The following is a 72,089-nucleotide window of genomic DNA, read 5'->3' as shown; positions in this document are numbered from 1 at the left end:
CCACTGCACTCCAGCCTGAGTGACAGAGAGAGATTCTGTCTCAAAAAAAAAAAAAAAAAAAATTCAAAACCATTTATTAAACACAATATCCTTATGAAGTAGATCATATCTGCATTTTACAGATAAGTGGAATACCAAGATGGGCTGAGTAACTTGCCCAAGATCACAAAAAGTGGTAGTTTAGATTTGAACCCAGGTAGTCTGACTCTAAATCCCATGCCTTTAACCACTCCTCAGCAATGATTTTAGCAGCTTCTATTACCTACTAATGAAGGAAGCGACATGATATATTGGAAAGGACTTAGAATTAGAGTTAGATGACCCTGACTTTCTGCTACACACTAGCTCCTCACAAGAAATTATTTCTAAGGTGATGTGGGTGGATAGTTAATGATTATTTTATTACCACTTTCTCTAGTCTGGTTAACAGTGTTTACCTCCATCCTGATAAGCTGTAAAGAACACAGTAGGGTCTACATATTTCGGTTTCACCATTGTATTTCCAGCATCTAAGACAGATAGCTTGAAAAATGGTAGACACACAATAAATAAACATTTTATTGAATGGAAGGGAGCCTCAGTAAGTCACTTTCTCTGCCTTGGCCTCACAACTTCCATTCATAAAATTAAAAAGCTGTGCATGATCTGCAAGATGACTGTCCAGCTCTGAGATTCTCTGAACATTTGATTCTGAAATGCCAAGAGACATCGTATGAGTTCCACTGTTTTAGAATGTCTAGATACATGAAACTACTTAAAGACAGTAGCACTTGAGTTTCTAGCAAACTAAAACCATGATGATAAGATATTTGTAAGCAGAGGAAGCCAGAACTCAGGTGGAATCTGGGGAACTTTGGAGGGAGATGACCTTGGAAGGGCCTATAAGACTAAAAGGTGTCCCACTGAATTGGTCAGCTTGGATTTACAACCTCAGACTGTGTGGATTTACCATCAATAGGCAATGCCCGTAGGCTGCAGTGATCAGCAACATGCTAATGAGAATGTGGATAAATCAATAATTAGGGTCTGAGCTAAATTAGCAAAATACGGCAACGTAACTACTATCCATTCAGTGTTCATTATATATCATCCTTTCTTCTGAACTCCAAGCTCATATACTTAACTGATTACTGGACATTTCCACATGGATGTCACACTGACACCGCAAGTTCATTCAATGTATCAAAGCTGAATTCAACATCTTTTGGCTCTCAATTTCATTGTTTCTCCAATGTACCCTATATCACAGTTCATAACCCAAACAAAAATCCTGGAGGCATCCTAGACCTCTCTGAGTCCCTTTTCACCAAAACATATTGATTTCATCTCCTTTTTAATCTCTCTGACTTCCTTCTTTCCCCTATTGCCACCCCATAGACCCAGCTGGGCCCTCATAACTGTTTGTTTAAATTGTTGTAACTCTCTCTTAAATGATCTTTTGGAGTCTAACATTGGTTGTTCAAATTTGGTGTCTCCACACTACACCCAAAGTATTCCTTCTAAGATTAAAATCCGGTCAGGTCCCTCCCTGCATAAAGCCTGTTCATGCCTCCTTTGCTTATAGGCTTATGTCCAAACTTCTTATCTTGCCATTCACAATTTGACCCCTGCCTACCTCCCTAGCTTCATCCATCAATAGTCTCTTATTTGTCTCAAATGTTCCATCCAGCCCCAACTCCCTTTTCCACAGGCCTTCAGGTCTGTAATGCTGGGGGTGACAGTCCATGGTTCTGACACATCTAGCAGTAGCTGCTAGAGTTTTCTCTACCACTGGGATGCTGAACTCTTGTCTCTGTCACTGGAATATAAAGATGGATAGATGGACGGATGGATGGATGAATGGATGGATGGATGGATGGATGGATGGATGGATGGATGGATGGATGGATGGAGAAAAGGAAAACCAGGGAGAAATGTGTGCCCTCTAGGTAGTTCCTTAGACTTACACTTTTGAAATGGAGCAGAATGGTTTTCAGGGGCATTTAAGACCCACCAAATCTGAAAGAAAAAAAGCCACATCAGGAGTCACAGATCTGAAGAGTGTGAATATACACAGCCCTGGGTTAGAGTGCGGTAGCGCAAAGTATCAGCTTATTGCTGCAAGGGACACTGTAGAGAAAGCTTCAACACAAATAAATGGAAGAGTCAAGTTTGGGTGACAAAAATTTGGGAGGGAAAAAGAGAGAAAGACCCAGAATTCATGTTGTGCTGTGTGAAGAGTAGCGAGCAAAAAGTTAAACCACACTGCCAGCAGCGTAGGATAACACACATTGCTTAACTTCTCTAATCTATTTGAGTCATTTACTCTATTTTTCATCTTGTCTTCTATATTGAAAGAGAGGGGCTGAAATTATGTGCTTTCTAGGGTGGTTGCTTGAGTATAATAAGATAGTGATATGAAATGCTTTGTGAGTTGTCAAGTGCTGTAAATACATGGGTTCTGACCATTGTTAAGAAATAGGAGAGGAGAAACATTGCTATTTAACCTCTGTCCTTCTTTGGGACTCAGTGAGAGCACTGAATGCATTGCTGACCTGCAGTGCAGACCTTCAGTGCTTGTCACTGTGCCTGACCTATATTGCGCACTCAACAATGTCTCCTTAATGACAAATCGACATTAAAACAGGAGGAGAGACATTTTCATGAAGAGGCTTTGGAATGAGACCAACCTGAATTTGAATCCTGCTATGCCACTTCCTAGCTATGTGACCTTAGGCAAGTTACTTAACATCTCTGAGTCTCGGTGTTTTCTACTGGGAAGACAAGCAGTGCTGCTCATCTCAGAAGGTTGTTGTGAGGATTGCATTAATTAATGTTATAGCAAGGGAGCTCCTGAACACATAGTAGGTGCCTTAAAGTGACCCTTGTGTTAAAGAATAAGGAAGACCATCAAGCATCAGCAATTAAAGGGGTAAGAGAGGAAATTAGTGGTCCAGTGAAGAAAATTGTGATGGTATTGCTGACAATCACTTCATCTTGAACTGTGCCAGGGACATAATTGGTATAACTCAATTTCCTGTCTGTTGGGAGTGTGGTGTGAGCTTCAGATGAAATGAGGGCTCATATTGACAACTGAGAATGAGAAGGCATTTGGAAGAATCAAAAGAATGCAAACCTGAGCTGTCTCTCCCTCCATCCCCTGCCTCAGTCTTCTCTTCTATAAAATGGGGGTGGGAACTAGATAATCCGAAAGGCCCCTTCTGGATATAAAACTCTGTGGATCAAGAGGAAGCATAACGGTGGGCTGAGCTGAGTGGACTTGAACTAGAAGCTTTTCTATTCTTTTGGCAGATGAAACTGTGTGTTGGTTTAAATACCATTGAGAGGTTAATTAACATCACTGAGAGCCTGTTTTCTCATTTATAACAGGGGAATATTGATGCCTAGCTTGCAGGATTGCTGCAAGGGTTAAATGAGGTGATAGGCATCCAATGATGGGCACAAGATAGGCTCTTACTGACTACTCAAAATATTATTATTCTCTGTCTTTTTCTCATTACCTTTCCCAAATTCAGCTAGGTCTCTCAGCCTCTCTGTCATGTGACCATTGTGTCAGGCTTCTAACTGGCACCCCAGCCTAGCACCCATAGATGCATTTGCTCATCAATGAAGTGAAAAGAGAAAAAGGACCCTTTCCACCCCTTCAGCACACCCTCCACTGGGCTGCCAGAATTATCCTCAAAAGCACAGTTCTGAGCTTATCAGTTCTCTGGTCAAAAGACTTTCATTGTTTTTCATTACCCTGAAACACTGACCACATCTCTTAGCCTACAATTAAGGCCCTCCCAGAATTTAGCCTACCTCAATAGTCTCAATTCGCCACTCCTTGGAAAGACCCATTTCCCAGCTGAATCAAAATCAACTGCAAGCTCATTTTTTCCACGATCCCCATGCCACCTATAACATCCTTCAATGGAAAAGAATTATGTCTGCTTTGGAATACTGAGAGTCACACAAGAAGTTTCACCACACTGCAGTCCAAATCAGAATGTGCTGCATCAAAGTGGAAACATTTCTGCATTCTTTGTTTTTCTCCTGAAATCAATATTCCCTCAGTAACAAATTCAGCAGGGATGCCTCCATTCCCTGGTCTTGGGGGTTCCCTTAACAGAACAATGTGTAATTTCCTCCATTTCTCCAGCTCTAATGGGGGCTGTCAGGTATCCTCCTCCTGAAATCCTGGCAAAGGATGCATAAATCCAATGGGAAGCTTTGCAGACGGTCACATTTTCATTCTAATCAGCAGCCCCTTACCCCACCTTCTTTGTACTTAAGAGGCCAGAGATACTCCAATCCCCTTTCCTGAGCTTCCCTAATGCCTAAGAGGACCTCTGGCCTCTGATTCCTCACCCACCCCCAGCCCAGGAGGTTGCAGCCCCTCATTATATAAGGAGGCTTCTGCTAGGAGGTTCATTTCATCTATCAGTGCTGAGTTTCACCTCTGACCTTAGCATTCCTTGGGGTTATAATGTGCCCTGCCTCCCTCCCCATCCTGGGTGAATTGCATAGATTTTTTTTCTGCTGCCAAGAGCAGCTTCCAGGGACAGGAGAGATTGCCTGCCTCAGCTCAGAGTGAGACACTGAGGAGAAATAGGCCTTTTAACAACTGCAGTTCAGTGATGAGAAAGCGATGGGACCCCATCACCATCACTCAGACCCTCCTCCAAGCCCTATGCACTTACCAGGTGAAACGGAAAACATTTTGATTAGGCCTAACTGGATGACAGATACAGGAGTCCGGCCCATACAGACGCTAAATCCATTTCCTGCTGCAGATGAATGGGCAGGTGGCCTACAGCCTGATCAAAATTTTCTTTGACTAGAAGCGGAAATGAAGGCCCCTGTGCCATCACCCACTGAACTCCTTACAATAGCTATTTATTCAGCTTCTTTGAGAGGATCCTGTCCTCTGCCTAGGGTCCTCATATTGTAGTTGCAATGGTGATGTGTGTTGGTGCTCGTTATTTCATAATATTGTAGAATCAGAGCTGTAAAAATGACTTTGAGGGTCATTAAGTCAGTTGGGTTCAATTTGGTTTTGTTTTATAGCAGCAGAACCATTTTTTGCAAATAACATCCTACATGGTAGCTCAATACAGGAAATGGACAAAAATGGAGTTTCTCTGGATAAGTAATCTTTTTCAGAAATGTGGGGTTCCAGAAAAAGCCCTTTGAAATGCAATGATTCATTTTAATCATGAAGTATCTATAAGCATCTGTGCTGCCATAGCCAGACATGTGATCACTAGCTTAATTAGCTCTAATGATGAGAAGCTCATTACATCACAAATAATATCATTCCCCTAACAAAGGACAAGTCATGTAACCTCAATGGACCTCAGGATCCTCATCTAGAAATAAGAGAAAATAATAGCAACTGCCTGCTACAAGGAAACGATGAAATACCATGTGTGAAATGTTTAAAACTCATGAATTTTGTGGCCACACTGGCGAATTAGGCTACAGGTATAAGTGAAAGCACTAAACTTAGAGTCAGATTGCAATTCAAATTTGATTCCACCGTCTATTAGCTGTTTGACTTTGGGCTACTTACCTAACCTCTCTGTGCCTCAACTGTATGGTCCATTTTATCATATGACTCATTGGGTTGTTGCCAAGCTTAAACACATGATAGAAAAGGTACTTTATAAAGCATAAGAAATGATTATGGTTTTTGTTTGTTTGTCTTGAAACAAAGTTTCGCTCTTGTTGTCCAGATTGGAGTACAATGGCGCGATCTCGGCTCACTGCAACCTCCGCCTCCCAGGTACAAGCGATTCTCCTGTCTCAGTCTCCCAAGTAACTTGGATTACAGGCGTGTGCCACCACGCCCAGCTAATTGTTTTGCATTTAGTAGAGATGGAGTTTCACCACATTAGTCAGGCCGGTCGCGAACTTCTGACCTCAGGTGATCCACCCGCCTCAGCCTCCCAAAGTGCTATGATTGCATGCATGCGCGACCACGCCCAACCGATGATTTTAATGAATAGGGTGCACAGAGGAAACCAGCTTCAGCCACTTTGATCTTGGTGGGGGGTTGTCAATTACCACTTCAAGATGAAAAAATGCCTGAGCCAGCCGGGAAAGACAATCCTTGGAGGTTTATTTCAGTGCTGTGGAGCCCAGTAATGTGTCACAGGTGGAGGAGAACCACCTTTGTACACAGTGCTAGGAGCTTAATATGCAGGAAATTATTCAACTCCTCTGCACTCAGAACAATTCTTGCACTTTCCTGATTTACTCTTTATCACAGGTAGGCCAAACTCTGCAAACAACATTCCAATGTTCCCTTGCCAAAAGACCTCACCTCTGTTCAGTTCAGCTGATAGCAGGCAATAGAAAGAGACTGGAAGAAGGGAGGGAAAGAGAAGCCAACTATTTCTCACCTTGCTCCCTTGGCTTGCGCAGTGGCTGCTTCTCCTCCAGGTTCTAGCTCCCAACAGTCAGCCCCTCAAACCATGATTGGAGCTCCTGCAAGGCAGCATTACCACTAACTCCAGGTCCTGCCTGACTCCCCTGGGAATGACTATCCTCCAAGGGTCCAGCTCCCACTAGGCCCTGATGCCAGGCCTCTTAGCATTGCCTCCTCTCTTTGTACCTGCAACTCTGGAAGAGGTAGTGGCTTCTTATACTTGCTAATCCTAGGATGACCTCACCTTCCCTCATTGCTCTGTTGGTCTTTTTGCCGTGTTGTGACCAATTATTGAACCAACCAACATGGGATCTGTTTTCTCCAAACTCCTGAAAAATACACCTCCTAACAACACTAGGAGGTTGTGATTTTTCCCTATTTACCTTTGAATGAGCAGAGTCTCAAAGAAGCTAAATACTGCACTCAAGATTCAAAAAAAATGAATGGCTGAACTGAATCCAAACTCAGCCTTCTAAGTAAGTCAGTGCTTTTTCCAACAAACTGCAAGTCAGTAAAGAGACCAGTAAAACAACATGAGGCTAGAAGTCTCTAAATGCTGGAGAAATTCATGGCTGTAGTTACAAAAAAAGTGATGATTTTGTTTGAGGTTTCAGTTTTCTTGATGTTGCTAGCAGATGCTCTATGTTTAAGACTCAAATTTGCTTGTAAAAAGAAAATTTAAGACTCAGTAGACTCTAGCTTTGGTCTGCCCCTAACTTGGCTATTAGACTCCAGGTAACACCTTATCCTGCTGTGGCCCTGATTCATCTTTAAAATGAAGTTTTAGACTCAATAATTCAACATTCTGATCCTGTGATTCTAATTATGTGATTTTTATACTGACTTTTACTTCACCCTACAATGAGATTTTACACATGTTGGAAAGTTTTTTTTTTTGGCACATGAAATGCTAAATTAGAGTAAATAAATGAAGTCTTTGGCATGCCACTCATGAAAGTTTTTTAGACCCTGGATTGAAATGAACAAAGGAAGACTTGGCAGGATACTTCAAAGAGGTGTCTGACCCTGATTTAGATTGTCAAGATGTCATTAGGAAGATTGGACTGCTTGGAGCTAGCTGCAGTCCATCTGGAAAAGTTTCATGAAAAAGGTGAGCTCAGAACACGATTTTGAGAGACAAGAGTGTCTGGCTCCCTGCCTCTACCTGCTGTCCCATCCCCACTTAAGTCTTTGAAAACTTACTCTGACCCTATTCAGAGAAATCTGTAAGCCTAGGAGCTTACTGGCACATGACATCAGGATGCAGATCACTCAGACCTTCTTCTTGGCTTGGGCTTTGTTTGAGTATCTGAGCTCCTGGGTTGCTCCAGAGCCGGAGCCCCTGCTCTTCCTTTAGTTTCATGAAATCACAAACAGTCAGGTTTCCTCAGTGCCTGAGATACTGAAGTACCTATATCTGAATCATCTCTCCATATTCCAGGATGCAAGCCACTGAGTCTGAACCAGTGCATAGTGGAGAAAAGCATGTGAGCAGCAATTATTGCTGGTAGCTATTTGAACCCTGTCTAAAAGAGAAGTTCTCTAGTTCAACATTTTGACTTGGCTCCTTTAATTATTATTATTATTATTACACTTTCACTTCTGGGGTACGTGTGCAGAACGTGCAGGTTTGTTACATAGGTATGCACATGCCATGGTGGTGTGCTGAACCCATCAACCCATCATCTACATTAGGTATTTCTCCTAATGCTATCCCTCCCCTAGCCCCCCACCCCCTGACAGGCCCCAGTGTATGATATTCCCCTCCCTGTGTCTATGTGTTCTCATTGTTCAACTCCCACTTATAAGTGAGAACATGCAGTGTTTGGTTTTCTGTTCTTATGTTAATTTGCTGAGAATGATGGTTTCCAGCTTCATCCATGTCCCTGCAAAGGACATGAACTCATCCTTTTTACGGCTGCATAGTATTCCATGGTGTATATGTGCCACATTTTCTTTATCCAGTCTATCATTGATGGGCATTTGGGTTGGTTCCAAGTCTTAGCTATTGTGAGCAGTGCCACAATAAACATATGTGTGCATGTGTCTTTATAGTAGAATGATTTATAATCCTCTGGGTATATACCCAGTAATAGGATTTATAGGTCAAATGGTATTTCTGGTTCTAGATCCTTGAGGAATCACCACACTGTCTTCCACAATGGCTGAACTAATTTACACTCCCATCAACAATGCAAAAGCATTCCTATTTCTTCACATCCTCTCCAGCATCTGTTGTTTCCTGACTTTTTAATGATTGCCATTCTAACTGGCAAGAGATGGTATCTCATTGTGGTTTTGATTTGCATTTCTCTAATAATAGTGATGATGAGCTTTTCTTCACGTGTTTGTTGGCTGCATAAATGTCTTCTTTTGAGAAATGTCTGTTCATATCCTCTGCCCACTTTTTGATGGGGTTGTTTTTCTCTTGCAAATTTGTTTAAGTTCCTTGTAGATTCTGGATATTAGCCCTTTGTCAGATGGACAGATTGTAAAAAATTTTCTCCCATTCTGTAGGTTGCCTATTCACTCTGATTATAGCTTCTTTTGCTGTGCAGAAGCTCTTTAATTTAATTAGATCCCATTTGTCAATTTTGACTTTCGTTGCCATTGCTTTTGGTGTTTTTGTCATGAAGTCTTTGTCCATGCCTGTGTTCTGAATGGTATTGCCTAGGTTTTCTTCTAGAGTTTTTATGGTTTTAGGTCTTATGTTTAAGTCTTTAATCCATCTTGAGTTAATTTTTGTATAAGGTGTAAGAAGGGGTACAATTTCCATTTTCTGGATATGCCTAGCCAGTTTTCCCAACCCATGTATTAAATAGGGAATCCTTTCCCCATCTCTTGTTTTTGTCAGGTTTGTCAATGATCAGATGGCTGTAGGTGTGTGGTGTTATTCTGAGGCCCCTGTTCTGTTCTGTTGGTCTATATATCTGTTTTGGTACCAGTACCATGCTGTTTTGGTTACTATAGCCTTGTAGTATAGTTTGAAGTCAGGTAGTGTGATGCCTCCAGCTTTGTTCTTTTTGCTTAGGATTGTCTTGGCTGTGCAGGCTCTTTTTTGGTTCCATATGAAATTTAAAGTAGTTTTTTCTAATTCTGTGAAGAAAGTCAATGGTAGCTTGATGAGGATGGCACCGAATCTATAAATTACTTTGGGCAGTATGGCAACTTTCATGATAATTGATTCTTCCTATCCATGAGCATGGAATGTTTTTCCATTTGTTTGTGTCCTCTCTTATTTCCTTGAGCAGTGGTTTGTAGTTCTCCTTGAAGAGGTCCCTCACATCTCTTGTAAGTTGTATTCCTGGGTATTTTATTGTCTTTGTAGCAATTGTGAATGGGCTCGTTTAAGGGAATATATAACTATTTAAAGAAACGAACTCACGTTTTAGGCTCAAGTGGGGCTCTTGTCATAAACCCATGCATGGTTACAACCTCTACCTTCAAAGAGTCAAATATGTGAAACAGCCAAAAAGATCAAAAGGGATTCATAGGCTCAAATATCTCACGTCCTTCTCACTCCCATCTGCAAGAAGGGGCCCTGATAGATTTTGACCCTAAGATTCAAGAACTCTCCATTTTATAGCCTAATGATCAGTGGGAGTGAAGGAGATGGAAGGAGATGGAAGAAGAACAGACTTCAAACACATTGAATTGCGTTTGAATCTTGGCTGGGTAGATGGCTAAGGGTTGACCTAGAGTAAGTTATCCAGCCTCTCTGAGTCTCAGCTTCCTCATTGGTAAGGTGAGAGGACAATGTACTCTTCATGCACGCAGAGCTAAGCAGACTCCCATGCCAACCTAGAAAATGTGATAGATTATCTCCCGGGGCAGTAACATCACTGGGAATGTAACAAAAAGGAAAATTTCAGATTTACCAGGTTTCCTGTAAGGTTAAAAGATCAATGTTAATCTTTGCAGGCAGATGTGGGGAGAGAAGTATGGAGAGGAGGCAGCTGTTGAGACCCCTAAGAAGCCTGTTGACCCATACTAAATGAATGCTTTTCTAAGGACAGTGAGTCTAGGTAACCTCAGAGCTGATATTTTCATAGAAGTTGGAGTAGGATGGGCATGCAAGTTAAGGGCCAAAGTGAAATAACTGAATGGCATAGGACAAATCAGCAGCCACTGGCCACTTCTGCCACTAGGTCTTCTTCTTTACTCCTCCTCCATGAAGCCCTAGCCTCTCGTTTAAATCCATCAGCTTGAAGGCTGGCCCAGGGCATCCTGTTATCTCAGACATGTCTCAGTCTGCTCTAACTTGCATATATAAGCACTTCCTACAGTGGACACGCATAGGAAGCACTGATTTTCTCTCCAGAAATTCCTATTTTTCTCTTATGCCTAGATGCCTCCCCTGCCTCCTCTAACTTCATCTGTGCTGGGGACATAAAGTAGGAAAATGGCAATCCCGTGTATATGCCAGAGTATTCTTCAAAATACTGTGCCTGAAATCATGTCTGCCACTCAATTTTCCTGTTAGTAATAATAATAAATGTATACTGAATGTTTTAAAATGCTGATGAGGAAGTAGAATTAGTCACCTGCTAATATGGTCAGACTCTAAGTACATAGCCATCTGGCATGTATCTAACACTTGTAGAGAAAGGGACCACAATTTAGGGATGAATAAAGTTTAGAGATTTGATCAAGGGCAACAGCTAATAGGGGCAAGGTCTAATTTTCCAAACTCCACTCTTTCCACCTCAGCCCAGCACAGTAACAAGAGACTATCAGAAAAGTGGGTCTAAACACAATTAATACATAAGACAACTCCAGGGGATGCTATTCACATTGTAGTCTACTGCTATGGCTTGGATGTTTGTGTACTCCCAAAATTCATATGTTGAAATCCTAACCCCTAAAGTGATGGTATTGGGTGTTGCGGCCTTTGAGAGGTGATGAGATCATGGGAGTGAAGCCTGATGAATGGGATCAGTGCTCTTATAAAAGAGGGCCCAGACACTCCCTATCCTTCTGCCATGTAAGGGTATAGCAAAAAGAGAATTGTGTATGAACCAGGAAGTTGGCTTTCACCAGACATTGAATCTGCTTGCCTTGATCTTAAACTTCTCAACCTCCAGAACTGTGAGAGGTAAACTTTTGTTTTTTATAAGCCACCGAGTTCATGGTATTTTTGCTTAGCCCAAACAGACTCAGACACCTACATAAATGCCACTGTCTGGAGTTATGCCATGCTGCCGAATTGAGCCTCCACTAAGAAACCCTAATGCCGCTTTTTCCAAAGGTCCCTTTCTTTATTTGTGTCCTCTATCATAAACTCTGTTTTGAAATATGTTTTCTGATCAAATAGACTGAATTTTTAGAGTACCAGTAAATTATTTTCCCATCATTTTAATGAATCAAAATACACTAAAACACTCATTGATATTTTGATCACCAGGAGATAACCACGGTTACTATTTTGAGTTGATTTCATTCCAGCCAAACACACATAGATTTGACATTTGAGTTAGCCTGTGAAACCTTAAAACAGGTGTTTCTTTTCCTTTAGGCCTTCTGATATATTAAGAATAACTAAAGAAGCTGACTGGTACCAGGACATTAGTGCTTTACAGATTGTATCAGTCTACAACATTCTGCTTTAGGAACCACAGACTTCCCCATACCAAAATGGCAAGGTTAGTTAGTTGTTTATTGAGTTAAAAATTAGTGGAGGGGGAAAAGAAAAGAAAAACAGAAGTCAAGGCCTTTGTAGAAAATACCACAAAACACATACTCAAAAATATTTTCCACTTTTCAATTAGATTTGTTAACTTGAGCAGAATAGAATGAAAAGCAGGAAAATGCCAACAATTCTGCATTCTTCTTTATTAATCAAAAAGGAAGAAATGGGGGGTGGGTGCACCCAAGATGGCCGAATAGGAAAAGCTCCAGCCTGCAGTTCCCAGCGTGAGCAACACAGAAGACGGGTGATTTCTGCATTTTCAACTGAGGTACCGGGTTCATCTCACTGGGGCATGTCAGACAGTTGGCACTGGTCCGGGGGTGCAGCCCAACCAGCGAGAGCTGAAGCAGGGCGAGGCATCTCCTCACCTGGGAAGCACAAGGGGGAAGGGAATTCCTTTTCCTAGCCAAAGGAAACTGAGACACACAACACCTGGAAAATTGGGTAACTCCCACCCTAATACTATGCTTTACCAAGGGTCTTAGCAAACGGCACACCAGGAGATTATACCCCACACCCGGCCCAGAGGGTCCCACACCCACAGAGCCTCCCTCATTGCTAGCACAGCAGTCTGAGATCTAACTGCAAGGTGGCAGTGACGCTGGGGGAGGGGGGCCCGCCATTGCTGAGGCTTAAGTAGGTAAACAAAGCCTCCAGGAAGCTCGAATTGGGTGCAGTGCACCACAGTTCAAGGAGGCTGGCCTGCCTCTGTAGACTCCTCCTCTGGGGACAGGGCACAGCTAAACAACAAAAGGGGAAGCAGCAGAGGCCTGTGCAGACGTGAACGACTCTGTCTGACAGCTTTGAAGAGAGCAGTGGATCTCCCAACACGGAGGTTGAAATCTGAGAATGGACAGACTGCCTGCTCAAGTGGGTCCCTGACCCCTGAGTAGCCTAACTGGGAGACATCCCCCACTAGGTGCAGACCAACACCTCACACCTCACACGGCTGGGTACACCCCTGAGACGAAGCTTCCAGAGCAAGAATCAGTCAGAAACACTCGCTGTGTTTCTCACTATCTTCTGCAGCCTCCGCTGCTGATACCCAGGCAAACAGGGTCTGGAGTGGACCTCAGGCAAACTCCAACAGACCTACAGCTGAGGGTCCTGACTGTCAGAAGGAAAACTAACAAACAGAAGGGACACCCACACCAAAACCCCATCAGTACGTCACCAACATCAAAGACCAAAGGCAGATAAAACCACAAAGATGGGGATAAAGCTGTGCAGAAAAGCTGGAAATTCAAAAAATCAGAACACATCTCCCCATCCAAAGGAACGCAGCTCATCGCCAGCAACGGATCAAAGCTGGACGGAGAATGACGAGTCGGGAGAAGAAGGCTTCAGTCGATCAAACTTCTCAGAGCTAAAGGAGGAACTACGTAACTAGCACAAAGAAACTAAAAACCTTGAAAAAATATTTGACAAATGGCTAACTAGAATAACCAATGTAGAGAAGTCCTTAAAAGAACTGACAGAGATGAAAACCATAACACGAGAACTACGTGACAAATGCACAAGCTTCAATAACCGACTTGATCAACTGGAAGAAAGAGTATCAGCGATTGAAGATCAAATGAATGAAATGAAGCGAGAAGAGAAGTTTAGAGAAAAAAGACTAAAAAGAAATGAACAAAGCCTCCAAGAAATACAGGATTATGTGAAAAGACCAAATCTGTGTCTGATCGGTGTGCCTGAAAGTGACGGGGAAAATGAAATCAAGTTGGAAAACACTCTGCAGGATATCATCCAGGAGAAGTTCCCTAACCTAGTAGGGCAGGCCAACATTCAAATTCAGGAAATACAGAGAACGCCACAAAGATACTCCTCCAGAAGAGCAACTAAAAGACACAGAATTGTCAGATTCACCAAAGTTGAAATGAAGGAAAAAATGTTAAGGGCAGCCAGAGAGAAAGGTCAGGTTACCCACAAAGGGAAGCCCATCAGACTAACAGCAGATCTCTCGGCAGAAACTCAACCAGCCAGAAGAGAGTGGGGGCCAATATTCAACATTCTTAAAGAAAAGAATTTTCAACCCAGAATTTCATATCCAGCCAAACTAAATTTCATAAGTGAAGGAGAAATAAAATCCTTTACAGACAATCAAATGCTTAGAGATATTGTCACCACCAGGCCTGCCCTACAAGAGATCCTGAAGGAAGCACTAAACATGGAAAGGAACAATAGGTACCAGCCATTGCAAAAACATGTCAAAATGTAAAGTCCAGAACCTATAAAGAACTCAATCAAATTTACAAGAAAAAAACAAACAACCCCATCAAAAAGTGGGAAAAGGATATGAACAGACACTTCTCAAAAAAAGACATTCATACAGCCAACAGACACATGAAAAAATGCTCATCATCACTCGCCATCAGAGAAATGCAAATCAAAACCACAATGAGATACCATCTCACACCAGTTAGAATGGCAATCATTAAAAAATCAGGAAACAGCAGGTACTGGAGAGGATGTGGAGAAATAGGAACACTTTTACACTGTTGGTGGGACTGTAAACTAGTCCAACCATTGTGGAAAACAGTGTGGCAATTCCTCAAGGATCTAGAACCACAAATACCATTTGACCCAGCCATCCCATTACTGGGGATATACCCAAAGGGATTATAAGTCATGCTGCTATAAAGACACAAGCACACGGATGTTTTATTGTGGCACTATTCACAATAGCAAAGACTTGGAATCAACCCAAATGCCCATCAGTGACAGACTGGATTAAGAAAATGTGGCACATATACACCATGGAATACTATGCAGCCATAAAAAAGGATGAGTTCATGTCCTTTGTAGGGACATGGATGAAGCTGGAAACCATCATTCTCAGCAAACTATTGCAAGAACAGAAAACCAAACACCGCATGTTCTCACTCATAGGTGGGAATTGAACAATGAGATCACTTGGACACAGGAAGGGGAACATCACACACTGGGTCCTATTGTGGGGAGGGAGGATGGGGGAGGGATAGCATTAGGAGATATACCCAATGTAAATGACGAGTTAATGGGTGCAGCACACCAACATGGCACATGTATACATATGTAACAAACCTGCACGTTGTGCACATGTACCCTAGAACTTAAAGTATAATAAAAAATAAATAAATAAATAAATAAAAATAAAAAATAAAAACTGAAGACTTCTTCAAAAAAAAAAGGAAGAAAAGAAGAAATGGAATTAACATGTGTTTTATCTACGATGTGCAAGGAACTGTAAAAGGATAATGATCACAAGAACTTCTCTTGTTGAATAAAAAAAGAAAACTGAAGTTTCATTTAGTTAAGTAAATTGTCACATATCTAATAAGTGATAAAGCCAGGATTTGAATTCAAATTTCCTGGTTGAACATCTAGGTGCATTTTTGGTGCATTGTGCCATTCTACCTCCCTATGAAGAAAACAATTCAAAGACTCATTTCCAAGCTCTTGCTTTGTGTCAGGCATTCATTTTCACTAATTGAACAAATATTTATTGAGGCTCTAGTATGTCCCAGATGCTCTACCTGACACCTCCGTAGTTCATGGTCTAACGGAAGAGGCAAGCATGTAGCTCAGGGAGACTCTGATAGGAATGCAATGACGGTGGGAATAAACTGATGCAGGGGTGCAGAAAAGAGAGCTTTCTTCCTTGCTGTTGTTTTTTCAATATGGTTATCTCAGTGCTCCCAGGTCTACAAGGAAGAATGGTCAGACCTATTCGAGTACAGCTAAGGAGTGACACTTGAGACACGTCAACACGGGCTAAGGTCCCATTCCTTGTAACATATTATAAAACACGTAGCACATAAACCTGCCCCATCAAGGGAACCAGTGTAATTGGTGCACCTTCTCTCGTAGCATTTAAGGTGTTATCTCTATAAATACAGTGCATTTTGCTTTAATAAAAAATGAATTTTCCAGAACAGTGACAGTATTGACCTTACATATTATCCAAATAGAAATTGTAATGAAACAAGTCCAACAGTGAGTAGTTATAATAGATATGCAAATATTGGTCTTTTCTTAAAGGTCTTTTGGCCTACTCACACGTGTCTCTTATGTGTCTGAGAGGGTGGATTCAGCCTGCATTTATAATCTAGGAGGACACAGAGGAGGAAGAAGGAAGAGGGAGGAGGGGAAGTCTGTCAAACAATCACAGAGGGTAAGAATTCAGGAAGATTGTGCTGGAGTCCACAACTTCAGAAATGTGCTTTGGGGTAACTGTCCTGTGTTCAGTGTGTTCACATGTGCTGTCTCATTTTATCCACACCTGTGACACAGGTATGGCTGCTGTTATTTTATGAAGAGAAAACCAAGGCTCAGAAAAATGTGTAACTTGCCCAAAATCACACAGCTGACAAACAGCATTATCAGACTCTGTGCTCTAATCTTCCCACTCTAAGTTAGTTGATTTTTCAGCTAAAATTTACCTGGTCAAGGTCTGGCTATAATCATCAAATGGAATGTATACATTTATTTCCTAAATAACTCAATGGATATTTATTGAACGTCTCCTGTGTTCTGTTCTAGGTGTTATAAGAAACTAAAAAAAGCTGAGAAATGGTTTCTGATCTAAAGAGTTCACAGGTTGTCAAAGAGATGTCTACAGACTTCAAAGACTTAAAAATGCAATTGAGGGAAGCAAACACACAACTCAACTCTCCTGAATACAACCCTACCGTGAGCCTTTTTCCAGACTCACCAGCCAGTCTCCATCTGTAAAGTGGCACAGTTCTGTTTCAGAGTTTGCATGCAATGGGAAATGTGAATTGAAAGGCTACATTGTTCAATCCTTAATTATCTCTAGATAGAGTGTACCATTTGTAGACTACCAGTGGAAATTTCTAGATGGTTTATTGAGCAGATGGGTTGCAGCCATGGAAGAGTTTAATTTTTTTCCCCATCACTGTTTTCTCTCAAGCACTGATGAATCTATCCCTTAATAACAAGCCTGACAGACCTCTCAGCTTTCTTGTCATTTTCATGAATAAAAATGTCCAGATTAGATTAGTTTAAAACTTCAATCTCATCCAATGTGATGCTCACTTTTTCCTCCCACTCCTTTCCTGGTAGGCTTAGGTATGAGAGACTTGTAGGTGAGAGAAAGCATCTGCCCCCTGGAGACCTCCTCTTCCCCCTCATTTCCTGGGATAGTGGGGTACAGGTAGAAATGGTATGGGATAAACATCTCTTATCTCAGTCTATTTCCCTCTTTCCTTGACTAACTTTAGCAGCCATTCATACCTCCTGTGTTATAAGAAAGCAAGTAATGCCTCTAAACACAGGAACACGCAAAGTCTCAAGGGCACCCTGCTTAGATAGGCATGGGTCTGATCAGCTGTATTAATAGACAGCACACCTGAAAAGAGCTACCAATCCCTCTAATCTCTGTGAGTAATTCTCTTGAAAATGCTTCACTCAGGTGGAAGACCACTCATTAGGGAGAGGAAGGAAAAACCACAGTACTCCTCCCAAGTGAACAACTTCTGCTCTGGCCATTCTCCTCTAATCCCTAGACATCTATTTATACAAGCTTTGTGCAAATAGGTGGAGATAGGAGAGAACCAGGATGATGGTTGAGGAGTCCAGAGTCCTCAAACTAGTGTCTGCATCATTCATTTGGTGCTTGGTTTCCCTTTGTCCTCAGCTTTGGGTTCTAGTTGCCAACCCTGGGCAGCTGGAAAAGATCTACTCCACAACCTGTATGTAAAATGGTAGTAGTGACCTGTATATTATCTAAAATCAGCAGGAACCTTTCCTGTTTGTTCACTGTAACACTATAGCTGGCATAAGGAAGGAAGATCTGCTCACAAGACATTTATATTGTAGAGCGAGACAAAAATATATGCATGCATACATAATAACAAACAAACAATACAAAATCAGTGTTGTGTACTATGCAGATCATTATTGTAAGAAGTAACTGGAGCTAATTTAGATTATATCATTAAGAAGGGCTATTCTAAGGAAGTGACATTTGGACTGCGATTTGAATGACAAGCAGAAAACCAGCATGTAAGATTAGAAGAGCCCATTCCAGTCAGCAGAGAATAGCTCATACAGCGGCCCTGGAAGGAAGGCCCTGTGGGTGGAGCAGAGTAGAAAAAAGCTGAAAGACCAGAGCTGAAAGTTTGGATCAGGGAGTAGGTAGGCCGTGGATCCCATAGGATTTTTTTCCCCTAAAGATTTTTGGCTGGGTGCTGTGGCTCATGTCTGTAATCCCAACACTTTGGGAGGCCAAGGCGGAAGGATTGCTTGAGTCCAGGAATTCACGACCAGTCTGGATGGGCAGCATAGGGAGAACCGGGCTCTACAAAAATTTTTTAAAATGAGCTGGGCATGGTGGTGCATGCCTGTAGTCCCAGCTACTCAGGAGGCTGAGGTGGGAGGATTGCTTTGTGCCCGGGTGGTCGAGGCTGCAGTGAGCTATGATTGCATCAGTGCATTCCAACCTGGGCAACAGAACAAGACCCTGTCTCAAAAAAAAAAAAAAAAAAAAAAAAGGTAAAGATTTTTCATTAATTCCAGATGAAATGTGAAGCCATGGGAAGATTTTAAGCAGGGAATGGACATGACACATGTTTGAAAAAGAGTTCTCTGGCAGCTTTTAGGCAAATGGATTGTATGAGGCAAAAGTGGAAGTGAATAGTAAATCAAACAAAAAATGATGAGTGGCTTGGCCTAGGTCTCTAGCAGTGAGAACAGAGGGAAGTGGGAGAACTGATGGAGTCAGAGGAATAATGCACCAAGCTGGCTGACAAATCGAGTGCTGGTGGTGAGGAAAAGAGAGAATTCAAAATTAGCATGCCCATTTTTGGCTCAAGGAACATGGTAGGTGGTGGTACCATTTCTGCACAAACAGAAAAATAAAGAAGTAGCCTAGAGGGTCAAGAGTTGTCTGCTAGTCATATAAAATTTGATATAACCTGTTAACTTCCAAAAGAGAAAGTCCAATAGGCACTGGGCATTTAGATGCATGGATCTAAAGTTCCTGAAGACATCAGGGTTAAAGAGGCATATTGAGGATTCATCAGTGTTTAGATGGCACTTGAAGCTTTCAGATGGTAAGACTTTCTAAAACAGCATGTTAATGGCATTTGAATCACCTGGGGATCTTGTTAAAACACAGATTCTGATGCAGTGGGTCTGGGGTACAGCCTGATGATGTGCATATCTGATGAGCCGGTAGGTAATGCAGGTGCTGTGTAGAGACTTCATTTTTCCTAGCAAGAATCTAGAGAGAATAGGTAGATAGAGAAGTTGGCCCAGGACAGAGACCTGTGAAATCCAACATCTATAGTGGGTAAAGGACAAACTTGTAAAGGAAGGGTCTCTCCTTCCCTCCCTCAATTCTTTCCATCCTCCCTGCCTTCCTTCCACCTATAAACATTTATGAGACCAATTAGGTGTCAGCAGTGGTGTTCAACAGTTTTCTTATGTTCCTTTATTGACTGAAGATTGCCAAACCTTAATTCAGTCTTTTATTCTGCAAGTAAATTTCCCACTCCCTGCTGCTAAGATCTTTCTGCTGAACTCAAAGGCTCTGTTTACCTGTTTCCAGAAATATCCAGATCAGAAATTTAAGAATGTAAACACCTGTTTAATAGGATTCCCTTAGGAACCTTAACTACCTTTATGCAGATGGTAGAGGGGGAGCAGGAAAATGTGGGGATAGGATGCTTTGGCTAAGCTTGACCTTGGGGATGAGAACAGCTGGGGAGTTAGTAGTTCACCCATTATCCAAATGCAACCAAGTGTGGAGTAGGCACTTCTAATTTCAAGAAAGAGGAAGAAGATTGTATCCTTCACAGCCAGGACTATGCTCTATCAGAACCAATATTTATTGTGCTTGACAAGGGAAAAGAAAGAAAGAAAGAAAGAAACAGGAGGGGGAAAAAAAGCACTGCCACCAACATCTAGTTAAGGGAAAACAACTCAGACTGAACATGACTCATCTGAAAGCAAACAAGTCAATTAAACGAGTGATGTCTCTGAAGCAATTCGGTCCCCCTCTAGCCCAGCTACTAAATTGCATCTTGCTTACTCCTCAGCTCGAAGACAGAAAAGAAACAGAAGGTGGGGATGCAGCCTGGATTTATGTATGAAGAAAATGATGGTGATAAAAGACAGGGCTTTGAAAAGCAATCAGAGCTGCCAGCCTCCCAACTGAGAACTGTTTAAAATAGCACCATCAAATAAGAGCTGCATATATACCAGTCAAATCCTAAGATCTCCTTTGGACATGATTTCCAGAATGCCAGAATAAGGTGCTATGCCTCCTTTTCTTTCTTCTCTCTCTTTCTGTCTGTCTTTCTGTCTCCCTCTCTCTCCCAGCTCTTTCTGTCTCTCTATTTCTGTCTCTTTCTCTCTTCCCCACCCCGACCCACCTGCCTCGCTTTCTGTCTCTCTCTCCCCTTCCTTTCTCTCTCTCTCTCTCTGTGTCTCTCTCTCTCCTCTCTCTCTCTCTCTCTTTCTCTTTCTCTCTCTCTCTCTCTAACACACACACACACACTCAAAGGATGCTGGGATCTAGATTAGGTCTGAAGAGAGAAAGTGAGTTTGAGATCCATGATTTAGCAAAACATTTGGGTAGGGTAGAAAGAAAAGAAGATACACCATTTCATTAGCCAATGATTCCATTCCTAGCACTTTTAATAACATGAATGGCTGGCTTATGTGGAGGACTTCCCAGAGTGAAAAGCAATTCTACATTCATGATCCTAGGCAAGCCTTCTCACCGAACCTATGAAGGAAGTCAGAAATGTTGCCCCTTTTTTCATATATGAAGAAACTAAGACACTCGAAGATATAATGAGATTTGTCTAAAATTACTTTGTAAATCAGTGAAAGAGCCAGGACATAAACCACGGGCTTTGGCACTCATGATCAGTGTTCTTTCCACTAAGCCACACAAACTTTAAACTTTTGGTTGGAGATGTGAAGAGTGACAGCTTTGCCCTCAAGATATGGCCAAGTTTGGGCATCCACTTCCCCCAAATGCAGTGAGTTCTCAACTATGAGACATTGCCTCATTCTAGAACATAAAGACCAGCAAGTCAAGTTAGTAAGTCTATTGCTCAGTGTCAGTACCAGAGCTGTTCTAGCTACCCCAGGGGACACAGAGAAACCTAAGGCGCACCTACCACCTGGCCCTGCATGCTTCACTAATCAACACATGTTGACTCATGGAGAAAGGTATGAGGAGGAGTTATGATAGGTAGGGGTGATAGCAAGGGGTGAGAGTGATGACAGCAAGGGGTGAGAGTGATAATTAACAATGATGGCAGTAGTAGGGTTATTTATTCAATTAGTATTTCCTATGTTCCTGGCTCAATATTGCCACTGGGAGAAGATGATGATAATAAAGATGATGATGGAGGACCATCCATCATGGCATTGAAAGGGTAAAAGTTTAGAAGTTAAACTGACCTAAGTTCAAATCCCAGCTTCCTCACTTACTCTTTGAGGGATTTTAGGCCAGGTGATTCATCTTTCCTCGAGCTTCAGCTTGTTCCTCTCTCAGACAGTGGCAATATCAACTACCTTGCTTGCCCTTACTGGGTTGCTTACCTCATGTCAATCAAATTGAGCACCAACCATTCACCAGACATGGTACTAAATGTTCAGTTCATAAAGACGAATAAGATTCCACCCCTGCCCTTGAAAAGGTTGTGTTCTAGTGGGGAAGACGGAGCTACATTCCAATACCTACTGTAAGCTACCTATGAAAATGGCAGTATGTGTGAGTTCTAGGAGCACAGAGGAAGGTGTGATTAATTCCACATGGGCCAAGGGAAGGCTGCAAGGAGGAGGCATTTAAGGTGAGCCATGTTGAAGTTTTATAAGTAGACAAGAGAACAGGGAATGCAAATGCACAGTAGTTTGAAACAGTGGCTGACTGTGGGAACAGCAAGCTGTTTTGTGGCTATAAAACATGTTTGTGAATGTGAAGGCATTGTGAAAGCCATAAAGCACCATCTCTGCACACTTAGGGACACATTACATTGACATGGATCCATGACCAGCATGAGGCACTGAGACTAAATCTGGCCTTGCTGCCTTTTCACCTTTTTATCTGCTTTTAGACTGATTTCCACTGCACTTTCCGGAAAATAACAGCCCTTCTTCAACAACCATGGAGCTAGACTCCTTCAAGCAAAGAAGGCAGAAAAAATAAGATTTTGTGAAAGGATGTAGAGGAGTCACTCAGAGACACACAGCAAAAGGGTCAGCTGAAGTTGCAACAGAAGCAGTTCAGAATATTTGCAGAAAGTCAAATACTGCGCTAATGAGAGGATATCAGGCTCAGGAGCAATCACATTAGAACCTATAGTAACTTATTTTTTCATACAAAAATAATATATATTCCTTATAGAGTATTTGGAATTTCTGCAAAATAAAAAGAATACTCAAAATCTCATCACTTAAATAACTTTGAAATTTTTTATATTTTGTTTCTTACAAAATTAGAATTATTCTAAATAAATTACTTTGTCACCAGCTTCATTAAAATTAAAACTATTTTTGTGAGCATTTTCCCCATGTCAAGAAATTCCTTTGCAACACGATATTTTACATTTTGAAATGTTCAGATATAAAAGACGATTTAGAAAATAACATAATGAATGCCCATGAACCCAACCCCCCTCCTAAGAAGGGAAACACTGCAGACACTGAAGCCCTGGTGTGTACCATGATTGCTGTGGCTGCTGAGCTGCAAGAAGGGAGACCATGAGCCCCTGCAGCAGACCACAGCCTTGCCCCTGGGTCTGGCCTCCTAGGACCTGCCTGCTTCTTTAATACTGGGAGGGCTCCATGCTAGCACATTCAAAGTGTGTGGTTGGAGAGAAAATAACTTCATGGCTCACCCTAACAAACGAGGTCTGGGGGTGTCCCCACTAGGTGCTTTCTGCTCTCCTGCAGATTGGACCACAAAGAAAGACTTTCACAGTGTCCACAACCCACCCCCGCCCTTGTCGTGCAATGACCCACATGCTTGCCTGTATCTCTTTTGTACTGTATTTCAGGGCAGGGACCTTGTCTTTCCTGTTCATCTTAGGACCTATCACAGTGCCTAGTAAGGGGTTATATTTTTTTAAAGCTGAATCTAGCTGATTCTGCAAACTCACAGTTTTGTTGGGGGGGAAGTTGTTCAGGTGCAAGTTAGTGTATAGGTTCGGGGACTTTGCAGCCTTGCCCTTTTTTCTGACCTTGACCACAGGTTAACAATATGAGGTGTAAGATCGGATTCTGGCTTTCAGTCTCAGCTCTACCATTTAATTATTATTTAACTCCCTGAGCCTCAGTTGCTTCACTAATAAAACGGGAGAACCCTAGTCCTATCTGCCTTCTCCGCTATTATTAACATTTGAGGCCCACAGCCCTCATTCTCATGGCCCCTCCATTGTAGCCTAACATCCCACCATCAAAGATCCCCCCCACCTTGTTTTTTTTTTTGAGACGGAGCCTCACTCTGTTACCCAGGCTGGAGTGCAGTGGTGCAATCTCACTGCAACCTCCGCCTCCCGGGTTCCAGCAATTCTCCTACCTCAGCCTCCCAAGTAGCTGGGATTACAGGTGCACGCCACCACGCCCAGCTATTTTTTGTATTTTTAGTAGAGATGACATTTCACCATGTTGGCCAGGCTGGTCATGAACTCCTGACCTTTAGGATAATCATAGTCCCATGGAATGTTAAATTAGTACATACATGCTCCCTTCTCCCAGAAACTGCCCCATCCCAGTCTCCATGAATATTAAGTGAGATTTGGTATTTAAATTCCCTGGGCCTGGCCACAGCTGATTGATCCAGATGTAGCATCTGGGCCTAGCTGGGTTAAGACTCTTTTCTCTGGGATTTAAAAATTTAAACCCAGACTGCCAAGGTTGGTCCCTCCTAGTGGCACATGCTCAAAGATGAAAACCTCAAGTTTCCCATTATGTCTCCCATCCTTTGAGGGAAAAATACCGACCTACATTGAGAGCAAGTAATTAACACATGCAAAGAAGCTCAAGTGAGAGGTGGACTAGCCCAGCTTTTGAGCCCATGATCTAGGAGTTGCAGAGACACAGTTGCCTCCCTGTCCTTCCTGAATGTTGGTATTTAGACCATTTCTTGGATTCCCAGGGCCAATAAATTGTCTCTTTGCTTATGTTCAAGTTGGCTTTCTATCACTTGCAGCTGAAGGGGGGGGGTGGAGACAGAGATTATTACCTCAATTTAATACTCCCAGAAGGGGCAACACATTCCATCAGTGGCATCTTAGAGTAAGTTAGAATCAGAGAACTTCAAACAAGGAAAATACCTTAGATCTCATCTAATCCAAACTCTTCATTTACCAGTGAGAAAACTGCATTCTAAGGAGGGGATAGAGTTTGCCCAAATCACTCTGTGGGAAAAGGCAGAACTACAATGTCTTAGCCAGCTTGGGCTTCCATAACAAAATACCATTGACTAGGTGACTAAATAACAGAAACTTATTTTCTCACATTTCTGGAGGCAGCGAATCCAAGATCAAGGTCCAGGAGGGTTCAATTTCTGGCTTGCAGATAGCTGCCTTCTCACTGTCTCCTCACATGGCAGATAAAGAGAGGAATCAAGCTCTCTGGTGTCTCTTCTTATAACAGCACTAACCCATCAGATCAGGTCCCATCCTCATAAACCTCACCTGTCCCTGATTACCTCTCAAAGGCCCCATCTCCAAATGTTATCACATTGTAGGGGTTAGGGCTTCAACATACGAATTGGGGTTTGGGTTGGGGGGCACAGTTTAATCCATAACATACAGCTTTAGAATTTGCAAGACTGGAAATATCTTTAAAGATCATCTAATCCAAATTTGTTATTTGCAAGTAAAGGGAAAATTAAAGACCAAGCAGTATAGAAATTTTCCAAGGACCTATAATGACCTACTGGCAGACTTTACCTGTCAGATTATCTTGCGATAGGCTAAGAAAATCTAGGGGCAGCAAGAAGTATGTGAAGCTGCAGTGAGGCAACTGGTGTGCCCTGTTAATGTGGAGAGAATAACGATAAATAAGTAAGGGCAACTGAATCTAGCCGATTCTGGAAACTCACAGTTTTGTTAGAAGGAGGTTGATCCGTGCAAGTTAGTGTACAGGTTAGGGGACTTTGCGAGCTTCGCCTTTTTTTTTTTTTCCATTCTTCTGCAGCCAATCACCAATTATTTGTCCGCTCCACAGCCCTGAGTATTTGGATATGCAAATCAACTGTGTCCATGAATAATTAAGACAGACACTGTGGAAAGTTTCATTTTCCAGGGGAAAGGCTGCCAGACAGCTGGAAAGAAAGGTCAGCATGGATCACTGCCTTACTTTCTTGTCTCAGACTGTAAGTTGAGGATAATCACATCCAGCTTCCTCTTGCCCTTTTATTCTCTTCTGTTGGCTGCACTGGGGAGCCTCAGAGGGAGCCCTTATCTCTCTTCTAGCCCTGGAGAGACCCTGGGGGTTTCTATAGAACTGTGCATGGATTGGGTATTAGGTTGGGGCAGAGGTAGGTAGCTCTATGCCTAGAGGTAGCAATTTGCCCTCTTTCTGGAGTCAGCAGGCTCACTTTATGACCCAGGAGGTTGGAGTGATATCTGAAGGACCAATATTTGGAGAATGTTTACAGAAGTAGATTCTGCAAGTCATTAAACTACTGCCTCCCAACCCCAGACACACCTTTAATACACTGCTGTGTCATGCTGGAACTGGGATATGAATCTCTGAGGAGGGAAGCATGTCCCATCTAGAGCAGATACCTCTGAGGCGGTGTGAAGAGGTTGGCTTGGGAGTAGGAAGAGAGGTTGGAAACTGAAACCAACTGCTGCTGGAACCAATGACCATTTTAAGGTAATGAGCTATTCCTGGGATAACAGAAACTACAATAGCAAACAAATTGGGAGCAGAAAGTCCTTCTCCCTCTTTCAGTCTTCCAGTCTGGCAGAAGCTAGCAGGAAACCAGCTAACAACAGAGAAATGTGTTTTCATAGTCCGAATCCCAGCATGGCAGAACAGAGAAAGGATGGCTGGTTTGGAACTAGAGACGCTAATAGCTTAATACCTGGCACAGTTAACTCCTTTGGCTACTCAGCCTCCATACCTACCCTTTTTTGCATATTTGAAATTAGTCACAGTTACTCCCGAATATTCTGTAAGTTATATACCACATTGTAATGTTAATCACCAATATCCTTCCTTATATGAAATAATAAAGGAAAGAGAGGAGAGAGAAAATGTGTCTGCATTTATATACGTGTGTGTGTGTGTACTTGTAACAAACAAGGGGAAAAAAATCCTCATAACTTCCACTATCTTGGTTTCTGTGACTGGCCAAAGGCCATAGTGTTTATAATTTCTTTCTTCTCTATTATTTCTTGTTACCTTTGTCCTCAGCCAGGACCTCACCTAGCTGGCTTCTTCACCAGACTATGTGACCTAAATCTTCATTCTTGAGGAGTCCAAATAATTTGTCCTGTCTTACTCTGGTTGCTGTCATTTTCCATTAACTTTTACCATTAGATATTCACTTACCAAGAGCTGTTTCAGAGAATTTCCTAACTTCTAGTCCCTGACTTCACAGTTCTCCCTGTCCTCATTGCATAGTAGTTACCCAATTTCTCCTTGGAAATTAGGTTCAGTTACTCCAATCAGTACAGTAACCTCCTTCTCTTCTTGGTTCAGTGGCATGAGAAGACTAAAACAGCCAAGTGGTAGCCGCAGCTTCCAAATCAATGAGATTAGTGTTTTGTCCCCTGGAAGAAGCATTTCTCTAATGGGAATAAAGACATCCATGTCAACAGAACACGACATTTCCAAGATAAAAACCAAAGACTCCACAAGAGGGTCACAGTAGATAGGGAGTTAAGTCACCCAGACCAACTCCTCAAGGAATGCTTACTGCCCAGTTGTGAGGGGTGTGGTCTACCAAGAGTCTGGAGCTGTCAGTTTTAGGCTCCACTTCAGATGCAAAGAGCCACTTTAACAAAATTACACCTCTCATGGGGCTTCATGTATCTGGTGACTGCGTGAGGTAGGACTATACAGATCTTGCCATTTCTGCCAAATGCAGAAAGCTCTGATGGGCAACACTTGTTTCAGTTCCTTCCCTGGTTGTCCAATGCTTTATTGAATCTGAACTTTTGTTTGAATTCTGCCTCTGACCAATCTTGCCTCAACCTCCTTCTTTTCATAGGTGTTGATCTTGCAACCCAAACTCCAACTCAACATCGACTTACAGAAAATCCAACTTTCTAGAACTAGGACTAGGATGAGGCAAGATAAGCACTAAAGGCACAAAATTTAAGGAGGCATTCACTCTCTATTGCTAACTCTATACTTGCACAAAACTGAGATCAAATACCTCCTTACATTTTGTGTCTTAAGCCCCTCATTTGCCTCACCCTAGTCCTGACCCTGCAATTTGTGACAGTTGGTATGAAGAGTGGTCCAAGAAAGTAGGAGACAAGTTGGGTTTTTGAAGCCAGATCACTCACTGTCTAGCAGGCAATGAGGACCCCATCACTAGTGGTAGGTACAAGAAACAGGCCCTGGCAAAAGCTACCAGTGACTGCTGCCAACAAATGTTCAACCTTCCAGTGACAGATATCAACACTGAGCTCCCAATATAGTACTCTTCCTTAAGAAGACCAACCAGCCACTTGGTGGATGGCAAGTTGACTAGCTGGGCACCTTCCATCCTGGAAGAGTCAGGGTTTCTCACAGTGATTGATATCTCATTCTGAGTATGGTTTTGCCTTTACCTCTTGCAGGCTCTCAGCCAGCTCAATGATGGGCTGGCTGAGTGTCTGATCCACCAGCATGGGATCCTATCCATCATCATGCCAGGTCACAGGACCCACTTTCGAATAAAGCAGATGCAGGACAGGGCTGCTGATTAAGGGATCCACTAGTCATATCACATACCAGAATCTTCTGGCTTTATGGTGCATTGGAAGGGCCTACTAACAACACAGCTAAAACACCAGCTCAGAGGTAATGCTCTGTGCATATGGATACATCCTGCAGAACATAATATAGGCATCAGTCAGAGACTTTGATATGGCTCTGTGTCTCCTAAAGGAAGAATACATGGGCCCAGGAACCCAAGAGTGAAATAGGAGTGGATGTATTTCCCATTCCTCCTAGTACCTCATTGAAGGACTTTGTGATTCTCATTTCCTCAGCTCTAGGCTTTGAGAGTTGGAGCTCCTGATTTTCAAAGGAGCAACATTTTTGCCAGGAGAAGCAGCAAAAATACAAAAGTATAAATAATTGCTGTTTCTTGGGTGCTCTGTGCTTCTTGTTTCCAGGGACCAGCAGGCAAGATGTGGAGTCGCTGTCTTAGTAAGGGTAATTCACTTGAAAAAGGCAGCACTGAACATCTGTAGTTGAATCAAGGTTATATTAACCCTTCTGGGGAACCAAAACTAAGATAATACCATTGTTTTATGGTACACATTAATTGGTCATAAGACACAGATTTTCAAATACTATTTTAACATTTCCAAAATCTTGATGAACTTTACAACTGATGTTATTTCATATTTTAATAAACAGTACTTTTTTCTTTCTTAAAGGCACAAAAATAATGGTGCATCTTATAATCCATGACATATTAGAATTAGTGAATTACATATTGTACTATCTGTTGGAAAAACTTTCAATATTATTCAAACGGTTAATATGAAGGGAAGAAATACTTATCTATCCTGACACATGCCTAGCATGGACAAGGAGCTGTCACCTTTCCTTCAAAAGCCCAGGCCTGTTCAAGAGTGGGTCAACTTCACATACTGGTAAAAGCTGAAAATGTATTTCTTTTGCGCAATAGCACTACTTCCTTACATGTCTCATATCAATGCTCACAAGAAAACATCCACCATAGAAAATGCCCTAACCAACTACTTGGACAGGACACTACATCCTAGGAGAGCAGCCAGCTTCTGTCCTCAGCCAACCCTGTGCTTGCCAATAAACTCATAAATCATGTATCTATGTGACAGAGGAGTGCAGGCCATGCCCCACAGCATGAGTCCTTCTCACTAGGACTGACATACATGCTGCTGAATATCCAATCTATAAACAGCAGAAACCAAATTTGAGCATTCAGTTTGGTACCATCTCTTGAGTAGACTAGCCAGCTACTTGGTGGCAAGTTAATTATCATCAGTGCCCTTCTAACCTAGAGGGGGAAGATTTTTGTTGCAACTGGAATTCCAGGTATGGGTTTGTCTTCCTTTCCCACAGCATCTTAGCCAGTACTACTATCAAAGGGACTCATGGGTCCATGACATCCTCCATAATGTGATCTTGGAACTAGGTGTCCATTTTATGTCAATAGAAGTAAGATAATGGTCATGTTACATGACCGTGGGCTCACTGATGCTACTGTATACTCAATACTACCACCCAAAGCTGCTGGCCTGATATAATGCTGAAGTGGCTCTTTAAGGCACAGCTAAAGCACCAGGTTGGGGAGACTCCTTTCAGTGTTGGGCTGCTGTCCTTCTGGATGCAGTATAGACTTTGAACCAATGCCATTACATGGCACTGTTTACCTAATAGGTAAAATACATAGATTCAAGAACAAAAGGATAGAAGGAATGGTCTGTGTCACTATCACTACCAGTGACACACTTGGGGAGCTTGTACAAAATGTTTGCTTTCTGGATATTTTTAACTCCTCATTCTAGTAGATAAGCAGAATTTAAAATGTACTTACTGTGCTGGCAAGAGTGATTAATTATGATTATCATAAGCCAGTGAGGTTGGTGCTACATATTAGGGGCTGGAGGAGGATGTCTGGAATTCATAGGATTTACTGGGACATCTCTTAGTACTTTCATGCCCAGTAATAACAATCAATTAGAAATTGTAAATCCCAGCCTGAGGAAAGCATGGTAACCAAGAGTTCTGACATCTCTGGGTTAAAATTTTGGTTACCCCACTGGGCAAGCAACTTAGCCTAGCAGAAGTGCTGGGCAAGGGTAAATGAAATTACAATAAGTAGAGAGGAGGGTGATGTGATTATCAGTACGGCCTTAGTGACAACCACAGTAGCAGAGACTCTTGTTTTCCCATTAGCCCTTCTGTTAGAGTATTTTTAATTGTTTGTTTTTGTTCATTCATTTGTATTTAGAATTTTGACAGGCCACATTCTTGAAGAATCAGTAAGAAGATGCAGTAAACCTGGGCAGCAATGGGCCTGGGTAAGGAGTGGACTGTAGCATACAGTGTCAGCATCCTCAGCCTGACCATCTCCACTTAATACAAGCCCCCTATTCAACTATCAGTATCTGCATCTCTGCCTCATGGTTCTCTGGGGCCACTGGAAACTTCTCTCTCCACACATGGGGCAAGCAGAAATATCAGTGAATTAGCAGTAGCCTGAACAACATGGTAAACGCCATCCCCACAAAAGATACAAAAATTAGCCGGGCATGGTGGCACATGCCTGTGGTCCCAGTTACTTGTGTGGCTGAAGGATAGCTTAAGCCCAGGAGGTCGAGGCTACAGTGAGCTGTGATTAAGCCACTGCACTCCAGCCTAGAGGACAGAGTGGAACTTTGTCTCAAAAAAAAAAAAAAAAAAAAAAAAAAAAAAAAAAATGTAGGCTTCAACCAAGTGCTAACAGGAATTGGTGCATAAATATCCTAGCTTGCACCTTGGGTAAAATAACTCTGAGGTACATGTTCAGTACTGGCTCCCAGAATTTTCTCAGTGAAAGTATACTCCATTTTCCCACAAAAGTAATTTGTTTTGTAGAGGCCCTTTATTGGCTTTTTCCCCCTCCCTTTTTCATGTTCCCTCTCCTTTACCAGTGTATCCTGTATTATCTCCCAAATAAAATATTAGCTTCTGAATATTTGTCTTGCCGTTTCCTTCTGGGGAAACAAAACTAAGATAATACCATTGTTTTAATGGTACACATTAATTAGTTATAAGACACATTTTAAAATCATATTTTAACATTGCTGAGATCTTGATGAACTTTACAACTGATGTTATTTTATAGTTTAATAGATAGTACTTTTTTTTTCTTAAAGGCACAAAAATTATGGTGCATCTTATAATCTATGACATCTTAAGAGTTAGTGAATTGCATATGGTACTATCTGTTGGAAAAACTTCCAATGTTATTCAGACAATTTATGTGGAGATAACAAATGCTCATTTATCTAGTCACATGCCTAGCATGGGCAAGGAGCTGTCACATTTCATTTAGTCTTCAAAATGACCTTGCTGGAGTATTAGTATTTATTTCTATTTTACAGACTAAAAAAATTGAGGTTAAGTGAATTAAGTTACTTACCTAAAGATTTGATCTCAAAGTTCTTGCACTGTACTACGATGCCCTAAACTGTTTGTCAAAACAATTTGTATTTGAAATGCATTGGTGACTGGAATTTGAGAATTTTCTTGGTTTATTTTTCCCTTCAGTTAATCAGAATTAAGAATATTGTAATAAGTGGGCAATAGTATTAAAATATGATCATGTCAAGTATCATAAAAAATACAGGAAAACAGGTATTATCACATACTGCTAGCAAAAGTATAAATTATTATAGCATCTTTGGAAAGCACTTGGCAGCATCTAGTAAAAAAATTTTTAAATGTGTATATTCTAGGACCCAGTGATGCCACATTTAGAGATATGCCTCAGGCAAATATTGTCATATGTATTCAATGAGGATTGCCAATGTGGCATTGTCTATAAAAGCAAAAACTAGGAACACTCAAACAGCCATCAATAGGGGAATGGATTTTTAAAATTTGGTGTATTCTTGTAAAAGAATAGTGTACTGAATGTGAATAGAACAAATTCACACAGATGAATCTTGATAGGTCCTCAACATATAATGAGTGAAAAAAAGAAAGATATAGCATGATGAGAAAGCAAAGCAGTATTTAAATAAAACTTTACAATATAAAAAGATACTGTATGTTACTTATGAATATGTGTGTGTGTGTGTGTGTGTGTGTGTGTGTATACTAAGGCATTTTTTAAAATGGAATTCCAGAATCTAAGCCACTCTCGTGATCATGGCTGCCTCTGGAGAGGAGTGAAAGAGAATTGGGCTGTGAGGAAAAGTCAAAGGTGTTATTCACGTCATCTGTTGTGGTTTCACTTTTATTTTCTAGGAGAATATATTCAGGTATTATTTGTATAAACACACTGACATGGTTTGGCTCTGTGTCCCCACTGAAATCTCATCTCAAATTGTAATCCAAATTGTAATCCCCACGTGTCAAGGGAAGGACCTAGCATGAGGTGATTGAATCATGGGGCAGTTTCCCCATGCTGTTCTCATGATAGTGAGTGAGTTCTCACGAGATCTGACAGTTTTATCAGTGGCAGTTTCCCCTTCACTATCATCTGTCGTCATGTAAGACATGCCTTGCTTTGCCTTCACCCATCGTGATTCTAAGTTTCCTGAGCCCTCCCCAGCCATGCGGAACTGTGACTCAATTAAACCTCTTTCCTTCATAAATTACCCAATCTCAGGTATTTCTTTATAGCAGTGTGAAAACAGATTAATACAGAGAATGGATACCAAAGTAGTGGGTCATTGCTATAACATACCTGAGAAAGTGGAAGCTACTTTAAACTGGGTAACCAGCAGAGGTTGGAACAGTTTGGAAAGCTAAGAAGAAGACAGGAAGATGAGGGAAAGTTTGGAACTTCTTAGAGACTTGTTGACTATTTTTTGCCAAAATGCTGATAGTGATATGGACAATGAATTCTGGGCTGAGGTGGTCTCAGATGGAGATGAGGAACTTATTGGGAATTGGAACAAAGGTGACTCTTGCTATGCTTTAGCAAAGAGACTGGCAGCAGTTTGCCCCTGCCCTAGAGATCTGTGGAACTTTGAACTTGAGAGGGATGATTTAGGGTATCTGGAAAAACAAATTTCTAAGCAGCAAAGCATTCAAGATGTGGCCTGGGTGCTCTTCACAGCGTACAGCAATATGCATTCACAAAGAGATGGTTTGAAATTGGAGCTTATGTTTAAAGAAGAAGCAGAGCAGAAAAGTTTGGCAAATATGCAGCCTGACCATGTGGTAGAAAAGGAAAACCCATTTTCTGGGGAGAAATTCAAGCCTGCTACAGAAATTTGCATAAGTAATGAGGAGCTGGATGTTAAGCACCAAGACAATGAGGAAAATGTCTCCAGGGCATTTCAGAGACTTTCAAAGAAGCCCCTCCTATCACAGGCCCAGAGGCATAGGAGGGAAAAATGGTTTTGTGGACTAGGCCCAGGATCCCCCTGCTCTGTGAAGACTCAGGACTTGGTGACCTGCATTGCAGCTGCACCACCTCCAACTGTTGCTAAAAGGGGCCAAGGTACAGCTCCAGCCATTGCTTCAAAGAGTGCAAACTCCAAACTTTGTCAGCTTCCACATGTTGGGCCTGCAGGTGGGCAAAAGACAAGATCTGAGCTTTTAGAACCTCCACTTAGATTTTAGAGGATGTATGAAAATGCCAAAATATCCAGACAGAAGTCTCCTGCAAGGGCAGAGCCCTCATAGAGAACCTCTACTAGAGCAATGCAGAGGTGAAATGTGAGGTTGGAGCCCCCACACAGAGTCCCCACTGGAGTACTGCCTAGTGGAGCTGTGAGAAGAGGGCCACTGTCCTCCAGACCCCAAAATGGTAGATCCACTGACAGTTTGCGCCATGCACTTGGAAAAACCACAGGCACCCAATGCCAGCCAATGAAAGCAACTACAGGTGCTGTACCCTGCAGAGACACAGAGGCAGAGATTCCCAAGGCCTAGGGATCCCACTCCTTGCATCAGCATTTCCTGGATGTGACACATGGAATCAAAAGAAGATTTTGGGGCTTTAAGATTTAATGACTGCCCAGATAGGTTTTGGACTTGCATAGGGCCTGTGGCCCCTTTGTTTTGGCCAATTTCTCCCATTTAGAATGGGAGCATTTATCCAATGCCTGTACCCCCATTGTATCTTGGGGGTATCTAACTTGCTTTTGATTTTACAGGCTCAGAGGTGGAAGGGACTTGCCTTGTCTCAGATGAGACTTTGGACTTGGACTTTTGAGTTACTGCTGGAATGAGTTGAGAATTTGGGGGACTGTTAGGAAGGCATGATTGGTTGTGAAATATGAAAAGGACATGAGATTTGGAAGGATCCAGGAGAAGAAGAATAGTATTGTTTGTCTCTATCTTTCCACCCAAAGCTCATCTTGAATTATAATACAAATTGTAATCCCCACATGCTAAGGGAGGAGGAACCTGGTGGGAGGTGATTGGATCATGAGGGTGGTTTCCTCCAAGCTGCTCTCATGAGTTTTCATGAGATCTGATGCTTTAAAAGTGTTTGGCAGTTTCCCTTGTCTTCTCTTTCTTGCCTGCCACCATGTAAGACATACCTTGCTTTCCATTCACCTTGCATCATGATTGCAAGTAGTCTGCAAACTCCCCACCTATGTAGAACTGTGCATCAGTTAAACTTCTTTTCTTTATAAATTACCCAGTCTTGGGTAGCATCTCTACAGCAATGTGAAAATGGACTAATATACACACACACATGCACACAAGAAAAAACCTGAAAACAAATATTTTAAAATGTTAATAATTCTTAATTCTTTATGGAAGGAACAGGAGTATTTGTATTAATTTTGTAGTTCTCAGTATTTCTAAGTTTCTTAAAATAATAAAAATTAATAAAGTTTACTAATAGTTTACAAAGTATCCAGCTTAGTATTTTCTTCCATGGCTATGACTATCTTGGAAGTAGCAGTAAGTGATTATATTATACATGGAATGTAATAAACACTTAGGTTGTTTAAGTCAATCATTTTTAAATCATTTAGTAAATGTAGCAATACTACATACTACTACAATGGCTCTATGAAATACAAAATTTATTTGGCACAAGAAGCACTCATTTGCTATACCCTCTAGCCATGGATTATAACCCAGTGAAATGTATTAATATCTACTGGAAATGCTCCCCCTGGAAACTTTAATTAGCCAACTGTTTCAAGATAACAGGTTGAACAAAAATTCAAAGTTAACATTATTTCTAATAATTACCTATCAGGACAAATTAGATGAAAAGTAGACAAATTATTTGTTGTTCACTCGCTTAACAAATATATTTGGGGCCGGGCACGGTGGCTCAAGCCTGTAATCCCAGCACTTTGGGAGGCCGAGACGGGCGGATCATGAGGTCAGGAGATCGAGACCATCCTGGCTAATATGGTGAAACCCCGTCTCTACTAAAAAAAATAAAAAAATACAAAAAAAATACAAAAAACTAGCCGGGCGAGGTGGCGGGCGCCTGTAGTCCCAGCTTCTCCGGAGGCTGAGGCAGGAGAATGGCGTGAACCCGGGAGGCGGAGCTTGCAGTGAGCTGAGATCTGGCCACTGCACTCCAGCCTGGGCGGCAGAGTGAGACTCCGTCTCAAAAAAAATAAACTAAAATAAAAATAAACAAATATATTTGAATACCTCTTAGTGCAACCATCACAGGCTCTAGGGATACAGTAGTGAAAACACAGTTCTTCCCCACTGAGCTGATAGTCTATAGAGTTGGAACAATAGGAGATTAACAAAGAAGCAAATAAACATATATAAAGTCAAGTTGGGATGAGTACTATAGAGTAGCAGAAGAAGGTAAATGGAAGTTAAGGTATGCAGGTGAGGCAGAGGTCACAAATTGTCTCCCAGTATTTATTCTCCCCATCTTCTTTTTTATATAGAACCTCTCAGTTTCCTTAACTAACCTCAAGGTCACCCAGCTAGAGATGATATTTCTCAGCCTCTCTTGCAGCTAGGTGTGGATATGTACCTATGTTTGGGCTAATAAAATATAAGCAATAGTAAATTTCATGTCAGCCCCTAGAGTCAAAACTACTTGCCTTGTGCTTTCTCTTCCTCAGCTGGCTAAGAAGTGGCAACAACTATAGCATCCTTGGATGCCACCTGGGAAGGATGTCGGAGATACCTCATAGGCCCTTGACACGGTTTGGCTCTGTGTCCCCACTCAAACCTCATCTGGAATTGTAATCCCCACACGCTGAGGGAGGGACATGGTGGGAGGTAATTGGATCATGGGGGCAATTTCCCCCATGCTGTTCTCATGATAGTGAGTCGGTTCTCACAAGATCGGATGGTTTTATCAGTGGCAGTTTCCCCAGTGCTCTCTCTCTCACCTACCACCACGTAAGACGTACCTCGCTTTCCCATTCACCTTCCATCATGATTGTAAGTTTCCTAAGGCCTCCCCAGCCATGCGGAACTGTGAGTCAATTAAACCTGTTTTCTTTATGAATTACCCAGTCTCAAGCGGTTCTTTATAGCAGTGTGAAAATGGACTAATACAGCCCTAGATTGTTAAATGAGAAAGATACTAACATCTATTATGCTGGAGGCACGTATTTGTATCTCTTTGATGTAGTAGGTTATTCTGTCCCCTAACTGAGACAGCAGAGATGAATATTTCTTAGGTTGTCATCAGCTTTTCTTAGAATATAGGCATTGGAGCAGATAGCTAATTAGCGTGAAGGAGAGTGTCATTCAAAAGTCTAGGAGGAAAACATCTCAGGCAGAAGGGAAGGAAGTACAAGGTTCTGAAGCCAGAATAAGCTCGGTAGATTTGAGAAACATTAAAAAGGACACCATGATGGGCATGGAGTAAGTTAAAGAAGCAACTTATTAGAAAATAAGGTGGGATGCATATGCTCATTGCAGTACTAGTCACAATAGCAAAGACATGAAATCAACCCAAATGCCCATCAATGATAGACTGGATAAAGAAAATGTCGTACATATACACCATGGAATACTATGAACCCATAAAAAGGAACGAGATCATGTCCTTTGCAGGGACATAGATGGAGCTGGAAGCCATTATTGTCAGCAAATTAATGCAGGAACAGAAAAACAAACACCACATGTTTTCACTTATAATTGGGAGCTAAATGATCAGACCACATGCACATATGGAGGCGAACAACACACACTGGAGCTTGTCTCAGGGAGAATGGTGGGGAGAGAGAGCTTCAAGAAGAATAGCTAATGACTGCTGGGCTTAATACCTAGGTGACAGAATGATCTGTGCAGCAAACCACCATGGCACACATTCACCTATGTCATAAACCTGTGCATTCTGCACATGCATCCCTGAACTTAAAATAAAAGTTGAAGAAAAAAAAAGATGGGAGAAGTAGGCCAGGGTCAGCCAAGTAGGGCTTTTAAGACTATGATTAGGGTTCAGATTTTACTCTATTATGAAAAGGTCTTAAAGAGTTTTGAACAGGAGAATAACAATAATTCATACACATTTTTAAAGGCCCATTTGGCTGCCGTGTAGAGAATAAATTATAGAGTAGCAAGAATGAAAGTCAAGAACCAGTTAGGACCTATTGTAAATAGTTCAGGGGAAAGACTAATGTAGCCTCAAGTACAGTGGCAGATATAGAAATGGTGAAATGTACTGATTCAGGATACAGTTTGAAGACCAAACCACAGGAATTAAGAATGCTTCCAAGGTTTTAAAATAAACTGGGGGATAACTGAAATAGGGAATAGTAGATTCGGAAGTGGAGTATTGCAGCTTATAGTTCTTTTCTGGGCATGTTAAGTGGGTGCTAACCTTTAGACCATGAATGGAGATGCTAAGTGGGCAGTTGGACAATACAAGTCTGAAGCTCTGTAGAGAGGACAAGCCTGGGAATATAAATTTAGGAGTCATCAGCATATCAATAGTAAAAAAGAATGAATGACACCATCAAAGAAGTGAGACTGAATGACACTATCAAAAAAGAAACATTAAAGAAAGGTCTAATAACTATTTGTATTTGAACCTTTGACTTTAGCTCTGCTTTGAGAAACCCAACTAAGAGAGTGTGGATGGAGGAAGAGAAGGCAATGTGGCAGGCAAGTTAAATGGGGGAGGCAATGCATCTTTCAAATATCTAAGGATGGCACAAATCTATGTCATTCTGCCAGGTCTGGGTACTGCTTTTTATTAATATCTTGGTGTGGAAGGGAAGTTCCAGGAGCTTCTGCTTGGTCTTTCCTACCTTGCTCACTCCATAGATTAGAGAGCCAAGGCGGGGACTCTGCCCATTCCTGAGTATGTCTATTCAATTACACAGCTGGGGAAATAGTCACAGCATAAGCCACAGTTGGTCCAAACTCCATCTGACAGTCAGAAGACCCCATTGTGACATGGACTAATCTGCAAAAATGAAACTACTCAAAGTCAACCTGGATGTCACCAAGTGCTATCACATATGACTGAATGATTCATAGCCCTGAAAGGGCTCCTAGCTAAGGGAGCAGGTGGGGACAGACGTCCAGCCCATGTTCCACTTGCTGAGCTATGGCAGAAACTACTGGAATATTCTTCAAAATACTGCTGGGAAGACAAAATAGATATTGGTCAACTAAAAATGGGAAATCTTGAAAGCTTTTAAAACACAGTGTAAACTGCTATACACTTTAAAGCTTTTTAAAAGAAGCATGTAAATTTGGTTATTGCTCATTTGGAAGACAGGACATTTGGCAAACTATCTTCTGCAAAATGACCTTGAGCTGTGTATTGTATATCAGTTGCATTTACCATCTTATCTTGGTAGGGGACTGGTGTGGTAGAAATGACACAGAGATGAGAACCACACAGACCTGAGTTTTACCCAGCTCTGTCACATGTCACCTGAGTGATCACACTCCTCTCCCAGCATTCAATTCTTCATCTATAAAACGAGGTTAGAGATAACTCCTTTCTGGTGCATCTGTTGTAAGATTTTGTGCTAATGTGTAATGAGGACTTATCCAGCACCTAGCACACAAGGGACACATAGCAAAGAGTTACAAGAGCATAAGAACAGGAATGAGCTAGCAGTATTTTCACTATACACAAAAAGTATGCATGGACCTTTTCTCATTTAATCCCACATTAGCTCTGTTAGTGAGCAGAGTATTATGCCCTTTTTATATAGATAAACAAACTTGGGTACAGATAGGTTAAATTATTTAAAAGGATCAAATATAGTAAGTGCATGCCAGAGTCAAGATTCAGACTCAGGTTTTCTGACTCTAGAGTATAAGCTCATGAGAGATGGCTGGCAAAAGTTCTATGTGCCCCTAAATCCTTCCCAGCACTCACAGTGGACTCCTAGTGGCCCCAAAACAGTAAACACAAAGTTGATTTTTAATATATCCTAGGCCCTGTAAAAGTCATACAAGAATTATACCCTTTTTCTGGCTTGTATGGCTTTGTATGCTTTGATAAATGTTCTCTGCCAATACCATTTTTGTCATCTGAAAAAATGGCAATGAAAATTGTAGCTACCACATATGGTTGCCATGAGCATTATCTGGTTTCAGACACATTTTTTTTAGTACAGTATCTGATACATGACACTCAATAATATAGTCATTGAAGTTATTACTAACAAACACTACCTATTAAAATGACCATTTTTTTTTAACCTCAGCTCAAATATTTCTGCCTTTTCTAAGGCTTCCCTGACCCTATGCTCACATCTACCTCTAGGTTAAAATTAATCTTCCCTTTCATCTGTCAATGAGCATGGGGTTGCTTCCGTATCTTGGCTACTGTGGATAATGCTGCAATGAATGTGGGTGTGCAGCTATCTCTTTGAGATCCTGACATCAACTCATTGGGATATATACCCAGAAGTGAGATTGCTGGATCACATGGTAGCTCTATTTTAAGGAACTGCATTACTGTTTTCCATAGCAGCTGCACTATTTTTACTTTCTAACCAAGAGTGGACAAGAGTTCCAACTTCTCCCTAACCTCACAAACACTTGTTATCTTTTGTTGTTGTTGTTGTTTTTTAATAATAGTCATCTAAACTGATGTGAAATAATATCTCATTGTGGTTTTGATTTGCCTTTCTCTAATGATTACCAATGTTAAACAACTTGGTACAAACGTGTTGGCCAAATACATACAATGGAACATTACTCAGCCTTCAAAAATAAGAAAATCCTACCATTTGCCACAACATGGATGGACCTGGAAAAAAATTATGCTAAGTAAAATAAGTGAGTCACAGACCGACAAATACTGCAAATTTATCTTATAAAAGATGTCTAAAGAGTCATATAGAAGTAGACAATAGAATGGTGGTTATGAGGGGATGGGGAGTTGTTGTTTAATGGGTATGAAGTTACAGTTACCCAAAATAAGGAAGTTCCAGAAATCTGCTGTACAACGCAGCCTATAGTTAAAAATAAAATATTGTACCTTACAAATTTGTTAAGAGGTTGTACGAGTCAGAGTTTTCTAGAGGGACAGGACTAATAGGGTAGATGTATATATGAAGGAGAGTTTACTAAGGAGTATGGACTTACAGAATCACAAGATGAAGTCCCACAATAGGCTGTCTGTCTGCAAGCTGAGGAGCAAGGACGCCAGTCCAAGTCCCAAAACCTCAAAAGTAGGGAAGCTGACAATGCAGCCTTCAGTCTGTGGCTGAAGGTCCGAGAGACCCTGGCAAACAACTGGTGTTAAGTCCAAGAGTCCAAAAGCTGAATAACTTGGGATCCGATGACTGAGGGCCGGAGGCATCCAGCATGGGAGAAAAATGAAGGCTGGAAGACTCAGCAAGTCCGCTCTCTCCAATTTCTTCTGGCTGCTTTATTCTGGCCACACTGGCGGCTGAATAGATGGTGCCCATCCAGATTGAGAGTGACTCTGCCTCTTAGTCCACTGACTCAAATGTTAATCCCCTTTGACAACACCCTCAGACACACCCAGGAACAATACTTTGCATCCTTCAATCCAATCAAGTAGACAGTCAGTATTAACCATCACAGAGGGTAAATCTCATGTTAAGTGTTCTTACTATAAAAACAAGCACACACACAAACAACAACAAACAAAACAAGGAGACATAAGAAAACTTTTAGCGGTGATGCATAGCTTTATTATCTTGATTGTGGTGATGGTAGCAGGAGTGTATACATACGTCCAAACTCTGCAAATTGAATACATTTATTGTGTGCAGTTTTTGTATACCCATTATGCCTCAACAAAGCTAAAGAGAAATTAATTCTCTCCTTTTAGGTGCTTTCCTAGCTGTGAGTTTCATAGTATTTGCTTAATGTCTTATCCTAGAGTTACTCTTGCATGTGTATGCTTCCTCACTAGACCCCTGCTGACCAGGTTTCATTCACCTTCCAAAAGCATTTTATATGCATTGCTTAAACATGTTGAGATCACTTTTTCTTCCTTTTCCTTCTTCCAATCCTCCACCCCCACCACACTGCCAAGACCTCCTGAAGAGATTATGTTCTATCCAAAACCCAACCTATTCCTTTCAGCTACAGGAGAATTTTATTAAGCATGTGGTAACACTAACAAATTCTATCCAATAGAACTTTACAGTTTATAAGGTGCTTTCACTTTCATGATCCATTTTATCATTCATTTTTAAACCCAGATATTGTCCTAATGGACCCAGGATGCAGAGGAGGAAAGCTGCTGTCTCTGCTGTTAAGCTTTGCTTTGAGATGATAATCAGACCCTTCTGCTTCTCAGTACTGAACCAATTGAAAAATGACAAGGGAGTCAAATCGAGATCAAGGTACCAACATTATTGCTTGTAGAGCTGCTTGGTGAACACTGTGTGAATGAAATGTCAGAGTAAGGCTTCCTCCTATGCCACCACCTGCCCTACCCACCAAGCATAGCCCTTAAGATCTGACTGAGGAAAGACTCTATGGAATAGATACTCAGCCAACTACATGGGAAAGGTGCTTTGTTCATACCCGCAAAGCATGTTTTATAGCATGTTAGCTCTACCCATCAAGGAGTTTTTCATATCATTAAAAGAAAGGAAGCAAAGGAGGAAGAAAGGAAGATCTTCCTTAGGTGCAGTAAGAGAGGGTCAAAGAGTTAGGTTAAAGGTGTTGCCCAAATATCCTTTCCTCCTAAGAAATGGAGTGGAAGACTCTTAGTAAAACATGAGCCCTGGGAAATGAGTTCCCTCAAAACATTCCCTCAGGGACCTCTCAGTTTAACGGGAATTAAGTATTGCTTGTGCATGGGGAAAATGTATAAATAGTTTGATAAGTTCTATACTCAAGGTTAATGAGAAATGGTAAGTTGGAGAAAAGGTTCTAACTTGCTTTGGGATGATAAGGAAAATGTATTTGAGTATATTAAATGTTCGTTCTCATATTTAATGAGCACTTAAGATGTGCAAAGACTAGGGGTTATTGGGTTCTCATGACAACCTTATGTGGTTGGTAAAATTGTTATTTCAATCTAATAAGTGAAAGAATAAGCAGAGAGGGTAAGTGACTTATCCAAAGTCACAGTGAGTCTCCAGACACTAAACTCCACTTCAGTTCTTACTACTTTCTAGTTCTATGACTTTCAGCAAGTCACTTAATTCTTTGAACCTCAGTTTCCTCTTTTCTAAAATGAGAAATATGATGCCAGATCTGCACAACTCCTGGGTGATCCATACCCTACCTCTTTTAGAAGGTTGTCATACAGATTAAAAGGAATAACACACATAAAAGTGTTTTGAAGGGCTGGACACAGTAGCTCATGCCTGTAATCCCAGCACTTTGGGAGGCTGAGGCAGGTGGATCACCTGAGGTCAGGAGTTCAAGACCAGCCTGATCAACATGGAGAAACCCCGTCTCTACTACAAATACAAAATTAGCTGGGTGTGGCGGCGCATGCCTGTAATCCCAGCTACTCGGGAGGCTGAGGCAGGAGAATCGCTTGAATCCAGGAGGCAGAGGTTGTGGTGAGCCGAGATCATGCCATTGCACTCCAGCCTGGTCAACAAGAGCACAAGAGCAAAACTCCATCTCAAAAAAAAAAAAAAGTGTTTTGGAAATTTAAAACTCATGTCAAGGTAAGAGATTATTAAACTCATTACTGTACAGTCCAGTGCAAATTGGTGGCAAACACTGCTGGCTCCTGCTCTACATCCACTGCAGAGGTCAAAGGAAAGCTTCCCCTCTACTCTCTGAAGGTTTGCTGAAAATAAACTGACAATAGACAGATTAATAGGAGAAAAAGGCATACCAAATGAATTTAACATGCATATCACAAGGAAATCACAGGAGGATAATTAGTCAATAACCCAATGGAGTACAGATGTTTATATGCTCTTTTTCATGGGGGAAGGGGAGTGGAGGGATATAGGAGTGAGTGATTTTTAGGGAAAATAAATAAGCCCAAAGAACAATGGCCTAAGACAAAGTTCCTCTGAGCTCTTAGAGAGGTGGTGGGAAAGTGAAGGGCAAAAGTTTGCTGGGAACGAAGGTGTCTTATTATGTAGATAAAGTTCCCCAGATAATCTTTCAGAGCTGCCCTCAGAAGAATAGATGAAAAGTCTGCCTGGACATGCTGAGGACTCCCAGTGTTTTCTCTTCTCGGGGGGTTAATCTTTCCTGGTTATTTGATGAGAATTCTAGGGAGGGCATCTTAAGACAATTACATTTCTTTTGGAAAGAAGCTTTCTTAGTCAGATAAGGAAATTCCAGAAAGAGTCCCTTCTGGTGCTTCAGGAAGGTGAGAAGATCAGAAAGACAAGGAGGAGAGGGAAGATCAGAGAGTTCTTTGAGTGCTTCTCTAGTTCACTATATTTTGGGGTATCATTTTCTGAGCTCCAACACCACTCTCCTTATTATCCTAACAGAGCTCTGTTTCAGGAGACCATGTACCTACCTGGAAATAGTAACATCCCAGATTCTCTTATAGCCAGGGATAGCCATGTGACTGTTTTCAGCCAATAGTTGTAAGTAAAAGACTATTGAGTAGAGATTCCAGAAAAGCTACTGTTTCTCTGATAGAAAGAGACAAACTCCATGGTCATGTAGTTCCTATCTTTCACCCTTCTTCCTGCCTGGAGTGCAGCCTTGATGCTTCGAAATAAGACAGCCAGCCTACAACCATAAAGACAAAAGCCATATGCTTACAATGTCAGAGCAGGAAGCTAGAAGGAGCCTGGAGCGTTGACTACTCGCTCAAGCAGTTGCACTAGCTCAAGATCATATACCCTTTTGTTCACTAAACAAAACAAAACAAACAAAAAACTTTCATTTAGTGAAGCCACTGTGGTCAGGTTTCTATCATAAACCAAGTACAATCCTAGTTGACAACAGGTGCTAATCATGGCAACAAGAGAAGTGCTCTTTATTACTGCAATTTTTTACCCTCAGAGTCATGAAAGAATATGATATAGTATAGCACAATAGGAAGAGACAGGTACTTTTGAAGTAACCTAGAGACCTGGAGAAGCTCAAGTGTGGATTCTATAACTGCTCTTTACTAGCTGTGTAATCTTAAACAGGATCCCAGCTGCAAAATGATGATAGCAACATACATGCTGTGAGGAGTTCTGAATGAAAAAGACACGGTGCATATGAAGCACTCAACAAACGTAGATAATGCTTTCAGTGGGGGCAGAGGAGACCCTAATAGCAGTCCAAGGTTCTGATCTGGAGGGTCATCAATCCTTCATGAAAACATGTGCTTTCTAGTTGTTTGGTCAAACCCTATTTTGACAGAGTACTATAGAACAGTAGGAACTGCCCCATAGTAGCTCATGCCTCTAATCTCAGTACTTTAGGAGGCTGAGTAGGGAGGATTGCCTGAGCCTAGTTGTTTGAGACCAGCCAGGGCAACATACAAAGACTCCAATCTAAAAATATTTTCTTAATTTTCAGGGCATGGTGGTGTATGCCTATAGCCTCAACTACTCAGGAGGCTGAGGCAGGAGGATTGCTTGAGCCCAGGAGATCCAGGCTACAGTAAGCTATGATCACACCACTGCACTCTAGCCTGAGCAGCAGAGTGAGAACATATCTCAAAAAAGAACTGCCTGTAACACCAACAGGCCAGCACTTTAGCATCCAAATTAGTGTCAACCACTTTGGAGGCAGCATGGCATATGATTAAGAGTTCTGGGTTTGAATCCTGGCTGTGTCACTTTCTACTTATACTTACCTGACCTACAGTAAATTACTTCATCACTCTGAGGCTTAATTTTCTCCTCATCGGGTCCATCTCCCTCACAGAGGTTGTCAAGAGGTTCAAATGAGATAACAGATACAAGTATGTTCGACCTGCACAGACTCATTATTGTTACTTGTATTCTCCACTTCGTCTGCTAGAATAGTAAGCTCAGTGGTGGCAGGGGAGAGAAGAGAGGGCAGAGGAGAGAAGGAGTTGGTTACAGGTATAAATTGAATTCTCAAGATACAGAATCACTGATCTGCAAAGAGCCAAGGAGGAGGTTGTTCAGGTCAAAACCAGCCTTGAAGCAGAGCTGATCACTAAGCTCGTGAAGTGGTAGCTACCTGCCGGGCAGCAGCACTTGGGAGTAAGGAGGGCAGGGGCAAGAAGGGGATTCAAAGTCCTACATAGCTCCCTGGCTCCTCTCCATGGTAGCCATTTCCCTGAGGGCCTTAGCAGGGCTGAAAATATACTTTGCCTCTAACACAGCTCGATATATTTTAGGCTGAGGGGAGGCTGGGGGAAGGGAGAGCTCAGCTGAGAGCTATCTATTGGTAATAAAAAGCTTCCAGAATGCACCCAGCTCCTACTGAGGTAGATGTGGAGGGAATCTGCCAGGCGGAAGACACACACACATACCCTACCCCACCCCTACCCCCAGCCATCAGCTGCCCTCCTCTGTGAACCTCCAGCTGCCCCTTTGCTTAGGCCTTAGCCAAGGCCTCTCAGGGGACTTATTACCAGGATCAAGTCCATCCTGTTCTTAGGGCCCTGCATTGGTTTCACTTGAGTTTAATTATAGAGGCTCTAGAAGGGAGGGGAAGGTGAAGCAAAGAAGTGTAGACCTGCTCAATGCAGCCATCACTGCTCCTGTGGACCTATGTCTGCACAATTCGATGTAACTGACATTGCCAAGAGGGGAGTAGTGGAAAGAATGCAATTGTGGAGTCAGGGGAACCTGGGATCAAGTCTTATAACGTACTGTCTCTCAGATGATCGAGTCATATAACTTCACTGCTCCTTGGTGTCCTCTAGCTTTTTATGAAACAAAAATGAAAAAGCAATAATAAATGCTCACATTTGTAATAATTATAGGTAACACTGAGTGCTTCATATATGCCAGGCCCTGTTCTAGGCCTTTTTTGCACCATATCTCAGCCCATCCTCCCAACAGTAGATGAGGTAGGCTTTCTATTGTTCCTACTTTATAGACGAGGAAACTGAAGCACACAGAGGTGAAGCAAGTCACTCAGGGTCACACAGGTAGTGAGTCTAATGCATAACAAATGGAAAGCGTCTGGCATGCAGTGGGAATCACTCAGTGGTCGTTCTCCCAGGGGAGTGTGCCTAAATTAATAGAGCAGCTCTTACCTCCCTTCCTTCTCCCCATATGCCATAATAATACATTCGTCACCTCAAAATTATCCTGGGAGGTAGGCAATAGCAGTCCCATCATACAGATGAATATATCAGCCAGGAAAACTAAATCCACTCGAGTATTTCAAGCAGAGGAAAACTCTTCAGGGGCCTCATTACACAGGTAATGGAAAAGCAGAAGTGGCAACCCAGAGTAGTACAGCAGGAAATTGCTACCATTTCCAGGCCTGCTGGCTGGGGCAGCAGCCGTGGAGAGAGTTGCCGGCCAGCCAGCAGCCGGGATCTGAAGGAAAAGGCTACTCAGAGTCAAAGCCGTGGAGCAGAACAGTGAGACTGCAATAGCCAGACTGTATCCCTTCTCCTTCCTCCAGGTTTCCACTAATGCCATGCACTGACCAGGCCTATTTGGAAGCCAGATGGCATGAGAGCTTGGGAATGTAGTTTCCTAAAATACAGGGCAGAGCAGAGGAGGAGGGAGAACAAATAGGCAAAAACAACCACAGGGAGGAAAATATGTGACTTATCCAAGGCCATGGAGCTAAGAAGGGGTAGACCCAGGACTTGAATTCGGGCCTCCTTCCTTTTACATTCCTCCAGCATACATTCCAACCCCTTGGCTTTTCAACAAAAAGATTCTCTCAACTCTGTCTTCCACTCACTGTACCATTTTCTAGAGCTTTCCCAAGATTTTCAAGCCTCAAACTCTACCCTAACCCTAATCTCTTTATTTGACCTGATTCCTGTGTCTTTATACAACATCAAGACCATGTGACCCAAATTCCTTTGACATCCACCCCGTTACTATTTAGTGCACTCACTCTTAGTGTCTTCTTGTAATGTGTGTAAGAATGTCCCACCATCCCGTATCAGCCAAGATTCAATCAGGAAAGCTGAAACTCTATGAATATCCTAAAATATGAATTTGTTGTAGAATTAACACATTTTATAACTGTAGTAGAAACTGGATAAGTAAGCACCCAAACAGGGAGATGGAAAATCAAAAGTCACTAAGCTACCCTCTTGAAATACCAGATTGAGTGGGCATGTGGGCATTCATGAAGGAATATGCATAGCCAGGCACATGCATCTGCTGGAGTGGGTATGCAAAAGAAAGTTGATAGAAAATTCTTTGGAGGGCTGTTGCTGCTGCATCAGATTATGGTTCTGGGGTTAACATTAGTTAATGTTAAGGCATTATGTTAACATTAGGGCAGGCAGGAAGGAAGAAGAGCTAAGCACAGAGTTGAGTGCAAGAAAGATAAGCTCAACTTTTCTGGCATCTTACTTTTACTACAAAAGACCAAAAACAAGCTGAAGTCAGTCAGCACCTCTGCATGTACTTCTCACCATGTTTAACCACAGTGACCTTCAAAGACTAATGGCTCTGCCCTTCTTTCAAATCATATGCAAATTTCTCTTTTGGTCAATCCTAACCCTCAACTATAAAGTGAAACATTGTTCCATTTCAGTTGGTTGACATAGTATAAAGCCACCACTCCCCTGCTGCAAACTGATTCTACACTCTAGACACCATTCCTTCCTGCCTCCTTAGGCAACTCACACTATTATCCACTCTCTTTTCTGTCCCTTCAACCATTTGCTGTCCATTGGTTCTGTTCTATCTGTCCAGGAACACGTTTCCGTCTCTCCCATACTATAAAAGGAAGACTGCCCTCCACAACTGCTACCCTCTAAAGAAAGCTACCATCTCCTTTCTCTTCTCACCGTCTCAACCAAAATTTGGGGGAAACATGAGCTATATGCTTGATGATTCCCAAACCTCAGCACTTGCTTGCTTCTCAACCCTGTCATTGCACTTCCTGTCCACCTCTCCACTGAAAGCACTGGCTCTTGGCTAATGCACTGGTCTCTTCTTTAGGGCTCACCATCTCTACAGCATTTGACTTTGTTAGTGTTCCCTTCCATCTTAGATCTTACTCCTTCTTTGGTTTCTATGACTCTGTTCTCTCCTGGCTTTCCTCCTCCTCTCAGGCTATACAATCTCATTATCTTCCATCATCCTCTCTTCCTTTGCCTATCCCTCAAATGTTGGGATTGATCAAGGTTCCAGCTGTGGTTATCTCACCATCTCACTATACACACTCTCACTCTGAGTTCACTCAGGCTCCGGACTTCAAATGATAGCTACGTTACATGCTATTTACTTCCAAACCTTTTTTTTTTTTTGTACAGACAGGTTTTCACCATGTTGTCCAGGCTGGTCTCAAACTCTGAGGCTTAAGTGATCCACTCACCTTGGCCTCCCAACCAAATTTCTAGTTCTAGTCTAGACTGGTTTCCTGAGCTCCAGTTACTTCCAGCTACCAGCTGCAGATAATACAAGTTCATACCCAAAGAGTACTATTATTGATTGAGCAGAGATGGAATGAATACAAATCAGATAACAGCAGTTAGTTGATGATTTTCAAGCTCTTATTTAAGTTCTAGGCATTAGGCTAAGAGTTTTGTATGCACTATTCCTTTTAATCCTCACTAACTCTAAGAAATAGATACATTTATAACACCATTTTATATATTAAAAAACTGAGGCTCAGAGAGATAATTAACAAACCTCAGGTCTGGCCATGATGAAATAAATGGTGCTGGACTTGCAGGTGCCATAGACTAGGAGAAAATATTATATTCATCATGAAGGACTTATATTGAAAATATGCAAAGATACATATCACACTTATATGTGAAATCTAAAAAAGTAAAACTCATAGAAGCAAAGAAAGCACACAAAAATAAAACAAAACCTGTACATGAGTGCTCATGGCAGCCTCATTCTCAGCAGCCAAAAAGTGGAAACAATCCAAATGCCCATCACCCGGTGAATGGTTAAATAAATCGCAGTACATCCATACAGTGGGAAAGAATGGTCTTTTAATTAAATGGTGCTGGAACAACTGGATAACCATTGTAATGCAATAAGAAGGAAGGAATTGCTGATACTTGTAACAACATTGATGAGTCACAGAAACATTATGTTAAGTGAAAGCAACCAGATACAAAATGATTCTAATTATATGAACTTCTAGAAAAGGCAAAGCTATAGCAACTAAAATTGGATCAATGATTGCCCGGGCTGGCTATGGTAGGAAATTGACTTCAAGAGAGTATGGATGTTATTATACTTTGGGGGCCAATGAAAGTGTCCTGTTTCTTGATTGTGGTGGGGGTCATATTACTGTACATGTTTGTCAAAACTCATTGAGTTGTATATAAAATTGGTGAATTTTATTGCACATAAATTACATGTTATAAAGCTAATTTAAAAAAAAAAAGCAATGTGGGAAGTCCAAAGAAAAGATATATAAAAGGTATAGAGGAAGCAAAAAAAAAAAAAAAGGGCAAATCTTAGTCAGAATGGAGGAGTCATGGAAAGCCTCTGATAGTCTAGCTGAATCAGAATAAGTGGACACAAGCTTGTTAAAAAGCAGCTTCTTGTGGCTGGTTCTTCTAACGTGAGAGGCCCTGTTTGCCTCTGTTAGCAATGGATCTTATGGTTGGATTGCATTTAGAAAAATGGGGAAGGTTTTGTGAGCACAATTCCTAAGACTAAAATGGAGAATGGGGTTCAGTGCCCTTACCAATGCAAAAGGGTGTGTAGAACTAAAGACCAAGAATAATGTTTGAGGAACTTTGAGAAACTGTAGAACTCCAGTTTCTTCTGTCCCTCTCTCTGCCACAGGGATAAATTATAGTACTTTGTGCAAGTCACTCCCTTTCTCTGGGTGCGGATTGCTCATCTGTAAAATGGGAGAAGAATGAGCAGACTTGATGATCTCTAAGTTTTCTTCCTTCTTTAACTTTCCATGATACCGTATGTGAACTCTTCTGCTACTTTGGCTGTATCCAAGAGGCCAGTGTTCTGAATTCCTGCCTGTGTGACTCACTTCCTTTTCCTTTCATCCTCATAACCTCAGAGGGCTACATGCAGGGAGGAAAAGGGCAGAAAAGGGAAGACAGAGCTGGCAAGCAAGGGCAAAGATCTAGAGTCTAGCCTAGAGCTCTTTTTTTGGGAAGTTAGAGGCAGAAAGAAGACGGCCGGGCAGTACAGGTCCAGAAGCAGGTAGTCTGTTCATTTGACAAACACATATGAAGTACCTGTGTTGCCACACACACTTATTAAGCATCTCCTTTGAGCTTGCTGCTGGGATTCAGCATTGAAAAAAGACTGTGATCCATGCTGTGGGGGTCCAAGTGGGGGAGGTGCTGATCAAACTTGTTATTCAAAAAGAAAACCAGCTGCCTTGCCTAGAATGGATTATAGTTGTTAGTCTCCCTGGTTTACACACAAGAAAATTGGGGTTTAGAAAGATGAAGAGTAGTGCTCCAGCTAGAGAAACCCTGATTGTTAGCCAGCCCCACAACCTATGCTGGCTACAATCTATGTCCTGTCTGTTACAGTGTCTCTTTCTATTCATGATATTCGTGAAGTATTGGGTGGGAGGAGGGCAGGGGAGGGAGGGGAGCGGGGGATGGAAATGAGGTGCCCCTAGGTTAGGATGTGCTGGGCTCACACTTCAAGTGCGCTGCACTGTGATACACTCTGTTTGAGGCTGGTCAAGAGGCCAGCCATTCCCAGGGGCTCTGGTCAGAGGAAACTGCCGGCTGCACTGCCCAACAAAGATGTCTAGTTGCATCTTGTTCCTATCGATTATCCACCAAAGTGTCTCTCATTGTTAGGCATTCCCCAGGGGCAAGCAGGAGAAAAGGAGTCCTTTCTCCTTTTTTTCATTTAATGACATCCAATCCTGCCCAGTGATCTCTGCCCTCTTCCCAGAGGCAGGAGACAGGAGGGAGGAGGGAAAGGAGAGAAAGAAAGCATAGAGGGTGGGGGAGCAGTGCATAGACACAAAGACAAGAGATGGAGAGAGACAAAGGGAGAGACATAGAGGTATTCAGGGAGAGAGACACAGAGAGAAACCAGCATGCAGAGACAAAGCGAAAAGCAGAGAGAGACTCATAGAGACAGAGAGAAAGAGGGAAGCAGAGAGAGACAAAAAGGAGTCAGAGACAGGGAGAGAGGGAGCAACAGAATGACAGAAGGACAGAAATAGGCAGAAACAAAGCAGCAAAGCACAGGGACATAAAGAAACAGGGAGGGCAAGAGAAACGCAGCTAAAGGGAGAGAGGGAGGGAGAGAGCAGGGTGGGAGGAAAGCGGTAACACTCCCACAACCCCCTTCTCCGTCAAGATCCAAGTGCTGAGAAGATTCACAGAAGAACCTGTGTCCAGCCCATACCTGGCCCAGGCACAACATTCCTGACCCCAAAGCAGATGGCGATTGGTTGTTCTGACATTTCATGTAGAAACGTTAATTTCCCCACAAGTGGGAGTGAGAGCTCCTGAGAGGCATGCAGCCTGCACTTCCGTCCAGGCCCTGGGACCAGAATAGGCTTTGGACCCAGGAGACAGAAACGTCTGTGAAGGTCACATACTCCAGGGCTCAGACCTTACCTCTCTCACCAATCCTCAGATTGCCCTGAGAGGGTTCCATCTCTCCTTGCACCCTCTGAAATCAGGTTGAAGGCCAAACCTCCACATCTGGCATACCCTCGGGCTCCACATACCCATCCAACGCAGGGATCGTCTCACAGGAGCCACTGGTGCCTTCAGCATAGACACAGCTTGACTCATAGCTTTCCTGCCTCCTTCCCCAACCTGCTCCTTCTGCTGGGTGTCTGAGTTTCCAGCCCTTCATCCCAGCCAGAAAGCTGATCACCTACCCCTTCACTGCTCCCCACTGCCCCTGCATCAAAGTATTCACCATGTCTTGTGGATCTGATCCCCTTAACATTTCTTAGTTTCTCTGGGCCTCATCTTTGAATCTGTAGCATAGGGATAATAGTACCTACCCCACTGCATTGTTAAGGTAATTAAATGAGTTACTATTTGCAAAGCACTTGGAATGGTGAGTTCCAAGCCTATAGTAGACCCTCAACCAGTAGCTAGTAGTCATAGAAGCCATTCCCTCTCTTCATCCCACACCCTTGGCTTTCCTTCACGTCACTGTCATCTCTCGCCCAAAACACTTTCTAATGGAGCCCCTGCACTGGGCACATGGATTCCAATCTATCTTCACAGCTGCCAGAATGATCTCTCAACAGGCCAACTCTGTTCCCTGCTTCCCCACATAAAAGCATTCAGTGAGTCTGAAGAGACTCAAGTTCCTCTGCTGACATAAAGAGTCTTCCATGATCCAGGCTTGTCTACATCTCTACTCTTCATTCCTGCCACTCCTCATTGCTCCTCAAGACACATCTGTGCGCATCAGGCTGTTTTCAACCTCCCTGCTATTATTCCTCAAGCCCTGCCTCATCCCACCAACCTACCTTGCTACATTTCTAAAGAATCCCCATGTGCCATGGCTTCTAATCTCCCAAGATAGGCACTGTCCTCTCCACATTAGAGATGGAAGGGAGGCTCCATGCCTGTCCAAGCCACACAGTTGTAAGAGGCCAAGCCTGGACTTAATCCCAGGGCCCTCTGCTTTCATATCTGTACCCAATGTGGCACATTCCCAGCAGATCATAGAGTATAACTTACACTTGGAGAGCAGTTACCACATTCTAGGCACATGCTAAGCAGCATAGCATTGCCTTGTTTAATCCTTCCAACCACTCTGTGTGGTAGCTGCAATTCTGCAGGAATAATTACTCTGCCCAGGTTGCAGATGAGGAAACAACAGCACAGAGAAGTTGAGTAACTTGCCCAAGTTCCCAAGCTAGTAAGTGGGGTGCTGGGATAGGAAGCAGAGGCAGACTGGCTCCACAGTGCTGTTCTTTACTTGCCGTACAGGGTGAATGGAGAATAGATTCCCAGTTCTATATCTGCCACTGCTGTATCACTTTGCTGAGTTACTTAATGTCTCAGAGCCTCAAGTTACTCATCTGTGAAGTGGGGATAAGGTCACACTGCCCTAACTCCAAGACCAGACAGACGACCAAATTTAAAAAAATAAAAAAGGCAGAGAACTGCTTAGTAAAATCTAAAGGAGAAAGGAAGACCACAACGCATTGGGCTTGTATAAGTAAGTGCCAGAAATTGGAATTGTGCTTTCATATATTATCTCACTTCAGCCTCATTACAACCATGCAATGTCAGCATTTCACAGTCCCATTTTACAGATAAGTCAAGCCAGCATGGGAGACATGCATGCATATGAATAATTCAGAGTACTTAATTTACATCTGTAGAGTGCTTTGAAGTGTACAAAATAATGTGTTGTTTGTTTTTGATCCTCTGTGACCTTTCCCTGATGATCTCACGAAGCAAGCAGAACACAGATTAGGCTTGCTTTGCAGATGAGCACTTTCCTAACTCAGGTCCATTGAGATGTGATGACTTGCTTAACGTTATGACCAGTGACAGAAGCAGGGCTAGGATCCAAACCTCCCACCTCTTAGGCCAAATTGGCTATCAGAGAGTCAGACTGGGCTGTGCTTGCAGTGCCAAAGATAGGGAAAGGGCAATTTTTAGAGAGGGAAACCAAGTCGTGTTTACAATTCAAATAATTTGCTCAGGTTCATACAGCTGGTAAATGGTGAATCTGAGAACCAAACTCCTGAAGTCAGACTCCAAAGTCCAAGCTCTAACCACTCATCTACCATCCAGGTCCACTGTGAAGCAAGGTGGTCAAGAACAATTGTCTCTCCTTGCATACATTCCATAACTTGCATTAATAATAGCAACTGCCAGATACTGAGCAACAACGAATACATGCCCAACACTTTAATCCTATAATAACCCCTTTCTTATCCCTATTTTACAGATGGGGAAATGGAGGCTCAAAGTGGTGAAGCAATATGCCAAGGTAATCTGTGGAGCTGGCACTTAAACTCAGGTCTAGAAAATGCCAACCCAAGATTTGTCTTTGAGTGAGACACTGTGATATAGAATTAGGTCTGGGGTTATGCAAATGAACCAGACATTGGATTATTTTGTAGTCTTTGGTTGTAACAAAAACCAACTCAAGCTAGCATAAGCAAAAATAAATAATAAATAAACAAATAAATCAATAAATGGAGTTTATCATAAGAATATAGTATATTTTGTGAATCTTAAAGGTGAGAGTGCAGCCAGCCCTTTAAAAGGCTAAACAAAGGAAATAGAGATCTGTCAGCATCCCAGACAGGGCTTTCTCTGGTCCCTAGCCTCTGCCATTCTCTGCATCTCGCTTCTCTCGACAGAAACCAGCTTTCCATACTTCCCAGTCATTCTATATGGCAAGCAGAAGATGGCCATAGAAATACTCCTGAGTTTACATCTCCTTTGTCAAGAGTTCAGTCTAGACGAAGCCAGAATCTCTGGGGCCACCTCTCAGTTCCAGAAGATCATCTGAATGGCCCCACTCAGATCAGGCACCCATCCCTGGTCCAAGCAACAGTGGCCATTAGGATGGGGATGCATGATTCAAGGGTGGCTGTGGAGGGGAGCAGCCATCTAAGGGAGAGGAATAATCAGGTCTTGGGCAGGACAGACACCCCAAGAGTATTTACTATTGATGTGACCCTGGCCCCTAAAGAACCGAAGTTTAGAGAAACAGAGAGGCAGAGACAATGGAATCATAATCAAGTCTTGCTAGGGTCCCAGAAGAAATGTATTTACAGTACTGAGACAGCTCAGAGGGGAAACTGTCAATTTTGCCAGGAAAATCAAGGAAGAGAACTCTTAACCGTTACACAAAAAAAAGATCAGAACCTCAGAAGCAATGAAGTTTTAAATGATAGTGTGGGCATAACAAAGGCAATAAAGCAAATTTTATTATAATTACAATTATAGATTATGAAACATATAAGTATAATTCTCTGAAATTCACAATTGATAATTATTATTTGGGTGTTTGGGGGATAATTATGCATTTTGATATTAAAAATTAATATGGAAAATTTTAAATGAAGATGGACAAGGTGGGTCTTTTAATATTTAACCATGACAAAATAAAGGAACAAGGACTGGGGGAGGCACTGTGGTCTAATGGAAAGAGCATTGTCATCAGAAAGAGCTGCATTTGAAACCCAGCTCTAAAATTCACTAGTGGTGTGATGCTGGGGAAGTTATATGCCCTCTCTGATGCTAATTCCACATCACAAACTGGGGCCAATAATTCCAGACTCTCAGAGCCCTTGAGAATAGTGACTGGCATAACTTACGTGAATCAATTCATGTCACTTCTCTGCGCAGAAGCCACCAAGGAAAGATCAAAGTCCTTCCCATGTCATGCCAGGCCCAAGTGTGATCTTCCCATTGCCTCCACCCTGTGCCATTACATAACTGACCTCGTCTTCCACTCCCACTCTGTTCAGTCCCTCGGTGAGTCCCTTCAGTCATACTGGCTTCCTTGCTGTCTCTCAAATGTTGCAGGCAGGCTCCCATAATCGGGGTGGGAGGGGAAGATACCAGCTCTTCCTTCTGCCTGAAAGCTCTTCCCCTTCACATCTTTAAGACCCAACCATCACCTTCCTCAATTCTTTGCTCACAAAACTGTAATCTCTCTCCCCAGAACATCCTATCTCTGTCTCCTGCTTTTTCTCTATTTGCATATCACCTTTACTTGACTATATACTTATTTATTTCATTTATTGTCTGTCTTTGCCCACCAGAATGTAGTCTTTGAGAAGGTGTGGACTTTTATTTCTGTTGAGTCCACTACTGTATCTCAGCAACTAAAACAATCCTGGTACATAGAAGGCAACTTGATGAAGATTGATTGAATGAATGAACAACTAGAACAAAAAACTCAGCATATAATGGGTACTCAGCATCACCTTCTTCCTTCCACAGCTTCTGAAACAATTACTTTTCCTAAGGTCTAAGTTAGATGTTAGTTGTAACCGATGTCTTTTTAAAACACATAACATATTCCATATACAGGCTACCCTCATGTCAGAATTTTTTTCTGTCTTTATTTCTATCCTTGCCTTTTTACATGTTGCGTGAACATATAAGGTGCTCCATATTTGCTGAATTCCCTTATTTATCCAAGTCCTAGGAAAAGAAATAAAATAAATGTTCTGCTCACAGCTGCCAATACTTGTAATGAGCAATTCTTGATGGAGTCCTGAGTATACTAAGAAATCCGTGCACTGAGAAAGAGTGGAGATGAGTATACGCTGGCATCAGGCATGAGAGGGGCCCTGCATTCGTATGCTCCTGGAGTGGACATCTGTTGTTTTGTTCATACAGCTCCCTTAAAAGAGCTCAAACTCCACTCTAGCCATATCATTCCAGCAGAGCTGCCAGCCACAGGATCAGCCATGTTTCCTGCCCTCCACTTTGCGACCCAGGCCAAGGTCTCTTTCCTTGGGCCCAGTGATTAGTCCTAAGGTGGCCTAACCAACAACTTCTCCCCTCCCACAACATCCCCCCCCCGCAAAAAAAATGCTTAACTAGCAGGGTAACGTTCTTACTGTTTTTTAAGTAATGAAAATGGGAGGATTTGTTATTAGTGACCACAAATAGGCATCTTTCCTTTCACATGCAGGAAGCCTCTCTGCAATGGAAGAGAAAGACAGAAACACACAGAGAGAAAAAGAGACAAGAAATGGAGGGAGGAGAGAAGAATGTCAATAAAAGCAAAACCTATTGTATCTCAATACTTGGAATAGTTGCTGACATGTAGTAGGCATTCAATAAATATTTGTTAAATGAATCATTGAAGGGGAAGAGGAGGAAAAGGAGGAGGAGCTGGGAGAGAGAGGGAGACAGGGTGATTTCATTTGTGTCGGATCCAGAACTTTTTCCACACTTATTTATGGAGTTAGTGTCATGTACTAGGCACTATGCTAAGAGCTGATATTATAATAATGAACAGACAGACTTCCTGCCACAGGGGAGCTTATATTCTAGTAAAGGAGGTAAACAATGAAATAATTATGGTTGCCATAAGTCAAATAACCCCACGAGGAATGGCTTTGAAGGCTGTGGGACCACACATCTTCTTGTCCTCTCTTGAACAAGCTACAAGCTGTCTGGCTCACAATAACTCCCCAGCCCTGAACCATGCTTCCAGTTCTCAGGGTCTCCACTGGCAATGTCAATACCATATGACTCTGCTAAACCAGTCGATCTCCTTAACAAAAACAGGGAATTTTGACCTCAGAGACAGAGACTAGGATTCATTGCAGTTGAGTTGTGTTAAAGTAAAACTTTCAGAACTTTTAGAATTCCTGCTGGTGATGTCCAAAGACTATCCCTGGTCCTTGCCCATACTGAGGTTTGGTCACTTGATTCTTATGGATTCTGTATATATCCTCACAACCCCTAAGGAAATTCCCTTTTTTGCTTAAACTAACCAAAATTGGTACCTATTTTTTGCAGCCAAAAAAAAAAAAAAAAAAAAATCACTAAAACAAAAACATTTCCTCAACTCTCTAGATAATTAAGACAATAAAAAAGAAAATAAAGCAAGTAATATTTATAGAGTGCTTTAGAATTTTCCTAAGACTTTTCCCTGCATCACTTCCTTTTAATGTCCCAGCATCATTAAGAACCATGAAGAAGGCACCATTATTTACTCCCATCTACAGATGAAAAATCTAACCCTCAGTAATGTCAACTGTTATTTCAGAGCTTTGATATCAGAAAGACCCCATTTCAAATCCACTTATTGTCACTAGCTGTGGAATTTGAGCAAGTAATTTAACCTCTCTGAGTCTCAATTTCCTCCTGTGTAAAATGCAAGGAAGGGCAGTTATCCCACTTTCACGGGGTTGTGAGGATGAACTAGATCTTGGATGTGAAGCTCCGAGGACAAACTTAGCCCTTGACAGCTTCCCGAGTGCTCAGGGTCCCCTACCACTACCTTCCTATCCCCTATATATGTTTGCGAATGTGAATGCATGTGCACAAATTCAAACACACACGTGACTTGAACAGGCATAAGTCACTAAACAGGATTTTGAACCTTGATCTCCTGACTCCAGAATCTTTACTCATTTTGCTACTCACAAGCTGTGAACAGAATAGTAGAAAGACTCAAATTTACGTTATGGAAAAACTTGGATTTATTTGGTCTGGAGAAGATTCCAAGGAACATTTATAGGTTTATCCCAGAGAATAGACAACAGATTTACACAGTGAGTTCTCAGAGGTAGAACTAGGGCCAAGTTACTGGGTTTCCGTTTAGTATAAAGAACTTTTTCAGGGCCAAAAATGCAGCCATCCAGAGGGGTGATGAGACATGTCACTGGCACCGAGCAAGCCAACTCGGGGATCTACTCAGAAGGCACATCAAAAGAATGCTGGCATGGGACCTAAGTTCCTCCACACCCTGTGAGTCTAAGAGTCTAAGACCCTCTTAAATACACTCTTAGATGTACTTGAGATTGTCTGATAAGACACTGTGCCTCAAGAATCAGCTTTCACAAGCAGATGAATCCTTGTCGAAAAGTCGTGGCCTTAGTGGAATATTACAGAGCAAAGTAGACAGGCTGCACCATTTGTCATCTTTGAGGTGAGTCCTGGGTTCTATAGGTCTCATCTCTCTAACCATCAGGACCAATCATGTGATCATCACATAGCTTCACAGGGCAGCTGGGGACCAGCAGGACAGCATCCCTTGTCAGCTTTCAGGGCTTACCTGGATTAAGTTTGTCTCCTTCAGAGCTTTCCCAGGAGAGTGCTTGGCCCAGAGCAGACTGTTAGGAAAAGCCAACACCCCTTTGACCAAGAGCCATGGATTCATAGTGGGGAGCGGTGTGTTACAAAAGTTGTAAGCCCACTCTCAGGGACCCTAAGGATCTAGGTTCAAATGGTATCTATGATCAGAGAAAATCACTAACCCTTTTCACTGTTAAGTTCCTCATCTGTAACACACAGGATGGCTCGGAAGATGAAGAGAAGAAACACTGTTAGCACAGTGCCTAGGAAACAGTCATGTCCAGGGAGGAGGAGTCCACCCATTCTCCTTCCGTCTTCCCTGACTCTGCTTATTTTTCCTTCTTCCTCCAGTTTCCAAGACCCTTCAGCCCACAGTAATCTTCCAATTGGGCTGGTGGTCCCAGCTGTTCCCTATTAGGCTTTCCAGCCATATTGAGCATCCTAATTCCCTGTGGTCAGTCTGTGAAGCATCATTCACATACGCCATCACATTTAATACTCCAGGATCATTTCCTGCTACTCCCTGCCACCTCCCCCTCTCCACTCCCAGAAAGACCCACCACCGTCAATTCCTCAGACACGTCAAGCCCTTCAACTGCCTCAGGCCTTTGCTCTTGCTGTTTCCTCTGCCTGGAATACTCTCCCTAACCCCATTCTTCTCATGGCTGGTTCCTCATCATGAGGGCTCCTTTAGATGTCACCCCTCAAAGAGGCCTTCCCTGACCACCCTGCTGGAAGCAGATTCCTCCCAGTTATTCTTTGTCACATCATCTTATTTTGCTTCTTTCAGAGCACCGATGATCATAACCTATAAATCTATTCTGCGTTTGTTTAATTTTTTTTTTTTTTTTGGTCTTGTGTCACCCAAGCTATAGTTCAGTGATGTGATCTCGGCTCACTGCAGCCTCAGCCTCCTAAGCTCAAGTGATCCTCCCATCTCAGCCTCCCAAGTAGCTGGGACTACAGGCATGCACCATCACACCCAGCTAATTTTTAGATTTGAGATGGGGTTTTGCCACATTGCCCAGGCTGGTCTTGAACTCCTGAGCTCAAGCAATCCGCCTGCTCAGACTCCCAAAGTGCTAGGATGTTTAATTGTTTATTTTAAGGCCATCTTTTTGGAGTATAAACTCCAAGAGGAAAGTATCCTCATGTCTCCTGCTCATTGTTGAATCCCAGAAACCAGCACACCAGCATGATGAATGAATGAGTGCATGAGTGGACAAATGAACATGATCATCACATTTTATGAATGAGGAAACAGAGACTTGGAGGAGACTTGCCTCATTTCTCACAGTAACTGTGGACCTCTCTGCAAACACTCCCCATGTCTCTTTGCTTTGCTCTAGGAGATTGCGGACTGACTGTGTCCCAGGGAAAGAATAGGCCATGTCTCAGGAGACATCCCCGGACCAGAGCCTCAGGAACACAGTGTTTTTGAGTGCTACCAAGTGTTAGGCACTGTGCTGCATGTTTGACATACACGATCTCACTTAATCCTTTGTGGTGACCTATTTGTCTCAGAAAATGAAACTGAGGCACAAAGAATTCTAGTGCCTTGTGCAAAATTGTGGCAGAACAGGCCAGCAAATCTGAGACCACCAAACCCCCAGGTGGGTGAACCACTGGATGATGCTGCCTCCCCATCTGAATGCCCACTCCCTTCTTGCTCCTCTCTCAGCTCCCGCTCTGTGACCCTCAGGCCTGCAACAGACCGTAGGAGACATTTGCCTTTGAGTTTAAATGGAGCTGAAAATCTTAAAATCTCTGAAAGCAAAAAGAGAACGACCTCTTTTGAGAGTCGCCCACCTGTAATTGGCACAGCCCTGTCACATCTCCCTCAATTTGTAACAGGGCAGAAATCCGGTTGAAGTCCCTAGAAGGCAGTCCCTGCTTAACGAGGACATGGTCCAGCCCTGGGCGTTTCCGGCCACTTTCAAAGCCACAGCCCAGAGCCAGTTTTAATGATCACGGGAGGAACTTCTGAGAGAGTTGTAAGAGGAGGATGGGATAATTGCACTAGAAATATATGCCACAGACAACAATGGCCCCCTGGCCCTGGGCTCTTCAGGAGACATAGCCTTCAAGGTCAGCTCCTCTGGTTCCTGTTCTGATTCCCTCTGACTCTGCTCCAAGATAATTAGAAAAGAACGATAATATCATCCCTCCCCGACTGCCACCATCTCACCAACCTCTGCCTCCTACCCTGATGAAGCTGCAGTAAAGAATGTTTAGTGGCTGAGTTTAATGAAAATACCATGGGTTTGGGAGTGGGAAGCTTGACTGAGCTCCCTACCTGCTGTGTGACCTTAAGCAAGTTACTTAACCTCTCTGGACCCTCTCAGCTGGAGGAAAAATATCAAATAGTACCTACCCGACAGGCCATCTAGAATGTTGGTGACAGTGGCTGACACAGGGTGGGCGTGCTAATGTTATCATTGCCAGTAGCAGAGAAATAGAGATGTGACATTTTGAACTGTTATTAAATATTTCTGGTCTTCAAAAATCCATTCATGCCTGTATGACAAAATGATTACTATGTGTTTCAGCCTTCTCTCCTCTCCCCCCACCACCTCCTTCTTATCCCCTACCTGCTAGAGAGGATTTTGTCTTTGTCTTCTCCCTAGCCCCACCCTTCAGGGAGACTTCGGTCTTTGTCAGATTTCTGTGCTGCAGAGCTGGGAGAAGGAATGGTTAGTGCTCAGACACCGTGGTACCCCTGAGACCTTCAGTCTCCCTTCCACCCCTTTTCTGTCTCTACTAGAGCTGCAAACTCCATGATGGTGGGGACTTGGTCTGTGTTGTTTATAGCCCTGTCCTGGCATCTACTACAGTCCCAGCATGTAGATATTTGTTAGCATGGATGGATATTTGCTGAATAATGAATCTTCAGTACCAAGGGATGATATCAGGAATGATTTTCCCCCTTTCCCCAGGCAATGCTGAAAATATTTTCGGATGTCACACCTGAAAGGGAGTGCTAACGGCCTCCGGTGGGTAGAAACCAAGGATGCTGCTAAGTATCCCATAATGCACAAGGACAGCCACCTACAACAAAGAATTATCCAGCCCTATATGTCAATAGTGCTGAGGCTGAGAAACTGCTACACTCCATGTCTAGGCAGCTTTGTCCTGCAACCATCCTGGGTCAAGACACTGTCCTTTCTCATTTGTTACCCTGCAATATCTTCCTATCAGATCTCTCTGCTCCCCTTCTTGTCCCCTGAAATCTACTCTCTCCATGGAGCAGCCAAAGTAAGGTTTTAAAAATCAAGTCACTTTCTTACTAAAAACCCTTCCAAAAACCTATGGCTTCCCATTGCCCTTCAAAGAGAAGCCTAACTCCTTACTGCATCTTACAAAGCCCTTGTGATCTGACCTGCACTGGCTTCTTGCTCTCGGTTCCTACCACTTGCCTCCTCACTCACTCAGCTCCAACTACATTGACTCTCTGTTTCTCCAACATGGTGGGTCTCAACGTGTACTCCCTGGACCAGCAGCCTCAGCATCACCTGAAATCAGTTAAACATGCATTTCTCCAGCCCCATTCCAGACCCACTGAATAGAAACTCCAGAGGAAGACCCAGCACTCTGGTTGAAGAGGCCGTCCATGCTTGAGACCCAGTGACCTGACAGAGAGGCTCATTCTACCTCAGTACCTTTGCACCTGCTCTTCTGTTTGTCTGGATTATTTTTCCCCCAGGTCTTCAGTTGATAAAATCCTTATTCAAGTCTCAACTCGGTTGATACTTCCTCACACAGGCCTTCCTTGAACATTCTATCTAGCTATCCTCTGGCCCAAGTTAATATCACATTCCTTTGTAACAAGTGTTATTTCATTATATTGTTAAGTCATTTGGTTGCATTTATTTTCTTCCCTCTCTGATACAATGTAAGCTCCATTGGAGAGCAAGGAATCGCCAGTGTTCATTGCTCCATACATAGTGCCCAGGGCAGTGTCTGTCAAAATGTGTATTAAGTGATTGAATAAGTTGGTGGGAAAGCAGAGGAGAAACTAAAACCAAAGAGGGTTTCAATTTACATTATATTGAGAACTGGAGACAGAAAAAAGAGAAAAAAATACTCAAACTGGGATATTTAAGAATTTTGACTCTTGGAGATGGAAGGAGTGGATGCTTGAGAAGGAGGAAAGGGTTTTCTGAGACTTGCTCTTGTTGATGTTACAAAACACCCAAGTGCAGACTTAGTTCCTACAGGGCTGCTGAACTGTCCTGGGTAGAAGGTGACTTTATGCAGAGGTGATGTGGGTCCCTGGGACTGAAGAGATTTACACAAGAATGTTCTGCATTCATTCAATACACATAGAAGTCCCAGACACACACAAAAAAGTTCTGGGGGGAACACAGAGATGAATTAGATACGAATCCTGTCTTCAGGAAACTTGAGGTTTAAGTCAAAGGTAAGACTCACACAGAGGTGATCATGTGAAAAGGTAGCCAATGCCAAGAAAGAAAACATATTTCTCAGCTATGTACTCTATAGAGCATCTCCTTGGTGCTTTATAGAAAGTATGCCATGGACGGCCACTGTACTCCAGCCTCTCAAAAAAAAAAAAAAAAAAAAAAAGAAAGAAAGAAAGTATGCCATGGAATATCCACAAAAACTCTGTTAAGTATCCCCATTTTTCAGGTGATAATAAAATGATAACATTTGTTGAGCATTTGGTCTGTTTAAAGCTAAAGGCCTTCTAAGAATTCTCATTGAATTCTTACACCATTTCAAGGAGGTATTTACTATCATAATCCCCTTTGCACAGAAGAGAAAATTAAACCTCACAGAGGTGAAGTGATTTGCACAACGTAATAGAGCACTTCTGCTCAAAAAAAATAAACAAAAAAAAAATTGAGGACTCTGGTACTTTCCACTATGCCACCCTTCCCCTGGAACTTTATGCAGAGGCCATTTTCAGCTTTAGGTAAGGAAACACTAGCCAAGCAGCCTGGCTCTCCGACAACACAGTGGGCTGTCCCAGGAAGCAGTGAGCTCTCTGTTGTTATATGCATCCAAACAGAGGCCGGAAAATCATTTGTCTGAGATGAGGTAGTGATTTCTGTGAATAGGGATATTAAACTGATAACTTCTAAGTTTCTGGATGTAACAGCTCATGATTCTATTCCCAGTTGCATGGCCTTCGGACCATCCTTCTCTCTAGACCTCGTTTTTATTCCATGGAGTTATATGATCATTAAGGTGCCTTGTCGGCCTTGCATTAAAAGGTTCCCAGTTTTAAAGGGCAGACGTGGAGGCCAAGGACACTGAGCACTGGCTAGGATTTCTCTCACTGAGGGGCCTGTTTAGCCAAGGGACCTGGGAACTTCGGAACTTTACTTCCTTCCCAATTTTGTCTCCAACTGGTCACAAACAATCCCGTACTGTGGAAAATTACAGGCAGCAAAGCACTGGTTTAATGACAAAGTGTTTTGGAGCCATTCCCATAGCCAGCTTGGGAACCTGTACTTCCCCACACACCGCCTCCTTCCCCACAATCCTCCTCACAAAACCTCTCGTGTTATTAGAATTCCAATTATGCTCCAGTGATTTTGAATCCCAGGAATTCCTTTATCCCAGAGCAAGAGTAATTGGATTTTTCTCCTTCTCAGCCTCGGCTGCCCTTCCACTTCATCAGCATGCTGGGCTCTGGGTCCACCCAGCCCCGTGAAGGAACTGAAAAGATGCCATGCAGCTTTATGAAATCATATATAAGATCTTTAAGGATGCTTTCTGCAGTGGAGGGGGAGTTTTTATTTTTCCATAAATCACTTCCAGCCTTCAGATAACACTTTTATAGCCTGTTAAGGTCCTAAGACAGACTTTATGGTTCTAGGGAATGGCTCCTTCATCCTAATGTGGCCCTTTCTTCTGCCTTTCAAGCATCCCACCCACCCCTTTCTTGAAGGATCTGGGAAAGGGAGTGGGAGGGGAGGGAGCTGAACCGACAACTTCTACCACTGAATGCAGACACCCTGCGCTTTATATCTGGAAAACACTCTAACATCCTTCATGTCATTCCATCAGCATGAATAGGCTGGAAATAGGCTGAGCAGGTCTTCCTAGTCCCATTTTCCAGATGAGAAAACTAAGACCCCTAATAGAAGCAGGATCCAAAATACTTCTTTTGATTCCAAGTTTCTTTCCAACATGCTGTGATGTGCCCCTAATTACTGTATGGCCTCATTTCTATTCCTGAGCTTAGAAGTAACCCAGGTTTAAAGGGCCGAAATTCTCAAAGTATAGCCCAAGGATTAAAGTAATTGTCTTAGTAATGATGGAGGAGAATTGCTGTCCGCCTTCCCAATCCCATAGTCACCAACAGACTGCGGTGGTAAGCCTGTCAGCCAAACATTTGCAGTCTGCTTTAATCCACCGCACATGACACTGCCAGAGTTATTTCCCCAAAGCACAAGTGTGACTGGGTCTCTTTATTGCTAAAAAGCCTTTGGTCTCCCTTTTGCTTAAAGGGAAAAATTACAGAGTTGGTAGGAAACTTAGAGACCATCTAATCTAATTCTCTGTACCATGCAACAATGTACTCTACCACAGTGATATCCCTCAGGCCTCTGCATGAATAACTCCAGTGATGGGGATCTCATTACTCTTTTTTATTCCATTCGTTCCTTTATTCATTTAATTTCTTTTATCTGAACAACAGATTTTTACCAGACAGGCATGATGTTAAGCCTGGGAACAAAATCCTGAATATCACGTACTTAAACATAGTAGTTAAGAGAAAGTTCTGAAATCAGATTGCCTAAGTTCAAATTCCAAATCCACCATCTAGTCGCTACATCACCCTGGGCAAGAACATACCCTTTCTGTGACTCAATTTCCTCACATGGAAAAATAGAAATAATAATACTGTCAAGCTGGCATATTACAAGCATTTAATACCAGTGATATACACAAGTAAACAGACATCTACAATGCAATGAAGTAAGTGTACAGAATGCTGTGGGAGCATCTAATCCATTTGGGCTGGTGGTCAGGGAAGGCTTCCTAGAGGCAGTGACCTCTAAGTGAGACATTATAGCCAAACAGGAATTATCCAAGCAAAGAGGAAGAAAACTATTTTAGTATGAGGAAACAGAACTGCAGACACTATCCTGAAATAAAGGAAAGTGTGGAATGTTCAAAGAGTTATAAGAGCTCAGCATAGCTGGAATAGAGACAGAAAGGAAGGGATATGACCTAGCCACTTCCTTTTCAGAGATCTCCATTATGGAAAATCCTTTCTGTCTGAACTCCCAGCATGGCAGTTACAGGCTTCTGCAAGTTGGCCCTAACTTACTTTTGCAAATTTATCTGTCTATTTTGTACACTTTGCTCTTGCTGTTTCCCCACCAAGGAACATTTCCTACAGTGGGCTCTTAGCGTTTGTAGTTTCTCATACATTTTTGGAGGTAACAGAATCCCTCTTTTCTACAGGACATCCATTCCATGTGATTCAGGTGAGTTCACCATGATCTGAACCCACTTTCAGGCTATGTGGCACAAAGAATAACACATTCTCTGGCCACAGCGATGGGTTCAGGGATGGGCACATAACCCACACTGAGCCACCCAGAGTCCTCCCTTATCTTTTTCCATTGGAATTAGCATTCCTTTGGTGTTGCTCAGCTGGAAAGATATAAGTTGGGACTGCCAGACCATCTTTCCTGCCCCACAAAGGAGTCATTCTGAGGAATAGTGCTAAGTAGGGAAAAGCAGAACCATAAGATGGCAAGAGAGACAGAGGCAAGATAATCTCACCTGAGCTCCTGGATGGAGACCTGCCAAGAACAGCTGTATTCCTGGACTTCTCAGTTATGTAACCCAGTAAGTTATCTCTCTTTTGTTTGTTTCTTAAGCTGCTTTGAGTTGGGTTTTTGTCACTTCAAAAAGGATTCTAATTCACCTCTGGCCTCCTCACCACCAGTTATAGCTTAGTGCAATTACCAACTCTTCCATGATTATTACAGCCAGAAGCAAAGGTCTCCACTCACCCACCACGTTGTTTTTAATCATGGACACTCAGGATTGCAGTAGTCAAATGGCATTTATCACAATCTACCTTTCATGTTAGAATTTGGTACATAAATCTGGTCTAGCATCTGAAAGGGAAACTCTTTGTAAGAAGCACTGTATCCTCCGTGGTGAGTATTACAATGTCCACTACAGAGCAATTGCCCAATAAATGTCTATAGAAAAAAAGAAAAGGAATGTGAAGAAAGGGCACTGAACAGGAGGTTTCAAACCCCAGTTCTAATATTTCTTAAATGAGTATCCTTGGAAAAGCCACTTATCTCCCCTAGACTCAGTTTCTATACTTCTTTACTTCATCTATAAAACAGTCATTTTAGGCTGGAATAAGAGAATGAATGTTACATGCTTTGTAAAATGAAGAGAGACAGATTTAAATAAGTTAAAGCTTTAGTCCCTAGCACTGATCAAAGGGTAAGGAGTCCTGGATTTCTGGGTTCAAGACATCTCCGAGAGTAATGATCTATATGGCAAGCTGGCGATCGTCCCTGGACCTCATTTATAAAATGAGGACAGGGAGAAGAGCATTAGATGAGTTTAGGAACAGTCTATGATTCTGTGACAATACCATTCCTAATAGCTTAGCTACTTGGTATATTAGTATCTCCCTCATGTCAGTGGAGGCAGGATGTTAGTCCAAGGGTCTGAAGATGAACAGGGCCCCCCATTTGTCACCCCTTCTCATCATATAATCTTTAATTGAGGGCTTAAATTCAGCAGACACCATGCTAGGTAATTGCATTAATTACCTCACTTATTCTTAAAAACAATGCTATGAAGTACGCTCTATTATCCTCTTTCTGACCACAGAGAAACTGAGGCACAGAAATGTTAAGTAACATGCCTAAACCACACAGATAAAGAGTGGTAATGTCATCATTCAAACTTGGGGGACCTTCTCCCAAAACCCATGCTCTTATCCATCAAACTGCACTGCCTCCCTGTGATTCCCGCTATATCATTTGACAACAGCTGGGAAAGGGAGATCTGTGTCTGCTCCTGGTGGCCTGTACAGTCCCAACCATGCTAACAGTCCAGGGTGCTGGGGGTCTGCGTTGAGTGGGAATGCCATGCTGCTAATGTAAGAAAATATAATTACAGAGCATAATTACAGTGTATCATATTCTGTAATTACACTGATGGTATTTAATATAGAACATATTCTGAAGCTAAATGGAATAGAAACACCCCCTAAACAGAACAGAGTCAGAGCTGCTAAGAACCTGTTCCCTCGACTATATAGAATCGCAGGAGCTCTGTAGAGTCATGTGTCTCTCAATAACAGGGATACCTTCTGAGAAAGGTTGCATCATTCGGCAATTTTGTCATTCTGTGAACATCATAGAGTGTATTTAATGCAACCCTAGATGGTATAGCTAACTACACACCTAGGCTATATGGTATAGCATATTGCTTCTAAGCTACAAACCTGGACAGTATAGTACTGAATACTGTAGGCAACTGTAATACAGTGGTAAGTATTTCAGTATCTAAACATATCTAAATATAGGAAAAGTACAGCAAGAATACGATATTATAATCTTACAAAACCACTGTCACACATGCGTTCTGTCATTGATGAAACACTCTTATGTGATGTATGACTGTTATTGCATTCCCCATGTTGGTGAAAAGTGTCATCATCCACTCAATGGCCCAGTCCCCAAACCAGGGCTACAATACTTTCCTCTCACATCTTCACCTAACTCATCCATTAGAAGCAGCTCATGTGCCATCATCCTCTAAAAGACTTCTCTGACTCCCAAACTGATGTTAGTTACCACTGATATATGATGTGTTCTTTCAGCATCTTCTAGCATAGAACTCACCCCACTGTGCTGTAATTGCCTGTTTTATCCTGTGAGTCTCCATGTAGCCTGAAGCAACTCGAATGCAAAGAGTATGTTTTGTTTTGTTTTTATTTCTCTATTCCCAATGCCTAGAATAATGCCTGACATAGAGTGAGTGTTTTATGTTTCTTGAATGAATGAATAAAAAAATGAATGGAAAACATACTCAAAGATAGCATATGTAAGCAATAATGTTTTATTTCTATGGCTAGGTATGAGAGAAAACATAGAATTATAGAAGGACATATTGAGAAGCCTTTTAGACCTTCCTTTAATTTTAAAGATGAGAAAAAAAGTGGGGGGAACCAGAGAAGTGAAGAAACTTGCACAAGGTCACACAGCAAGTAGAAAGCAAAAAAATAAAAAAAATAAAGAAAAAGAAAGAAAAGGTATTTTAATTCTAAGCTTAGTTGCTATTCCATGATATGGTAAAATCTTTAGCTATTTATAACCAAAGATCTAGGTTAAGGAAATGAAGTGTCTGAAAAAATAAAAATTTTAATAATAGAAAATATTTGGGTAACAACAAATGTGTCACAAGGTTGCATGGATTGTAATACTTGATATTATGGACTGAATAGTGTCTAACCCCAAATTTAACTGTTGAAGCCCTAACCCCTATGTGATGGTGTTTGGTGATGGGGCCTTTGGGAGGTAATTAAGATTAGTTGAGGTTATTAAGGTAGGGCCTTCATAATAGGATTTGTGGCCTTATAGGAAGAGGAAGATCTGTCCTCACCCCTCTCTCTGAAAGCATGAACCATGTGAGAACATAGCAGGATGGTGGCCACCTGCAAGCCAGAAGGAGAGTCCTCACCAGAACCAGACCATGCTGTCACTCTGATCTCACACTTCTAGCCTCCAGAACTGTGAGAAATAAATTTGGCTTTAAGCCACCCAGACGACGGTATTTGGTTATAGCAGTTTGTGCAGACTAAGACACTTGGCATCACAACTTTTATGATTTACTAAAGGTTTTAATAAAAGGAAAGAATTCCATTTCCACTTAGGTGTAGGTTCCACTGGGCTCTTTCAAACATCCTGGCTGCCCTTGGGGATACATGCATGTACTAGAAAGGAGACAAAAGTGGATTAAGTGGACACAGAAATCACACCTCACTTCAGCCAAAAATGTGTATGCATTCAGAAGTTTATTTTGAATACCAAATACCTACTTGTACTTACAGACCAAAAGCTTTGAGAACTATATTTACATAGCATGGAATTTATCTTCCTCCTACCCATTCATTTGTAGTTCATTCAACAATTATAGTGTCAACTGTGTGTCAGGCCCTAGAATCACAGCATTGAACATAGCAGAATCTCTGCCCTCAGTGAGTCTCCATTTCGGGGGCCCCGCTGCCTGCTGAAAAAGCACCTGCCTCAGCAGCCAGACTGTCCGGGTTCTAATCTCAGCTCTGCCACCAACTGAATGTTGCATTTGAGCAAGTTGCTCTGCTTCAGTTTCTGAATCCATTAAATAGAGTTATAATTGGACCTCTCCTCATAGTGTTACTGTGAGGACTATCTGGGGCAACACAAGCGATGTGCTTAGAACCATTTGTGACATGTGGTTAAGTGTCCATAAGCAATACCTTCTATTACCTTCTGTATTTTGCCCATATCCCCTCAGAGAAAGGTAGAAAGCTAAGGCAGCAAAGAGGATGCAATACCACCCTCTTGTTTTACAGATAAGGAAATGCATCTTAGAGAAGACAAGCAGTGTGTCCCAGCTCACACAGCATACTCATGTCAGAGCCTCAACTGCACTCTGATCCAAGGCCATCTCTATGTGTATCACCCAAGAGCCTCTGGCCTAGCACTGCTAGTCACACAGACCAGGGCTCAAGCTCTGAACCTATCCCTTCCCAGCTGCATGACCCCAAGAAAGTTATTTAATCCCTTTGAACCTCCATTTTTCCATTTGGAGACTGGTGTGATAATGCTAATGATGATGGTGATAGCAAGAGTATCAATAATAGTTATAATTCTTCTCTTATAGTTGGAAGGCTCCCATGAGATATGGGATGTGATAAAGGTGCAGTAATTGTAAAAGGCCATGCTGTCCAATACAGTAGCCATTAACCACAGGCAGCTATGAGCACTTGAAATGTGGCTAGTGCAACCAAAAAACTGAATCTTAATTTTATTTCATTTTAGTCAAGTTAACTGTAAGTTTTGAAACTAATACTCAAGTTGGTTATTGGAAAACTTCCAAGTATTGACAATTTGGGTGTGTGAGTCTACTTTTTTTTCTATCTCTATTTTATAAAATCTTAATACAGGTGGCCACCTTCTTGCTATGTTCTCACATGGTGCATGCATTCAGAGAGAGAGAGGGACAGATTTTCCTCTGCTTATAAGACTACTAATCCTATTATGAAGGTTCTACCTTCATGAGCTCAAGTAGTGTTTCTGAGGAAAATGTAGCATCCAAATTGAAACATCAAAGTGTAAAATACAGGGTTTCAAAGACTTAGTATTAAAAAAAGAATGTAAGGTATCTCACTAATCATTTTTATGCTGGTTACATGTTGAAATTAGAATCGTTTGAAGATATTGAGTTAAATAAAATGTAGTTTTGAAATGAATGTCACCTTTTCTTTTTCACTTTTTTAATGTGGCTACTAGCAAATTTTAAAATTCCTATTGACTTGACAAATCCATTGGAAAGCACTTAGGAAAGGACTGTACACCTGGAAGGGTATCCTCCCTTCTCTTCTTGCCTTCTGACTGTTCTCAAGGATACTGGTTGGGAGAGTGGACCACTTAGGAGTCTTTGGTCACAACTAGTAAAAACCAGCTATGGTTATCTTAACCAAGTGAAGAAGGACATGAGAACACTCCCAGGCTCTAAGGAAGGGCTGATGCATCAGGCCTGGGAAAGAATAAGGGATGGGACCTTGGGAGGAGGGTGCAAAGGTGGCCCCTGCCTCTTGGATGCCTGGTCTGTAATGCTTTTCCATCACCATGTCACAACACCCCAAATGCCAAGGGAAGAGAATCTGGTTGCCTAGCTTGGCTCACTAGCTGGCCCCACGGCTGGGAGTGGTTGGGGGATGGGAGGGCACTTTGATTTACAGACCCAGCAAGAGGCAATATCCAGTGCAGAACAGGCTAACTCTT

This window comes from Rhinopithecus roxellana, chromosome 12, assembly GCF_007565055.1.
Source record: "Rhinopithecus roxellana isolate Shanxi Qingling chromosome 12, ASM756505v1, whole genome shotgun sequence".
NCBI classification, from domain to species: Eukaryota; Metazoa; Chordata; class Mammalia; order Primates; family Cercopithecidae; genus Rhinopithecus; species Rhinopithecus roxellana.
Note: the sequence above shows the minus strand (reverse complement) of the source record.